At 47.0% G+C, this 60,948-nt stretch overlaps 3 protein-coding genes, 1 long non-coding RNA gene and 1 pseudogene across 6 annotated transcripts; 3 read left to right on the top strand and 2 right to left on the bottom strand.

Moving 5' to 3' along the window:
* The first annotated feature begins 280 nt into the window (after positions 1–280).
* On the top strand, positions 281–11,583 carry LOC100824077 (protein MICRORCHIDIA 6). 3 transcript variants are annotated; one of them, XM_024459513.1, is made up of 20 exons: positions 281–869; positions 987–1,061; positions 1,751–1,785; positions 1,880–1,958; positions 2,054–2,143; positions 2,223–2,298; positions 2,801–2,879; positions 3,002–3,136; positions 3,661–3,759; positions 4,702–4,803; positions 4,899–5,045; positions 5,803–5,895; positions 6,308–6,359; positions 6,440–6,551; positions 9,067–9,227; positions 9,300–9,367; positions 9,576–9,652; positions 10,293–10,335; positions 11,011–11,053; positions 11,239–11,583. In XM_024459513.1, exons 1-19 carry the CDS (start codon positions 515–517, stop codon positions 11,026–11,028), a joined length of 1,896 nt encoding a protein of 631 aa, XP_024315281.1. In that variant the 5' UTR covers positions 281–514; the 3' UTR covers positions 11,029–11,053; positions 11,239–11,583. The 3 variants fall into 3 exon arrangements, with proteins under 3 accessions (XP_024315281.1, XP_010231898.1, XP_003569179.1); XM_010233596.3 differs by lacking the exon at positions 11,011–11,053 and having other exon boundaries at positions 282–869; positions 9,306–9,367; XM_003569131.4 differs by lacking the exon at positions 11,011–11,053 and having other exon boundaries at positions 285–869.
* On the top strand, positions 7,354–8,731 carry LOC112270906. The gene is made up of 3 exons (XR_002963509.1): positions 7,354–7,368; positions 7,923–8,236; positions 8,324–8,731. It is a non-coding gene; the product is annotated as an uncharacterized LOC112270906 (long non-coding RNA).
* Positions 11,584–26,408: 14,825 nt separating the features above from the next.
* LOC112270962 lies at positions 26,409–26,831 on the bottom strand (annotated as a pseudogene).
* A 4,105-nt stretch (positions 26,832–30,936) lies between these two features.
* Positions 30,937–33,307, top strand: LOC100822017 (probable high-affinity nitrate transporter 2.4). Its single transcript, XM_003566718.4, has 2 exons — positions 30,937–32,285; positions 32,917–33,307. Exons 1-2 carry the CDS (start codon positions 31,120–31,122, stop codon positions 33,164–33,166), a joined length of 1,416 nt encoding a protein of 471 aa, XP_003566766.2. The 5' UTR covers positions 30,937–31,119; the 3' UTR covers positions 33,167–33,307.
* Positions 33,308–53,650: 20,343 nt separating this feature from the next.
* On the bottom strand, positions 53,651–57,549 carry LOC100823765 (uncharacterized protein At5g01610). The gene is made up of 3 exons (XM_003569130.4): positions 57,304–57,549; positions 55,771–55,825; positions 53,651–54,271 (listed from the first exon to the last, which is right to left on the bottom strand). The coding sequence occupies exons 1-3, from the start codon at positions 57,388–57,390 to the stop codon at positions 53,901–53,903; spliced, it is 513 nt and encodes a 170-aa protein (XP_003569178.1). The 5' UTR covers positions 57,391–57,549; the 3' UTR covers positions 53,651–53,900.
* Positions 57,550–60,948: the final 3,399 nt, after the last annotated feature.

Here is a 60,948-nt window from a genome sequence, read left to right as displayed (position 1 = left end):
CGAAGATCTCGTCGGGACAAAGCTAATCGTGAAGACGGATACTAAATCGAGTGCGTGGTTTGAGGCCTATAACCTTTTAAAGTTTAAGATTTTACAAATACATTAATAATGCATGAATACAACATGTACGAACTTAATATGCGTGGAACGGTCGCGCGTCAGGAGAGTCATCGTCAAATTCCCAATTTTCATTCGGGTAGCAGCGAGCAACTGGTAATCACGATTCCACTCCATGGATCCCCTTTTGCCTGTTGGAATCATTTTCGAAGCTTTCAGAGCAGCAGGTGACAGGGCCGAAATTGACGACCTCGCGCGGTATCAGCTGGAAACACCCGCGAAAAGGGTGCCCGTGCGGCCGTGCCACTGCCTCGGCGTGAAATCTCGTCAGGTAAACTGGCTGTCTGTCCTCCCCAACAACACCAGCAGCCGAGAGCCCGAGACCGAGAGAGAGAGGAAGAGAGAGGGAGGGAGCTAAGTAAGAAGCCCTAGCTAGCAGACGGCTCAGGCGTCGGCGATGAGATCCGGCGCCGCTGCCGAGGTGATCGATCTCTGCAGCGACGACGACGAGGAGTCCGTCCCTGTTGCAAGCACCAGCGCCCTCGCCTGTCGCAGCGCCCCCTTCTCCGCCCACGATGTCAGCCCGTGCGAGCTCCCCGATGTGAAGCCCCTGCTCTACCCGCTCCACCCCCCGGGCTGCGGCGCGCTCGTGCCCGTCAAGGACGAGGAGCCCGTGCCCGTGCCCGTGCCGCTCGCCGCCGAGCCCTCCGAGCCTACCAGGGCCCTCCTCCCGCCGCCGCGTCTCTGCCGCCAGTTCTGGAAGTCCGGCGAGTATACCGTCGCTCGCCGCAACCCGGATGCTGACGCCCCTGGTAGGCTAGCCGCAGAAATCCTGCCTGGTGTCCCCTGTTCTGCTATTGCTTCCATTTTCCTTTTGATTCTGGTGGAGTCAGGCTGCTGAGGGAACTGAGCAAGCTGTGTTTGTGTAGGTGGGCGAAATCGGCTGCGGATCAATCCAAAGTTCCTGCACTCAAATGCTACTTCCCACAAGTGGGCCTTTGGGGGTATGGCAATTGGCTTAGTAAATAACTCTGTTACCAAATTGACTTATTTGGATCAGAATTTCGTTAGTGCACATAATTGGGTCCCAGTCTCTGTTAAATGCTGTTCTTTTAGTAAGATTCATACACATAATCGTGTCCCAGTTTCTGTCAGTTGCACCTTTGTCAGTAAGAACTTCTCAGTTGTCACCCAGATACTTAATTGTCATGGGCCAGTTCTCTTCCTTGCTTGCCACATCAATTCTGGCTGTAAAACTGTAATTTGGAACGTTGCATGTCCATGTAAGTAAATAAAACACCCGCTTCTAAATGAAGTACTAAAAGAAAGATATTATATGTGTATTGAGAACCGCTAATGTTTACGAGAACCAAAATTTGTCTGTGCCACATAAAGGTAGCCTAGCCCATCTGCACTTCTGATTTTGGGCATAAATCTACCTCTCGATCTCTGAATTGGTATTGTAGCAACTGGACAACTGCTTTTATAACCATCATAAGTAGAAATTTGAATCATTGTGCAAAAACTAGCACTTCCAGGGATTATCTAGGTTTCTACATTACTCAACCATATCTAGCGACTAGACTGATCCTAAACCACTTGCTCGCGTGTATGGACACAATTTGCTTTTCATCATATGGTACTATCTCTCCACCAGTTATGCACTCAGTGTTTAATTTGTGAATTTTTGCAGCCATTGCTGAGCTCCTTGATAATGCAATTGATGAGGTAATTAACAAGGTTCATTTCGCTCAAATCCTAAAAGAATTGAGTTTGACCTGAATGGTATGTATGATTTATTTTATTGCATATTTTCTGCCAGGTAAACAATGGTGCAACATTTGTTCGTGTCAATAAGTTTACAAACCCACGGGATGGTAGCCCCTCATTGTTGATTCAAGGTTTGCAGATCCAATGAGATAAATAAACGCAAATCTATTCAGTTCGTAAAAGACTTCTATTTTGATAATGACCTCATGGTGTTCTGACGGACAAGATGATGGAGGGGGGATGGATCCAGAGGCGCTGAGATGTTGCATGAGCTTTGGATTTTCAGATAAGCAGTCTGATGCTTTCATCGGGCAATGTATGACCTTAGCGTTATTTTTTTTCTTGTGAGACTGCTCTCTTAAAGTTAATTGAGTCATTGTTGCCTTATTTGTCAGATGGCAATGGTTTCAAAACCAGCACAATGAGGCTTGGAGCGGATGTGATTGTTCTTACACAGAACCAAAAAAACTGGTATTTCTCCTTTGCATTTATCTGGAAGTCTAGTTCTTCATAATCACACAGAACAAGCATTTTGTGGTGTCACCTTGGTCTTCGGGTACATAAGGAATTCTATGGAAAGTACTTAGAAAAATCATGGGCAGTATGTGGGAAAACCGGAAAAGATATGAAACATGGTGAGGCATTTCTTGAAAATAGTTAGAAGTGTCCATATGGTCGTTTGCATGTTATGAGGTGATTTTCATTGTTTGTGTTATGTGGGAACAGTTAAATAGGTACCATTCTAATGTCTAATCTGATATGGTAACTGTTCATTTTGTATGTTACTTGCTGCTTGTTCCTGCTCTGACAAACACTCATGCATCAGTGTGCCACATTACCAATTTTCATTTGGTTTCATTGTTTAAGATTAATGTACCTCTCAAATTCTCAATTCCTCTGGCTCTAGTAAAATGTATGGCCACCCCACCCCAGTTCATGTATCAATTCAAGCAATTTGTTTCTGTTTTTGTAGGACGCCTACAAGAAGTATTGGTCTTCTTTCTTACACATTTCTGATGGAAACAGGCTGCGATGATGTGTTGGTGCCAACAGTAAGTCCGATGCTTTCTTTGTAAGCTGACATCGAGTTCTGGAAATTTTTAGTTAGCTGGTCGGTCCTTGAGCTATTTTGTGTGGTTTTACTTATTCCCTTGTGACCTTGTCTCTCTTGCAGGTAGACTACCAATATGATCTTACTACTGCTTCTTATACTCAGCTGTTGCGCCATAATCAGAAACTCTTCTCTTCTAATTTGGCAATCCTTTTGAAATGGTCCCCTTTTGCTACTGAAGCTGAGTTGATTAAACAAGTATGTAACTAGCGTTTTATTTTTAGGTATTTTTTTGGCAATTCCTTAATGATTCCATTATTCCACTGATCATTTGAAAAGATTATACTCTATAAAGAATGAGTTGGTGAGAAACTATGGAAATTAGGCAGTTTAACAGAATAACTGGTAGTCTGTAAAATTAAAGTGGTTTAGAAATGCATCAGGTGCTCCCTTTTTTTTTCTTTCTTTCCGGAAGACCCAAATGTTGGTGCCTATGGAGCTGTTGAACAATCTTTGGCCCCCCATAGCAGACTTCCATGATTTTTTGCATTCTTAAAATTCACTTGTATTTTCTCTGGCATGCTATATAGTTCTAAAATCTGTTATTTTTACAGCAAAAGATTCATTGATGCATGTATAGTTAATTATTCTAAAATTAAGACAACTGGCTGTCTAGAGCATGTACCTTCTGTTGTCGTAGATCTCTATTAGTTAGGGCCAGCTTATCATCCTGGCTAAACTTTTCTCTGGTTTATCACAACAGTTTCTTACTTGTGATACAGTTTGATGATATCGGAGATCATGGAACAAAAATAATTGTATTCAACCTCTGGTTCAACGATGATGGGGACATGGAGCTTGATTTCAACTCCGATAAGAAGGTTTGTAATAGTGGCCTCTTGTGGGATATATTTTGTTGCTGGCAGATGATGTTGATGTCCCAAAACTTGTTGCATTTAGTTGCATGCATTAACTTGGCACAACTTGAGAGCCATTACAGAGCATAACTTACTCAAGGGCAATTATCCATGGCATTGCTATCCAGTTTTTTTTCCCTCCGAATCATTGCTTGCCAGCTATCCATAACTTTTCAGGGTTAGCTTGAAATTCAGTAAACATGATATGTCAGACACAAACATGCCGGATATGCTTGGTGGCACATCAATACCCAAAAAAACTAACCGGTGCCCGCATATTATTCTGATCTACTATAGGGGCCGATTTCAATTATACAAGTTGTGAAGATAAGTGTGTGGGTTATCTTGATGAGTACTTGGGGTGGGTGGTGGTATGTTCTTTATAATAGTAGACAACTAGACATACCTACATGCATCTTTTTGGCTTCCATGCATATAGTGAACAAGGTAAAAATTGCCTACATGACTGTGGGGCACATATATAAAAAAAAACAAAACCTTATGTGTGTATCTAATTAAACCCTCAAGAACAACTTAAACCAATCTTCTTGGCTTCTATGTATAGAGTGAACAAGATAAAAATAAGATCGAAGATTGCTTTGTTTCACAAGGCAAGCCAGCTGTTGAGTAATACAACAGACATTAATCAAAGTTCCCTTTCCTCCAATATTGCAAAACACAACTTAAGAAACATGATATGGACATGATATGGACATGAATGACAACTCTATATAACCGACATGGATTTGATCATGCTGAATAAGTGTCATGTGGCCTTTTTTTAATGAAGTGATATGTTCAATGTGCAAGATATGCTACATAGTAGAGATGCATGTTTATCCCACATGGTACATGCATCTGCTTTTTGGCTTTATTGCATGACCAGTTTGATATATGGCATTTTAGGATGTCCTAATTACTGGGGCTCAGAAGAAAGTGAAAGCCAGTAAACGAGAGAAGGCTGAGATGCAGAATTACGTTGCAAATCGACTTCGTTATTCACTTAGAGTTAAGTATTGATCCTCATTAACTGGTTTACCAAACTGTTTTATTTATTTTGCTAGACAAACATTTCTCATTGTCATTTCTATCTGCATTCACAGGCATATGCATCCATCTTGTATCTTCGTGTACCTGATAATTTCAGAATAATCCTGCGTGGACGCGATGTGGATTCACATAATGTAGTTAATGATTTGATGTATCGTGAGTGTGTGTTGTATAAACCACAAATTGCTGGACTCACAGAGGTATGTGTAACCTGAATTTCTGAAGCATATTTTTCATTTTCACCAATTTGATCGATAGAACAACCCTTTTTACAGATTTAAGTCGGAGTTTTTGGAATGATAGTATAATCTTATGTTTGTATGTCTATATGCCAATGATTTGGTTGTTTGTTTGGTGAGAATCATGAGCTGTTTTATAGTTGTTTGCTTGGTACTATCAAATTATGGTTTTTCTTGTGATAACTGTAAGTTCCTCATAATGTACATCACTCGAAAAAGTGCTTAAGTTAGCAGGGAATCTTCATCTTCTTTCGAAAAAAATTAAGGGAAAAAAAACATACGTTGCTTATCTATTTATTTGCTGCCAATCATATCCATGATGGGCAAACTAGATCATTTTAGTGAAGCATTGATCATGAGGAAGTGCCAGCATAACTCTATCCTTTGTGTTGTTCTACAATCCTTGTCAGACATTTCTACATTTGCTATGTTATGCAATTTCCAAAACCATTTTCTTAGTTGTTAGGTAAAACAAGATCTAATATATTTAGACTTGACAGTTCACACCTCTCTTCTTTTTAAGTCTTTAGCCTGGAATTGAATACGTCCTTCTAGGTAGTGGTTTTTACTCCAAAGAAATGGTTACTTGCCTGCTTACCTTTTAACCCGCAATACATTCCGCATAGGTTCTGAAAGTGTACCTAACTAACAATATTCAGTGTATCAGGATTTTGTTCTAGCATGCCTTCTCTGATGACCTCATGTTGTTTTGTTTCAGCTATCTATAATCACCACCATTGGATTTGTCAAAGGTGCCCCAGACACTGATGTTCAAGGGTTTAACGTTTATCACAAGAACCGTTTAATAACGGTGAGAGCTTTCTTCTTTTCCATCACACTTACAAACAAAAAATATTTTCCTTCTCATTAGAGACAATGTATCACATATGGACTTTATTTGTTGTCAGCGATAAGTTGCTTTTAATGTATTTTTATCACCAGAAACCTCTTCCTCCAATTATCCAAATGACTACTACACTAACGGAAATGTGGTCCGCGAATAAGCGGTTAGCAAGCATTCACCCAAGCTTGTTGTGGCTGTTGTGCTATGTGGTCTTTTAAGCAGTTTAATAATAAAAAAATAAATGTCATATGTGCAATTTGAATAATAAAGAAATTAAGTTCCAAATATAACATAGTTTAGAAAATGTGTTACTTATGCTACTTATGAGGTTGGTGTATATTGCTTACTGGGCAAGTGTCGCTTCCAAATTTTTTTGCAGCCTTTCTGGAAAGTTGCCAACAACTCATATGGCAAAGGGCGAGGAGTTGTGGGTAAGATATGGTTTACGTAGCGACTTATCCAAGATATAGAAGAAACATGATGTATATGTTTTATTTTTCTGTGTTTTCAGGCATTCTGGAAGCAAATTTCATAAAACCTACCCACGACAAGCAGGACTTTGAGAAGTCAGTGCTCTATCAAAGGCTTGAGACCCGTCTGAAGGAAATGACTTACGAATACTGGTAGAGCCACTTTTTCTTTGTTCGATTTTTTTTTAACGATTCATGACACTAACACTTACTTTGTCATGTTCTTGATCTCCTATAAAACCCACAGAAATGTTCTCATAGCACACTAGCAAGTCATTCGGTTAAACATTTCTAGTCACTAGGTAGCTAGTGCATGCTGCCTGGTGATCAAGAACAGTAATTAGATAATCTTTTGGAACCATAATGCTGATTGTGTTCTTTTTATTTTTTGCGAATTACTTCATAGTCAATACCTTGCATCAGTGGTCGGGGGTTATCCTCCTTTTTTGAAAAAAAAAATCATAGTCAATATCTTTTTCTTTGATTTCACTTGCTGAATCACAGTATTTTGCTGGCAGCATGTACCTATATGGTTTTAGGTGCACTCATGCACTAGGTCCTGACTTCGTCATTGAAAATGTTATGGGAAAAAATTCTGAAAGAATTTGACTGTTTGTTTGTTTGTTTCATTGCAGTATGAAATCAGAATTGTACTTTCCTGTTAGAACTTAGAAATGCAGAAGCATGTCTTAAAAAGAGCCCTTACATACATTGCTAGATATATTTGGGAAAAGCAAATGTGCTTGAGTTGGTGGGTGCTAGAGCTATCTGAACCACACATTTGCTTTCAGATTCAGAATCTCTGTCCGGTGTAGAAACCCTCTATTTCCATATCTTTGGAAAAAAAATCGTGTTAGGTGATTGGACAGTTCGACCCACATCTTGGCGAACAAGAGGTGATTGCTGATTCGTCCTCGGCACTCTTTGGCAGTGGGTACCATTGATGACCCACATCTTGGCGATGTCAATGGTCAGTTCCAGGAACTTCTATTTTGCCCTTCTGCCTACTTTTAAAGGAGGAGGCGAGGCAGTGGAGCTATGAAGCACATCACAAGTAGCAGAGGCTGTGACGTGACGATGCGCTGCTCTGCTGTGTTTTTGCACAAAATCTTCTAAAATACTACAAAAATCTTAACACGTAGCTCTTTTGCCTTTTCAGTACTGCTAAATCAGTTCTTTAATCATGAAATTCTATTTTGGGGTCCTGCATCTAATCCTTCCAAGTTCTGACCACTTAATCAAATCCAAGAAGCGAGCCAAGAAAACCTTAATCAGAATGGTTGTAAAAATTTGGTCAAAATGAAAGGAAACCTACCTTTATTGGCAGTCACACCGATATTGTTCTTGTACATCAATCAACAGCAACAGATCTTCTAAAGAACAGCACCCAAATTCTCTAAAAGAAAAAATAAGTGAAAACCACATCCAACAGAGGATGAGCTTGCGAAATCATTAAATCTTGCACAAAAAAAATGCAGAGACCATGTGAGTCCAGCTGAATTTCTGTCCTTGCTGTTCTGACAGAAGAAAATCCCTGGTCAAGAATTCATCGAGTGGAAGTTTCTCACACTGGAAGTGGCCACCTTCCTTGGAAGGCGGATTCAGATGCGGCAGATGTCTCTGAGACACTGTTTCTGGCGATGGCAATGCTCAGGGAAGCCATGGAGGGCATCGATTATGCCATAGACTGGGCTCGGGGTGGAGGAATGAGAAGATGGCGGCGATGGTAAGAGAGTAGAGACTAGAGAGAGATCTCTTGGAGAAGGGACTAGGAGGGGGCTGCCTTTCTTGTTGGAAAGTGAGGAGAAGAGCACCCGGAATGAATTAGAAATGTATAGGTATACTGTAGCTTATAGGAGCTATATCATGACAGGACTATTTTCAGTTAAGTTGACTCCAATCTTCCTCTTTCGATTTTGTTCCAGATCATACACACTTCTCGAGGAACAAGATGGGGCTGGGATAACCCAAGCACCCACCAACACGAGCACAAGATTCACTCTCATAATATATGGAAAGATTGGCAACGTATCCATGTACCTATTGTGATGGGCATGTGAGCCTTGTGAGCTACTGTAGTACGGTTTCTCTAGCACTCGCCACCAGTAGCAGACTAGCAGAAACAGATTTAGTTTGTTGATTGTGGTAGGGATGTTATATCCTATGAATTTGAGTTAATTTATATTTGCCAGAAATAAGAATTCGAGTTAGATTAGATGGTCATTGATAGAGTTTCAAGTATTAGAGGACAAGTTCAGTCATGACTATACTAGGACGAGCTTTGTACTTATGAGAGGAAGCTTAAAAATAATTAGTTTTTTTTCTTCTCACCAGAAGTCCTCTCTTTGTCCTCTCTTTCTCATCTGTGATCTATTTCTCCCCATTCTAGTATTTTAATCCTAAGCTGTGTGCCTATTGATCCTCTCTCATTACTTATTTTTTTATCCGAGATTCGAGTTACTTCATAACTTGTAACAGACAAATATTACCCCTCATCTGAGATATATTAAGTTATTAACTAGTTAACTGCTAGTTGTTAACCTCATTTTCCTTGGAATTTTTATGAGTTATTTTACCTATTCATCTGTTGATGTTTGTTGTGTCTTGTCATGCTTCTTTAGGATGACTTAATATCTTTAACAATTTCATGCTTGAATTAATCATTTAGGGGCCTGCATTGCCATCGCCTTGGTTATGACAATAAGTCATTGCCTAAAGCATCCCGTGCACTTAGTCGTGCCAAGCGGACAGATGCTGGTAATTACCTGACAAGTGCCCCAGAGCAGTTACTGAGCGCTGATGTTTCAACAAGCAGCTCTGCACAAAGCAGTGAGTAGTCCTCTTTTTAGGTTCAATTTATCAAATATAACTATTTGGTTACGTTCTTCTGACTTTTTACAGACATAGGACTGAAGAGAAATTTTGATGCCCTCGGAGCCATTACAGACATAAATAATGACCAGATAAAGGCAAGGAGGCTAATAGCAAGGGTGTATCTGTTTTTTTTTCGAAAGTGTATCTGTTTTCTGTTTGGTTTCTACCCACACGCACACACACCAGTCTGCCTTCTGTACATCTTTAAAGCAATTTTTCGGTCAATGGTAGAAGCACAGTTTGGTATTAAACATCTTCAGAACACATGAGTGTCCTTACATGACTAATTTTTTTGTTTGACAGCATCGGGAAGTTATTCAACGGAGACGGTTTAATGAACACAAGACATTGAAACTAGAGAATGACAGATTGCGTCATGAGTAAGCGCAATACCACCAACTTGCACACTTCTACATATTTTTTTGTCTTAGAGTTTATTCAACAGAGACGGTCTAATGAATACAAGACTTTGACACTAGAGAATGACAAATTGCGTCACGAGTAAGCGCAATACCACCAACTTGCGCACTTTGTACATATTTTTGTTTTAGTTATTGTAGTTTTTTATAAGGAGCATCTACCAAGTTCAAAGAGCTTTAGGAAAAGCCTTTCCGCATGTGCGGTTCATCTATTACTGCTTTTGTAGTTAACATGGAAATATGAATAGAGTCTGATGCTAAGAGGAATCAACTGCTCACATGTCTGGGTATGTTCTGTTAGGCGTTAGCAATATCAGGGTAGTATGCACCCAAAGTTAAAGGCAACATGAAAACAAAACGGTGCGGCTTCTTCAAAGTAAAATATGCTATGCGATGTGGTGTACTTAAGGGTGTTAGGCACAAGTCAGTGTAGTAAGACTTTATTTTGGCAGCCGTGTGCGTGCATTGTCCAGCTGCCTTCTTTTGTTCTGCTGAGTAATTGAAGTTAAATACATCTCAAGATGATTATTGAGTAATAACAATGCTACACATTCTAGTTGGCAACTCACATGTTAACAACCTTCTATTTTTGAATTTTCAGATGCTTACAATATGAGGAATCAGAGAAACAGCTTGCCATGAAGGTATTTTTATCTTTTGTGCATAGTGTTTGGCACTGCTGTTCCATGAGCGCAAATGATAAGTTTAAGTACCTCAAATGTCGTTATAATGGTTGGATTGTTTTCAGTACCATACATTTTATAGGATACATGATTGCTTCGCAATCAGTTTTTTTAAAAAAAAACTAGAGCTAGCTCTGGAACTGGAGCCTATTAGGGAGAGGGGTCTTGGTTTTGAAAGATCAAAAGTTTCAGATATACAATGGAAGCACTTGGAAGTAGTTTTTGGTACAAGGATATGAAAATTATGCAAACTGTAGACTTGCTATTGTGTTGGCATCATAAACAAGTGACTTGACTTTGGAGAGGCAAATTGCCAACTAGAGAGGTGATAGATTCATATCATCATATTTTCATGCAGAGTTCCAAATTATCTTCTCCCTACTATTACCGTAAATTGGCTTCCTACAAAGTCATGGCCATATTTTGGTGTGCTAAGTTTGCAATATCCACTTTATCCGAACTTAGAAGAAACCGACCATTCTGACAAAGTTATTGAAACTGTATTCAGTTAGTTCCATTGCTGACGTTTTTTGTCACTCGTTGGTCATATTTTAATCTTTGGTTGGTGTCCACAATGTTCTACTTTTTTCTGTGAATGCATGGTCTACTTCACCATTGAATCTACATCCTACATAGCAAGTCCACTTGTATTGAAGCTACAGGCTACTTGCAAGCCCCTGTACGTTTTTTAGTTTCTCTGCTTCTGGTTTATTTGTTTGCCTTTTTGTTTTTGTTCCGCTTTTACTTGTTACATTGTAATCTTTTGTTGGTGTCCCCTGTGCATTCTTATGTGTCCTCTGTAGAGCTCAGTATCGTAGAAAATCAATTGATATAACAAATGGAATATTGTTGTTGTGCTTTTAGGAACAAAAGCTCCGACATCAAATTGCTGAGGAAAGAAAGAAGTATGAGGAATTACTAGAAGAGCTGAAGTCATTAGATGTGAAGTTAGAGATATAGAGAAACTGTTATTCTTTGCATTTCACCATGATACTAAGATTGCTTCTTGAACTGAATGTATTTGGAGGGCAAGCTGATTCTGTCTACCCTTCGCTGAGTAGACATGTACAATTTTGACACAGGAATCTTTGTAGGGTCCCCTGTGATGAAATGCAGGCATGTATTAATGTTGTAAAAGTATGTGTATTATGTAACTTTATTGTACAGCAGAGGTTTCATGAAATGACTTACAACGGTATCTTGTGTCAAGTGAGGTGAATATTCTTATTTTGCTTCTGCAGCGGTTAAAGCTAAATAAAGCCATTGTTGTGCTACTTGTGTATATCCACTGGCGAATTTCTCATTGAGCAGTCATTTAAACTATTGTAGATGCAGGCTGTCCACCTTGTAGATACGACTGATTTTATTCATACTCTGTGCTACCCATTTTTCTCTTTTGGAACTTGTTCTGGCTGTGAGAATTGCTACTCTGCTCCTGCAACTCTGCAAGCTTTGATTGCCAGCTATGTAAACTCGTCACATGTTTCCAGAAGCTGAGAATGCACCTCAGGTTGTAGCTTGTTTTAAGGTTTGCCTGTCTATCGATTATTACATAATCGCTTGGTTGTACTCCTCCATCTTGAGCTTGATGTCTGTATTTTTTACTGCTTGGACGTAATTTGTTTTTGAGTCACCCTGAAAACGGCCGCTTTCTGGAGGTTGTTTCTCCTGGTAAACACGAACAACTTATTTAGCTGGAAAGAGGAGATTCCATCCTAAACTAGGTTCCTGAGCATGCCGTGCCTCCAACAAGTGTTGCTGTTGATTTCGTCAACAATTTCCTTGTGCGCGCGGCACTGGGGAAAACAACAAGCAAACTGGAGAAACAGCGCATTTCCCTTTGCTTGGAACTTCCAGGTTCATGTTTTGCTTATCTCTGTAAGAAATCGATTTAGGGAAGTTTATATTTGTTTGATATGCAGGATATGATCGAAACTAGAGAACAATCACCACCTTGGTCAGTGGCAATTGCATTCTCTGTGACTCTGTCTCACCATTTTCCGAAGTACCAACTCAACAACACGTTATTTCCAAGAGTGAATTACGCAAAACCCCATAGCTTTAGTGTAACACTTTAGCACAACCGTTGAACATTTTTCATAGAACCATAGCTTTAGTGCTAATCATTCACAAAATCCCCAAATCGGCTAGTTTATCTCAGTGACAGAAAAACCTGACGATTGGGGCCACATATCTGTGCTTACATGGATGCCTATATGGTCTGGTGGAACATGGAAGCCTGTAATCATCTTCTTCCACCCTTCTCTTCCTCCTCTCTCTGTCTCTCTGTCTCGCAATAGAGCTGAAATTGCTTGAGGTTTCAACTTCATTAGCAGCGCAATACAAAATCTTATGTAGTGTTTGGTTCCAGAGTGGGGTGGAATGGAATGAAACGGTTCTATTCCTATAAAATGGAATATAATGGAACGGTTCTACTTTTTTATATTCTAGGAACCAAACACATTAACTATCGGTTCCACGTGGAACCAACTGATTCCTACTTTTTTGAGAAATGAGATGGTTAGGCATATTGAGAGAATATTTTTTTTTGAGAAACCATATGGTTTCATTTCAGTTTTCTCTATTCTAGGTATCAAACACAAGAACCATCTCAATTTTTTTGAACCGTTTCATTAGATTCTACCTCATGAACTCAACCAAACACTACCTTAAACTCCTCATTCACCCCATGGGCGACTTCTTCTGCATTCTATAGATTCATGACTGAAGATGTATCGATTTCCTTGTTTCCAAGTGTTCCAAATGGCGTAGATCATCATATCACCAAAGGCTATTATTCTCTTCTTCAATTTTGGTGTGTGTGCCTTGCTCCACCATTCCATTACCGTGTTTTCTCCAACAGACTCGGTTGCAGACCATGCCAAGGTATTTTCGCATAAGCTAGTCCATACTTTCTGCGTATAATTAAGGACATGATCTACACAGTCTCAGGCTCAGAATAGCAGAGTATGCAAGAATCAGATAAATTAGATGAAGCTGAGATGGTCTCTTCCATTCATGTGTATTTATACAATATGTTCAAGGGAAGAGATAGATATGAGTTGCGCTAGATTCGGGTTACAGCAGTACGTGCTACCCTACAAAAGCTACAGGATATGCACAAGTAGCTGAAAGACATTCCCGTGTGCAGGGACGGAGCCAGAAATGGGGGGCAAGTTACCTAGCTACTGATTAAACGTGCAGGATATGATTAAACGAGCCAGAGGTGAATTTTTTTTGTTAAGGGGGGCAAAGTCCCCGGGCGCCCCCGTTATCTCCGTCTCTGCGTGTGCATGCTGATTAAACGTGCAAGCTCATGAAGTACTGAAGATGTCAGACCTTTTGTGAAGATATCAGCTGGAACCATGTTTGGCGTGGCTGTGGGCCCATGCAACATGCCGGTCAATCCCCTCTCATACGAAAATTAAGACGAGTCAACAAACCAAATTTACGGCACTGAATCAGTAATTTGCAAGTGTGAGTGCTAAAGTGAGCCCATCGTCCAAGTACAAGAACTGTTACGGTAAATTATTCTCACTGAGAAGTAGAGGACAAGGACACATGTGGGACACTCGTGTCTCTCCAAGGTCAACTTGATCTCGAACAAAATGAGGGTCAATCCTGATATGCTTTGTTTGTTCATGCTGCACGGTATTAGATGACAAATGCATGGCGGATGATGCAGCTCTTGTAGTAATTGCCGTAACCAACACGATTTTTCGTGACTGAATTGCAGCAGGTATTCAACCTCGACACTTGAACATGACACAGTTTTGTTGGTGCCGTTTGGACATGGAGGACGATGATACCATATTGTCATCCAAGTTTTCATGTGAACCTGGCGATCCGTCGACATCAATATGATATGCTAGGGTTAGAACAAGGATCTTGGGGAATCATGGATTTGACAGAGGAAAGATGATTACGGAAGTACGGACGCTGAAATTAGGGTTCATCGATTACAACTCGGGCTTCTTGTAGGGAAAATACGAAGTAGTATACAATTTGGGCTTGGGCGGTGGCCACTGGCCGGTTGGCAGGAGCAAACTCCTTGCGAGGGGGGTTTCAACAGTTTGGATGAAGTACGAACATCGGATAGCCGCCGAACAAACATCGAATATTACCGAGTCTCTGCTGAATAATATTGAATACTCCTTCCGTTGCATAATTGTTGTCTCAAATTTGTTAAAAAAACATGTATCATACATGTAATATTTTGACAAAAATTATGAAACGGAGGAAGTATCGATGAATCTCCTTCAAATTAATATGTCGAACCCTTGTCAAGGACGTCAGTTAGAAACTATCTCGACTATACAGCAGGTGCACCTTCATCCAGTCATCCTGTTCCAAAACGGCTACAGTAGGTGACCAACTCTTTCCCGTAATGCTTCCGCTTTCCCGTAACATCCCGTAAATTGCCTGTACGTGCAGCGTTATTGTTTCCCGAATGCTTCCGCTTTCCTTCTTTGTGGTCGGCATGGCCAACGCCGACGGCGCGCGCATTGATCCCCGCCCCCGCCCAACAACGACGGCCCGCTTCCGCCCCACATCCAGCGAGCCAAAACCCTCTCCACTCCATTTGCCCCTGGTACCGGCCGGTCGCCATCGTCACGCGCCACCCGTCCCGCCGCCTCCTTTTGGGCAACTTACATTAGACCCATTTCCGGTCGCCATCGGATGAGATCCTCAACCCACAAAACCAAACCTCCTCAACTCGTTTTCGCTTCCAAAAAAACGCCCCTCGCAGCCACTTCCGTCTCCAAGCATGCCAACGCCACCAACGCAGCACCGGCTGCGCCCCGGCGTCGTCGCCGTCGCGTCGCTCCTCGTCGCGCTCTGCGGCACCGCGGCGGGGGACAACAGAGTATGAAGGGCTGCTAGCCGGGCTACACGCGGCGATCGCCCTTGACATCAAGCGCCTGGTTGTTCGCGGGGATTCACAACTCGTGATAAACCAGGTGAACAAGGACTACGACTGCCCTCAGATGGCAGCGTACGTGGAGGAAGTGCGAAAGCTGGAGTCCAAGTTCAAGGGACTTCAGTTTGAGCACGTGAAGCGCAAAGACAACTTTGTTGCGGATGAACTGTCCAAGTAGGAAGCGGAACGCAACAAGGTGCCTTCTGGGGTGTTCGTACAGAGGCAGTTAAAGCCCTCTGTCGATCCCAAGACAGTTGCCGGGGAAGCCCCTCCGGCAACCCAAGGAGACCCCACAGCTGGGGGGCACCATGCCACCAAGCTCGTGGCATGCGCGAGCCGGGAACCGCCACCCTGGGGAGCGGATATTGTTCGCTACCTCAGGAATGGGACCCTCCCGGAGAAAGACGTTTCCGCGGAGCGAGTGGCCCGCCAAGCCAAAATGTACGCTCTGGTGGATGGTGATCTCTACCGGAGGCGTCCTAACAGAATTATGCTCCTTTGCGTGCCCCAAGAAGAAGGGGGCACGCCGCTGGAGGATATCCATCGAGGCACATGCTCGCACCATGTGGCCTCCAGGGCGCTAGCTGGAAAAGCATTCCGGCACGGCTTCTACTGGCCAACAGCATTAGCCGATGCCGAGCAACTAGTCAAGACCTATGAAGCGTACCAGTTTCACGCCAAGAGGAACAACCAACCAGCGCAAGCCCTGCAAGTCATCCGTCCTCGTGGCCGTTCGCGGTCTGGGGGCTGGACATCGACGGAAAGTTGCCGAGAGCCGTTGGTGGCTACGAGTACCTCCTTGTGGCCATCGACAAGTTCTCGAAGTGGATCGAGGTGGAGCTTGTCCGAGCTGTCACAGCACAGGTGGCCATCAAATTTTTCATGGGCATTGTGTGCCGGTTTGGTGTGCCTAACGGCATCATCACCGATAACGACACGCAATTCACTAGTGCGGTGTTCCAAGCTTACTGCGAGGACATGGGTACTAAAATTCACTTTGCCTCTGTCGCTCATCCGAGGAGCAACGGGCAAGTGGAGCGCGCCAACGCAGAGGTACTGCGTGGGCTCAAGACGAGAACCTTTGAGAAGCTGAAGGGCTATGGGAAACACTGGGTTGAAGAACTCCAGCTCGTGCTGTGGTCGATACGGACCACACCAAGTCGGGCGACAGGCCAAACTCCGTTTGCCCTCGTCTACGGGGCAGAAGCTGTGTTGCCCCTTGAGCTCAAGCATGGGTCACCTCGGGTACGCGCGTACAGCGACAAGAGCCAACACGCGCAGAGAATTGACGACCTTACCTTCATCGAGGAGATTCGATGCCGGGCTGTGCGAGCTGCAGGCTACCAGCAGGGGCTCCGTCGTTATCACGACAGGAGAGTCCGTCCCCGAGGGCTCGAGGTTGGAGACCTCGTCCTGCGCCGGATACAAGGATCGAAGGCCGGGAACAAGTAGACTCCAAACTGGGAAGGCCCTTTCTGGGTAGTGCAGGTGACCAGACCGGGGGTTGTCCGGCTGAAAACTGAAGAAGGCTTGCCGGTGCCCAATAGTTGGAACATTGAGCACCTGCGCAAGTTCTACCTGTGAAACGGTGGTGCCTTACCCATGGGTGATGCTGCGGCAGCGTGCCTCTTTAAGCTAGTGTAGCCGGGCAAGGCCCGATTGTAATCCATTAGCGCAAAGTTGAATAAAGATAAGTGTTGCTTCAGTAACTTTTGTGCTTTACTATTAATGTGTGCTTCTGTCTCCTGCTTTAGGTGCACAGAATTGTCTCTTCATCCTTGGCTGTGAGCAGGGGGGCTGCTGGAACCCCGAAAACCAAGCTTGTTCCCGGGCCACCTCAGAACGAGGCCTAGCAGTTGGTGAACCCGTTCACAACGTGCTGCGTGCCATCGCGGCACCATGGAATAGAGAAGATGCTCACACCCAAGCCTGAGGTCGACTCTTCTGTGCCCGAGGGCTGGGAGGCAGGAGGCCATCCAACTAGTGTTGTCTTTTTTCGTGCATTTCGAAAAATTTCCTGGGCATTGCAAAGATCTAACATGCAGGATATAAGCGGGGACGAAGGCTTACTGTGACGCTCGTGGAGCAGTCACAGGTGTCGTCGTCTTGCGGGTAAGTTGTACGTATATGACAATTACTTCGAGGCTTGATGCTGGACTCTGAGACAGGGCCAGTGCCTCCACGCTCTGGCTATTTAAAGACCGGAGCAAGCGCGACACCAGCAACGGGCAAGAAAGCAAGAGATGTCGCAGAGTGGCGACGGTGGTGCATCCCTCTGCGCTTGTCGCTGAGGGTGTTCCCATCATCGCGGCCCTGCCACATCTCTTATGGAAGGACTGAAGGGGCGCGTAGAGATAAACAAAAACTTTTCCTACGCGAACTCCCAAGATCTAGCCGAGGTAGAAGGCCACAAGGATTACCACTAGACGCGCAGTTGCGGATTATCGATGCGGCGCCTTGATGCAGTGCAGTCCCTCGATCCGATCCAGCCGATCCAATCCCGCGATCGTCGAAGTGCTGAACGTACAGCACCTCTGCCGGTATCCACACGTGCGAGGAGGAGCTCCGGCGGCGGACTGCTAGGTCGGTGCAACGGTTGAACTGAATCGGGTTAGGGTTCTCAACGCATGAGAGTGGAAAAACCGTTGCCCTTTAGGCATCCCACGCCCCTGCTTATATATCGAGTGGAAGTGGGCTCCAAGCCTTGTGGGCCATCCACCCTGCGAGTCCAACTCGCATTGTCAGCCCAATTCCAGTTCGGGTCCAACCCGACCAAATACTTGCTCCCGCTCTTAAGTGTGTGACCCTGCAGGCTCATGGCGACTTGGACACGATTGGAGTCCGACTCACAATCGATCAATCGGTAGCGGCTCCTAGCAGAACGTGCCGACTCCCAAGTACCATCGAGTCATGACGACGTACCTTCCAATGTGACATACGTCTTAGTCCCTTTTGCCTCACGATATACCTTGTCGAACTATAGGCGATTAATCGTCATCCCTTTAATAGTTCAACTCTCTTCTCGATCTGTGATATACGATTCATCCGACTAACTCTTAGTCGATCGACCCGGTTAACAGTTAACCAAGTCGCGCATGGCCATACTTCCCGAATCATATCACTCGAGAGGGCCCAGAGAATATCTTTCCAGTCGGAGGGGCAAAATCCCATCTTGGTTATCCACATCACACAGCTTGATTCTCAGTCAACCCGAACTCTGCCTTTATAACTGCCCTGTTACGAAACAACGTTTGACAGAACCTAAGTTGGTGATCCACAACTCGGATTGTGCGATAACCTCAGGTCTAAGGATTACATTGATTGAGACATGCAAATGACGACCTACTCGTTGCATCTCAATATGGGTCAGTCCGACTCGCTAAACTCTTTAGCCGAGTCCGTGTAAGCTGGAATGACATCACCATGCCCATGACAAGTGGAACCGAGTCATCAGCCAACTTTCACATTAGTCTAGGTTATGTGTCCAGCACAATCTCAATGACTAAGGACAATTTAGTATGAACAACATGAATACATAGTTCCACAATCAAATCACATATTCAATGATACATATCAGATGTTCAAACAAGGACAACTTAATAATATTTATGAATACATTGGGAATTACATCATACATGATTGCCTCTAGGGCATATTCCCAACAAGGACACCAGAAATGGCGATGCAAGAGGCGAGAGGCGTCGCGAAGACGTGGTGGGGGTGCATGCCTCCGCGTATGTCGCTGGAGGGTGCACTGCCACCGCGTCCTTGCCACGGCTCTCAACGAGGTGCTCCAAGAGCAAAGAGGACGGAAAGCTAAGTATTTTGTTTCGAGTCCTCGGTTCTTCCTTTAATCACACTGGTTTGTCGAGGTAAGCTCAGTCCCCGTGTAGCTGGAGCGTAGGAAGGACGCATGCGGGGGGAGGACGCCCCCCACACGTGGCTTGCGGGCCCGTTCCGGAGGCGTGCACGCTGGGGTAGTTAGCCCGCAGGCGGAGTGGCTAGCCGCTGCTATTTGGCCCTAGATTGGCACCACGGGTCCGTTCCGGGTCCCTAGTCTGGCCAAGCACGTGGTTGGCGAGTCCCCGGATACGCAAGGTAAAGCCCGGGAAAGACAGAGCCCCTCCCCGACAAGCTAGTCGTAGGCGGAAAAGCAAGTAAAATGGCATTGGATAAAATAAAATTCAAACGAACAAGTTTATGGATAACATTCAGAGTGACAAAGGGCTAACACAAAATAAGGCACCTCATGCCAGTTGCAGGAAAAAATGAAAAGTACAGGGAAACAACTACGCGGGGGGGGGGGGGGGGGGGGGTGCTTCCGGGGCGGCGGACTCGGCGGCGGGTGTCTCCTCGGCGGCGGCCTCCTCCTCATCGTCACCAACACCACCCTGCCCCGTCATCTGCGCGACCATCTCGTCGACGAAGCGGCTGACGGCGTTGGCGTGCTCCTCCTTGTTCTCCTCCGGCGACCAGTCGTTGAAGATGGTATCGAAGGGGAACTCCGGGTAGGCCTGGTCGACCCTCGGCAGGATGGCACCGGCAACCTGAGATGCGGCGACACTCACTTGCCGGTCCCTGAAGCTGCGGATGCAGTCCTTCACGGCCGTCAGCCTTCCCACGAACTCCGCGAAGAAGGGGATGAGGGTGTTGACGTTGCTGCCGTCGATGGCTGCCGGGGGTACCCCCAGCTTCGCCTGCGACTCGTTCCCCACCTCCGCCAACCTGCGGAGCAAGGCCGTGCTTTCTTGGCGCTGCCTCCCGAGCTTCGCGTGGTTGCAGCAGGCGAGCTCGGTCTCCGCCTTCTGGCTCCAGAGCTCATCCTTCAGCTGGGAGATCCTCGACGCCTTCTCCGAGTTTTCCTCATCAAGCCGTCGAAGATCGTTCCTCGCGACGTCAAGCTCGCCCTTCAGGGCTGCGTTGGCGTCGGTCGCGGCCTTGAGCTGCTCCTGGAACTCGCGTTCCCGGGTTTGGAGCTGCCCCTGCAACTCCTTCTCCCGGGACGCGGCTCGCATCGCCGCAGCCCGGGCTGTCGTGGCTTGCTCCCCGAGTTGGTGCCGCAACTGCTGGATCTCGGAGGAGTAGCTGGAGATGAGCCCGCTCTTCTCGTCGAGGCGCTCCTGGAAACCCCTTAGTGCTTCCTGGTGCTCCCCCTCGGCGCGTAGACGCGCCACCTCCAGCGACTCAAGCACCTGCTGGTGCTCCGTGCGCAACTCCTGTAGCTGGCGCTGGATGTGCGCTTCCGGGACCGAGGGCTCGGATGCCTCAGCCCGGGCTTGTTGCGCCACCCGGATCTCCTCCTGGAGGCGCGCCAGCTCCTGCCGACGCTCCTCAACTTTCTCCTGCGCCGTCCAGCCGACCCTGGGCTGCCTAGAGCTGTTGGCGCACCCTGTTGTAGCAGCTGACGAATCCCAGATGTTGCCACTTGATGCCCTCTATGATCTCGTGCCCCTGGTCGAAGATTTTGGGTTCCCAGTTCAGCGAACCCCAACCTGCGCCCGCGATCGCCTCGGAACTCGAGGAGGCACTTGCGGCCACCGTTTGTGACCGCACCACCTCCTCGGGTGCCGACAAAGGCGAGCGCGTCCTTCCGCTTCCACCGGCCGCGAGCTCATCCCTTGCCTCCACCTGGGGGCTGGGCGTCCGCTCGCGGCTGGCCTCCGGTGCGGCGAGATCGAGGGCCTCAGACCCGGTGTCTGCTGCCTCCTCGGTTAACACCGGGTCGGTGGCTTGGACGTCGGGAGAGCCCCCTCCGTCCTCGCTCTGTCTGGTGGGGGGTTGCTCCACCATCAACTTAGGGGTGGCTTCCGCGTCGGGCGCGGTGGCTCCTGGGGTGAGTTTTGCGGCCCCCATTTCCCATGGTTGCGGCAGCAGGAGGGGTCGCAAGGAGAATTGTTAGAAAGAGATAAAGCGCAAGACAAGAAAAAGCGACGAGGAGGAATATTGCGGCGGGCGTGGCATACCTTGCACGGTGTCCCCTCCCCCTGCAGCGGTCGCCTCCGTCAATCATTGCCGGGTCGACCCCGGCAACGCTTCCCAGTCCTGGATAAGAGAGCAAAAAAGAGTGTTAGCCGCTGAAAAGGAAAAAGAGAGAAATGTACACGACCGGGTTGCCGGGCGCACCTGCTCCCGAGGCCGCTGGCTTGCTTGCGGTCTGGGCGGCGTCGCCCACACCCGCTGCTGCCGCCGTCGCCTCGCCCCCGCGTCCTGACTTGGGGGCTTCCCCCACTCGTGTCGGGGGCTGTGCGCGGCTTCTTGCTCGAGGTTGCCGGTGGAGGGCTCACCGGACCCCTCTTCCCCGTCGGCCTGAAGCAAGAGAAATTATTTGTCGAAAAGATGCCAAGGGCAACAGAAAGCACGGGTTAAGGGAAAAGAACTTACTTCGCTGGGTTCAACACCAGCCTGCGGTCGGCGAAGATTCCCCCGGCAGAGCGTTCCCGCTACCGCCAGAGCCCCCCACCGTGCCGGGGGCTGCCCCGCGCTGGCTTCGTTGCACGGCGGGCAGGCGGGACAGGGGCACGACGTCGTCGTCGCTGTCCCCTTCCGTGGGGTTGTCGGCACCCCGGGACCCCTCGTCCTCGGAGGTGTCGGCGACCTCGCGGGAGACGTCGTAGTCGGCGGGGGCGCCCGTCGGCCCCTCAGAATCCCCGATGTAGGCCTCGTTGTGCTCCTCGATGTAGAGCCAGCACCAGTCCGTGCGCCACTCTGCCTCGATCTTCCGGTCCTCCGTGACGATGAACTCCGATTTGAGCCCGTCCCGGAAACGGAACGAGACCCCGGAAGACATCGCCTCGCCCTTCTCGACGCGAGGATAGTAGTAGTTCTCGACGCGAGGATAGTAGTAGTGGCGGAACAACGCCACGGACGGCATCACCCCCACGAATGCCTCACAGAGGTATTGGAAGACGGCGAGCTTCAAGAAAGAGGTGGGGTGAATCTGCGCCAGCTGCAAGCGGTACGCAGAGAGGATAGCATGGAGGAATAGGGAGTGCGGCGGCATGAACCCAGAGAGGATGAACCTCACGAACACTCGGTAGTAGTGCTCGTCGGGGTCCGACCCGACGGGCAGGATGCACGTCAGGCCGTGCTCGTTGTGCTTGGTGGCCACCGCCAAGCGCAGCTTCTCCACAGCCTCGCCGTTGTAGCCGGGCTTGAAGGACGCGAACTGGGCCCTCTTCTCCTTGTCCCTGCGCTCTCGCTCCGACATTTCCTTCTTGCCGCTCTTCTCTCCTTTGCTGCTGGCGCCCTTGTGATGTGCTGGGCCTTTGGGTGCCATTGGTGGAGGGAGGGAGGAGAAAGGTGGGAGGCTTCTCGGGGGGGGGGGGGGGGGGGGGAGGTGGAGCGCAAGGGGCTTGGGGGAGGCAATGGCAGGGGCAGTGGCGGAGGGGAGTCCTTGTGACGCCGCCCATGGATATTTATACCCGACAGGCAGAATTGCAACGAACGCCACCCACGATCAATAATCAAGCGCCCTAAAGATTTGGAGGAATCAAGACAGCATGCGCGACGTGGCCATAACTCCTTGCTCGCACAGAGGAATAGTAGGGCCAGAGATCGTGCATCCGCCCCTCCCGTCCTGATGGGAGGAGGTCTAACGGTGGCCTACGTGACCGGGTTTCCAACTTAGCCTAGGGACCCACGCGTCGGAAGGGTGTAGCCCGGCAACCGACCGAGGACGATACTACCCGAGAGCTCAAGGTTGCCGGCCCACACTGGGGGCTACTGTCGTACCAGTGGCCGCTAGGCCAGCTTCCCGGCAGGGGCGAACCCGGGAAGCTACCTGTTCGCTCCCCGCAACTTGCCAGGCAACGGTACCGGGGCACCTCTCGGGTACCGGGGCTTCGGGGGTCGCAGGTGGGGCCGATGGAACAGTGGAGACAAGACCACACAACGGGCGCAGTGCATTTAATGCACCGATAGGAGTCACATCGGCAGGGCTAGTCTTGCTCAACAAGTCTAGAGCGGCTACCCTAGGAGCTGTTTTACTTACGATGCACAGTGGCCTGGGCGCTGCATGAAGCCCAGAGAGTGGATCTACAATAGGGAGAGTTTTGTGGCGATGACACGCGTGTAGGGAACGTGTCACGCTGCATACATTGGCACCTGTGGTATCCCCTTGACTATAAAAGGAGGACTAAGGCCATCGGTCAAAGGGTTCGAACCCCAATCAGTAGCAAGTAGTATTGCTCCCGTTCATAGCACAATCTCTCAGGAGAACGAGTAGCTCACCGGGGAACTCCCTAAGGCAACCTGTAAGAACATATACACATATTTCGTGAATACAACTCTAAGCAGGACGTAGGGTGTTACACCTCCGGGTGGCCCGAACCTGGGTAAATCCAAGTGTCGACACTTCGTGTCTTGCGTCACGCCGGCGATCGCCGGAGCGCTCGCCTCACCTCCCACCGAACAACAAGGGGGTGCTCGGCAACCTCGGTGCCGGAGACCCGTGCTCCGACAATCAAGGGGGGTTAGGCATCTCCAATCTAGAAGTAAAAAATAAATGTCTTCTTAGTAAATGGCTTTTCAAGCTTCTTTCCGGGGATGGTGTTTGGCAATCGCTTTTGCGTAACAAATACCTCAGTCAAAAACCCCTCTCTCTTGTTAAGGTCCGCCCCACGGATTCTCACTTTTGGAAGGGACCGATGCGGGTCAAGGATCTTTTCCTCCAGTTTGGGGAGTTTCATCTGGAGAATGGAGAATCAATTCGCTTCTGGAAGGACAGGTGGTGTGGGGATTTGCCGCTTTGTGATAAGTAGCTTTTCACATTGTTCGGAATAAGCATGTCATGGTGGCTTCGGTTCTCGGAACCTCTCATCCACATGTTGAGTTCCGCCGAACATTGCTCGGTCACCACCTTGAGGCATGGAACCAAATTATTGAATCGGTTGCTGCGGTTCGTCTATCGACCGAGTAAGACTCCTTTCGATGGAGCCTCCTGCCCTCCGGGATCTTTTCCATTAAATCGATGTACTCAAGGCTTATGGACACACGGGTCCGCTTTAGGTCAAAATTGCTTTGGCGCTTAAAGCTACCACTCAAAATTAAAGTGTTTCTTTGGTTTCTTTGTCGGGGAGTTATTCTAACAAAGGACAACTTGACTAAGCGTAGATGGCAAGGGGATACCCGTTGCGTTTTCTGCTACGAACATGAGTCTATCCAGCACCTCTTTTTTGATTGTGCGATGGCAAAGGTTGCTTGGAGAGCAATCCAGGTGGCTTTTAACATTTTGCCTCCGAACAATATAGCTCATATTTTTGGTCCTTGGCTGCGAGGGGTGGACTGGACAAGAATTTACGTTCCCTCATTTTAGTAGGGGCTGCAACAGTTTTTTGGTCCATTTGGTTATGCCGTAATGACATTGTTTTTGATAGGAAGAAAGTGCATTTTTGTATGCATGGGTTGCTCTTATGTACAAATTGGCTGCGATTTTGGGCGTTGTTACAGAAGGTGCAGCACAAGAAACCGATGGAGTCTGACGCCAAACGACTAGAGTGGATCACCAGGGAGTTTATGTCCCGATTTGGGTGGCGTGCTAGTTCTAAGTTACTTAGTATGTAGACCGGTTTCATGTGTGGCCTGTCACATTTTTTGATGGTGTCATGTGTTTACAAATTGTCACAAATAATGTAAGACTTTAGACCGTATGCATCCTAAATGCAGAGACCAAGGTAATAAAGCTTCCGATTTCTAAAAAAAAATGTTAATAGGTATACAGAACACAAAACAGGTTAAGTACATCCCTTAACTTTGGACAGAATTTTATGGCGAGCCATGCTTTTGGTAAATTACGAATTGATTTTCCATTGGCCTCTCGTGTACCACGTCACTACATCAGCACCTCGAGAACCCTGACTAGAACGAACTAGCTGCAAGCCTGGAATGCAATAATCATAGGCCCAGGACTTACAGAAGCAATTGAGCAAGCAGCAAAACATAGTGGTCACACAATGGCAGGATGCTCTGTCCCCGCGGAAGCAGAGGATGCGTGATTCGTGAACAGGGGATGACCGCGAACCACCGGAGTTCTAGTGCATCCGCCGCCAAGAGCATCTCCTCCGGCAGAACGCCAGCAATCCTGCCATGTCGCCTTCGCCCTGCCACCTCTCAAACAGCGGACTGTTTGTTTTTACAGGGTACCGTACATTTACAAACACCAACAAATGCACACAATATTTGCTGAAGACCACAGCGAAGAGGGTTGAAAATCGTCAAAGTCAACAGCCTACTGCCGACAGATATAGGCACAGCATTTTAAAGATATGAAGTCGAATTGGAGATCCACAAACTTGACAGGTGGGAATATTTTAGTCCATAAACTTGAAAATGTTTCATCTTTACCCATAAACTTGGCTTGCGGGATCATTCCGAGTCCAAAACACATTCTCGAGCATAATCGTGATGATATGGCTTTTCCAGTTTTTTTTAGCTTGTTTGCAACTTGAAATTTTTGAAATCACCGTTGTACCTTCTACTCTCTCTCCTGCATGTCTAACATTAGCCAACCAAGTTCATTTTTTTGAAAAACCATTTGCAAAGGTTGCTCACTTCATTCATCAGTACGGATTCAGACGGGGGATTTTACACAATAAGGTCTCGTTCGGTTGTGGTTTTCCCGCTAGGGATTGGACGGGATTCTAGGAAATTTGAGTTACAAACTAAAGTATCCCGGTTGATCCTAGCGGGAGTAAACGAACGGGGCCTAAAAGGGAGGTCTGTGGGACGAAAAAAACTTCTTCAGGCGGGCATCTGCCAAAGAAAGCATGCTAAACAAAATATATCAAAAAGATGTCCTGCCAAGTCCATGGATTGCCAATGTGTTTCCTTTTTAAAATACTTACACTCTTACTTAGAGCATTTTTAATAATACAAGTTTTATAATGGATGGCAATTTTAGGAACCGTCGAACCTAACTGATCCAACGGTGGAGAAATAGGAAGTACTAAAACAAAAGTATTGAAAAGTACGAAAAGTACCAGAATTATTGTTTTATTTTTTAACTAAAGAGGCTAAACCAGCAAGCCGGAAAATCAGCAACTGATTTGTGTTTCCTATTATTTCCTTGCTGCGTGCGGTAAATTAGCTAGGTGGCTGCATGCGGTAAATTTCCTTGCTACAGGCCAGTGGGAAGGGAGGCCATGAACGCACTGTAAGCCGATCGAATCCAGGTCAAAGTTGAGCTGCCTGGCCTGCTGCTCCGTGATCGAGCTCGTCCCCAGCCCCCATCTTATGTTGCTTCGCGAGCCACTCGTTCACCTTAACCTTCCCCTCCAAGTCCGGTGGCAGAACAGTACCGATCGAGCTTCCCCATGGAGGTTGAGAGGTCATGCAGCAACGGGCGGACCTGGTCGTTGGCGAGCCGTTGGCGAGCATATTAAGCTTGACGGCGTCCATGGCGGTGATTAAGCTCTGGATGCACTGGGGGGGGATGGCTGCGGCTGAGGCCACGGTGGTGCTGGCGTGGAGCTCGACGCCGGACCGAACGAGGCTATAGGCAGGACAGTCGAAGCAGGGGATGGTGACGCTCATGACGAGGATTATGTGATGAGGCAGCTCAGGAAACAAAACACCACATTAGCTAGTTGCAGCCCAGGGAAACAGACAACGGACATAATTAATACGGCCGGCAGTACCGAAAGTACTCGACAATCATTGTAGAAGAGCTCCTTCAGTAATACATGTTAGCGGTTACTAAAAATATGACTTTAATACGAGGATGAAAAAAACGTAATGTAACGATTACTTGTACATAAAAAATTGCTTGGACTCTTGTACGTTGTGACTTTCCTAATAACATTGTTATTTGTTCTCGTCACCTACTTTCTCCGTCCAACAAACGATATCTCAAATTTGTCAAAATTTAAATATATTTAGACATGACTTAATATATAGATGCATTCAAATTTAATCAAAATTGACACATCCTCATTTGGACGGAGAAAGTATATGATTTTTTCCGGCTCCGCACCTGCCTGGCCAGGCCTGAAGACAACTCCCGGAATACACGTCGTATGAAGCCGAGCTGTCAGTCAAGTTTCGAGAACAGGCGCATCGTTTCAGGACTTGCATTGTTAGCAAGGGAGGCACGTTAGGCACGTTAGCTTGTTCACTATACGGTACTTCCTCCGTTTCTACGTACTTGTCGCTGTTTTATTACAAACTTACACTAAAACAGCGACAAATGTTTAGGTACGGACGGAGTACTTTTCTACGACGTATTACGTCGTGCCACATATACATTTCCTGTGCAAAACTGCCTAACAGCCACCCCCGGTCCCAGGAGCCAGTAAAAGATTCATTCGGAGATTCAGGAATATATTTTTCCGTCTCTAATCATTGCGCTAGATCAATCGATCATCCTTGTACTCGCACGTAGGCTGCTTTACTTTCAAGTTTTATTGCATGTTGTAAAAAAAAACTAGATAGACTCAAAATTCTTTGTACTTACAACTCCACGTTTTCTGTATTCTTTTTCCGCCTCAACAATTAATGTTCAAGGTAAAAATATGTAAATGGTCATATCAAAATTAAACTTGTAATGTCAGCCTGCTATTTTATGGTTAATTTTTGAAGGGAGATTTATGGTTAATTTGTATGCTGATAAACATTTTCAGCCTGTTATCGTGCCATTGCAATTACTAATTTCGATGTGTGTGTTACTTGATGTTTGGCGCATATATATTTTGCATTTGGGTAGCTGATTATCATAGAAGGCAGCCAAGAGATACAAGGCCTGGAAAAGATTTACTTGACTAGAATAAATATTGCGTTTAGTTTCGAGCTGTAAGCTAGCTTAATTGGGAGCCATGTAGTTAATTAGGTCATACTAGGCTCAGAACCATACATTTCTGTTTTACTCCCTCCGTTTAAATGTAGGGCATGTAATTTTTGTTCACTGTCAAATTTTCTAAACTTTGACCAACCCTATAATTAATAGAATATATCAACAACTACGGTGTCAAATTAGATTAATTTTGAAATATATTTTCAAATTAGATTACTATAACCTTAGTCAAATTTGGAAGTTAACACAAATTTTAGAACAAAGGGAGACGAGTTTTGAAATGAAAGATAATAAAAGAGGCAATACACACGTATTCTTCCCGTTCCATAATTCTTGTCGAAATATTACATGTATTTAGACGCTTTTTAGAAATATATAGATTTATTTTTAGACAAATTTGAGAGAAGAATTATGTAACGGAGGGAGTACGTAGTAATTAACTTGTGAACCAACCGGTCAGTCAAGATTCAAGAACAGGTGTATCGTTTTAGGCCTAGCATTATCAGCAAGGGGAAGCCACCTGGGATCGTTGGATATATACTTTTGTATGACACCGTGCCAACATATATATTTTCCTGTGCAAAATGCCTAATGCTACTCCCAGGAGCCGGAAAAAGATTCACTCGGAGATTCAGGAATATGTTTTTTATGGAAAATATGTATTTTCCATTCCACCGGTTCAATCATTGAACGGGATCAATCGGTGGTAGGAGTATTTGTAAGCTGCCGGCCGAGATCCGTGGGGCTGCAAGCCTGCAACGCGGAGATGCGAGCACAACCCCTGGGCCTCTCGTAGAGACTCCTTCAACTCTGTCCTACTCCCAGGTACGTGGGGCCTAGTGTGGCCCACCGCAGATGTTGTGCTGGTGGCTGTGCGTGCTCGCGGGCCCACGACCTGAGCCCACAATCGCCTCGTGTCATCCGCTCCCGGCCTGATTAATTAGCTGCGCTGGACGGCTCCACACAAAAGTACAGTCGCTTCCCCCAATTTTTTTTTTATAATCGGTAGTGCATTTTGCTCTCATCATTTGAAGGGTTTTTGAACAAATAGGGACGAACAAAATATCAATTTTTCCAATTGTAACCCTCTATTTATTTCTTCATGAGTCTCTGACATGTACGTGGGTCAAGAAGACAAGTGGACAAGATTTGGATGAATTTTGCGAAATGAAAAGTCCTCATACTCTTCCCAAATTTGGGAAAGAAATGCGGAGTGTTTGACCACTTTTGGACAAATGTATTTGCTCTTGGACCTCCATATGGACAGATTTGAACAAATGAACAGGATTTGGGGATTCCCTTGCCCTAATCTGGTCATTTAGTGGGTTAATACTTTACAGTTAGTGAGTTCTAGAAGCTAAGCGTGGAGGCGACGCCAACTTTGGTTTACGTAACTATGGTGTGACAACGCACCAAACCAATTGTTGAAGTGCTTGTGGCCATTAGCTAGGCTGACCGGCATCGTACGTTGATCTTTTCCATTTTCAAAAATCTTGGGTTTGCATGCATGTTAACATAGCTACCGGGAGCATGGGCTATATGGAAACCCATGCATCTGCATGGAAATGAAAATCTTAATTAGGATCTCAAGCCGTCCCGTTTTGTGCCGGAATGGCAGCTTTGCCGGTAGCTCTACCGTGAAAAAATCGAATCGAATTAAGCTCGTCACGTAGGAGTTAGAACGAAAGAAAGCTCATCAGATATGAGCATGCATTTTTTGAAGCCAAGCTATTTCCTTATTAATTGACCTTGTTCAACCTCTTCTTAATTAACTTAACTAATCCGAATATAGTTAATAAAGAAACGCTGAAAATTACCTTGGCAAACTGGAAGCAATACTATTTCGTAGGAGTACATAGAAGCAATTAATGGCGGGTCTAACACAGACGGTGAATGTTTCTTCGCATGCATGGAAGATTGATATCCTGCAACGCGGGGACACGTACGAGCGCATGCACAACCCCTGGACCTCACGGAGAGGCTCTTCCGATCCCTGCAGTCCCAGGTACGAGGGACACTGTGGGACCCACCGCGGACCTAAGCTGGTGGCTGAGCATGCATGGGCCGGCTGGCCAGCTGCCTGTTGGACATTCACATTTTAGTTGCAGTTGACTGTATGAACATTTTGGGATGACATATACTTCTTTGGATTTCAAGTTTGAACTAAATCGACGACAAAAATTTAGAATTGGGAAGACTAATAGATCCTTATTCAACAGTTTGGATACATCGATTAAGATTTAACCCGCTAGTTATATATTCCCAAGTTTCACCACAAAAAGTAGCATTAGATCTACTTTGTACCACGTACTCTCAAGGTTTTTTTACGCATGCTTTGCATATATGTGCATCAACATGCAAGCTAATTAAGCTAGGCAAATAATATATACTACTCCCTCTGTTCCGAAATAATTGACGTGCTTATTTCGGATGGAGGGAGTATTATGCTTCCCGACAGTAGCTAGTTAACCTTATTGTTTTTTGAACGCGTCAGAAAATATTTTCACTGGTGGTGGTCACGGAACCTTGCGAAACTTGAACATGCATGCATGCATATGCACATTGGAGCGTCCACCATTGTGACAATGTAGCGCCCGCTACGAATCAAGAGGCCGATCGAGCTAGCTATGGTGCTCAGCTGTTACAGTACGTGACAGAGAAAGTTTAGCGTACATTATTGATCCTGCTCTCTTGGAGCCGCCCGGGAGCCAAAGCTATAGCTCGTACAAGCCACTCCTCTCGTGCATGCGGCGACCTGCGTGCATGTGTTAGTTCCAAAACCTTCCAAACCGCCACCCATCATCATCCCTCGCTTCGTGGCCTCTCCTGCTCCCCTCCCCTCTTTCCTTCCCGTATTTAAACCACACCCACACACTTTCTCCCAAATCTAGACCTCTCCCCCCATTGGCTGCTAGTTACTAACAGCCTTGTACTCCTTCTGCTACTTCTACTACAAGAAGAAGAAAACAAGGCCGAGTTGCTGGAGTCTAGAGATCGATCGATCGATCAGCACACGTACGTTTAACTGAGCAGGCTCTGAATGGTCACCATGGGGAAGAAGGCAGCAGACCACGAAGCAGAAGGGTACAGCTGGGCCGACGACGACGGCGTGGACGCCGAGGGCCGCGCGACGGAGCTGCGTCCCCTGGCGCTGCGTCGTCCGCACACGCAGGCGTTCCACCTGGCCTGGCTCTCCCTCTTCGCCTGCTTCTTCGCCGCCTTCGCCGCGCCGCCCATCCTGCCAGCCCTCCGCCCGGCGCTCGTCCTGTCGCCCTCGGACGCCTCCTCCGCCGCCGTGGGCTCCCTCGCGGCCGCGCTCGTGGGCCGCCTCGCCATGGGTCCGGCCTGCGACCTCCTCGGCCCGCGCCGCGCCTCGGCGCTCTCCAGCCTCGCGTGCGCTGCGGCGCTCGCGCTGGCCGCGGCCTCCGCGTCCACCCCCGCGGGCTTCGTCGCGCTGCGCTTCTGCGCGGGCCTCTCCCTCTCCAACTTCGTGGCCAACCAGCACTGGATGTCGCTCATCTTCGCGCCGTCTGCCGTGGGCCTCGCCAACGCCGTGGCCGCCGGATGGGCCAACGTCGGCAGCGCCGCGGCCCAGGTCGCCATGCCGCTGGCCTACGACTTCGTCGTGGGCCGCCTCGGCGTGCCCATCACCGTGGCCTGGCGCGTCGCCTACCTCATCCCCTGCGCATTGCTCATCGCCACGGGCCTCGCCGTTCTCGCCTTCCCCTACGATCTCCCCAATGGTGCGCCCAAACAAGGGAAGAAGAAGGAGGGGTTCTGGAAGGTGGTGCGAGGAGGGGCGTGCGACTACCGGGCGTGGGTGCTGGCTCTCACCTACGGCTACTGCTACGGCGTGGAGCTCGTCATGGAGAACGTGGCGGCAGACTTCTTCAGGAGGCGGTTCCGGCTGCCCATGGAGGCCGCAGGGGCCGCCGCCGCGTGCTTCGGCGTGATGAACGCCGTGGCGCGGCCCGCGGGAGGGGTGGCGTCCGACGAGGTCGGGAGGCGGTTCGGGATGCGCGGGAGGCTGTGGGCGCTGTGGGCCGTGCAGAGCACCGGCGCGCTGCTCTGCGTTCTGGTCGGCAGGATGGGCACCGCGGAGGCGCCGTCGCTGGCGGCGACAATGGCGGTCATGGTGGCGTGCGGGGCATTCGTGCAGGCCGCGTCCGGGCTCACCTTCGGCATCGTTCCCTTCGTCTCCAAGAGGTACAAACAAAATTCCGTTCTTTAATTGTTGCTATTTTTTCGATTTTGTGATATATTTTTAAAAAAATATATTAGCTAGTGACCGAAAAACTTGAAGAAATATAAACTGAAAATCGCCATGTTACATATGTTGGAATAAACGTTTCGTATATGATTACCATGGGAGCATATGTGTGGAAATTTAATCAGGAGTATGAGACACATAGCCAAGTTGATGATGTGGAGTAAAAGTTGAAGCTGGTATATAGCTAGGTACACGCACGCCGGACTTGACTCCGTAACAAAGGGCTAGGACTAGGAGGACCCCCGCCGACGACATCAACATATGCGTGGCTTTCATTGGATCTGCAACCTCAGAATCTAAAACAGAATCCTTGTGTAGTTGTTAGTTGTATATACTGTCGTGGACGTCGACGTTGCTTTCTGGCCTGTATTCATTCAAGAAAGAAACAGGCGAAGATTCCTTGTAAAATTAGGTGAAATCGTTTAAAAAGAGAGCGATGCGTGCGCCACATGCTGTTCATGTAAACATGTGGCGCACAATATATTGTTGCAACATTCTAATTAGCCAGGAAAAGAGTTACTATTAACAGAGAAATTAATATGCGGTGGTTGATGGACATGTGCACAGGTCGATGGGCGTCGTTTCCGGCATGACGGCAAGCGGCGGCGCGGTGGGCGCGATGGTGACGAACAGGCTCTTCTTCAGCAGCGCAATGTACACGGTGGAGGAGTCCATCTCCTTCACGGGCCTCACCAGCCTCCTCTGCACTCTCCCCGTCGCGCTCATCTACTTCCCGAGCTCCGGGGGAATGCTCTGCGGCGCCGACGAGGACGACGGCCATGTACATAACGACGACGATTACATGCTTCTGAAATGATCCATCCATCCATGTGGAAATTGATCGGTGCTTGCACGCGCATGCGCTCCGTCGATCGACCTGTAAATACATGTAGTGATTGTGGATAGTTGCATGCATGCTTCTGAATTTGGGAATGAAAATTGCATTCAATTGTCTCCACACTCCCAACCAGATCCGTGTGCGGATATTTCCGTAGTTGCGACACGGGCTTTTTTTGTGGAGAAACAACGACCTGACCTTCTGGGTGGGCTGGTACCGTTAGTTTTGCTTGGACTTTCCTTGGGCTGACGGCCTTGCTTGTGTTTTTATCTTCTCTTCATTCTCGCAAGTTTTGGAAGAAAATAACTGCACTATGATTTCTATGATTTCTGATACAAAAAAACTGCACTACTTTTAAAGCAAACTAAAGGTTGTGATTAAGAGAGCTAATCCCACCGACTTTCTTAAGTAAAGGGCAATTTGGTCATGTCTACATAGGCAACAAGCTCGGAACTTCCGGGGTCCCCGATACGGATCTGTTTTGCCCTAATTCTCCTGCTATATATACCCCTGGCATTGTAGACACTCCCCATACAGTGAAGTTTCGTTGGCTGGCGCCCATGGTTTTTTCCTCTCGTTGTTTGAGAGGTTTTTTCACGTTAAATCTATGTGTCCTTGTGCTGTGATTTCTTCATCGTTGTTCGTTTTTGCTTGTTGCGTTCATAACAACGGGAAGGGGGCGGCGGGCAGCGGCACAGGCGCAGGGGAAACGGGAGCTGGCCGGAGAAACGGGATCACAGGGAGGCAAATCGATCGGGATTTTCTCCCCTCGTGCAAAAGCCACATTTTTTTGAGAGCATGCAGAAGCCACATAGGTGGAACCTGGAGGCTGTCTACCTGGGCATGGGTGGCCCGGCCCGAAGCCCGACGTCCCGGGCCGGGCTCGAGCCTCACTTTCCAGTCCCAAGCCTGGCCCGAAAGCCCGAAAAGAGCCCGAAATGACTAAAAACGGGTATTTTTATAGGAAAAATAGGTATACAAAATCATTTATTTATTCCGAAAATAATTATTTTAATGCTTAAATGACCTATTTTTGGGGTTTCGGGCCGGGCTTCAGGTTTGACCTTCGGGCTTTTATGAAGCCCGGCCCGGCCCGGGGCTTGCCCAGGTATAGGAGGTTGTTTCCCCCCCTTCTGGTGGGCTGCAAAGGCCCAGGACAAGCCCATATTGGTGAAAACCGAACGGAACTGAAGCTGTGACGCGTCAACAGAATAGGGAACAGGGCGCACGAACAGGGGTTGACATGGACAGGCTGCATGTTAAGCTTGCAAAATTAATTGCACTTAGTGGGATTCAACTTTATAGAGTTTATAGATATCTAGTGGGTCAACTGCGCCCATGGTCTAGTTCTTCTTTAGTGACACACTCTTAAGCCATCAGTGCACAGTGGAGGAGATGAAGTGATCATCCATTTGTCGTTGTCGGCTACCGAATTCACACCTCGAAAAGCAATTCTATGTGATGTCTTTTCCCGGACGACACAAACAACATGCGCTCCAAGAGGGAGGGGCGTTCCCGCAATTCGTTTCGAAGAAAGAGTTGATCCTGTTTATAAGAAAAAACAGGCCTAAAAACCATACAAAGCACGGTTTATTAAAGCAAAACCGTACAAAAACCCTCACAACGAGCAAACAACCTAACAAAGCTAGGTACAGACCAAAACTAATTACAAGCTGCAAACGTAAAAGCAAAACCTCCACCCGCTCCAACGACACCGAATAGGGATCCTTTCACCAGGAGAAGGTAGATAGAACTGGGCTTCTTCGACGACCAGAGCAAGGAAGATGTCGCCCCGACAGATACAGCACGTGTATCAATGAGCCCCCGCTACCCGAAGCGGTCATCCTAGGCCAAGCCCAAGAGGACTCATCGTAGCAAACATCCTCCTCAGCCGTCGGACGAGGGCAACAAAGGTAACATCTCCAATGAAGGCACGACCATAGAAGCCGGGATCGCGGGTCGGTGCCGCGTCCCCCGACCCGGGGTCAGTCGACCCAAATCAGGATCGGGGTCAATGGGGTCGATCTCCCAAGCTAGCTCCTCTTTAGTTCATCCTAGAGGTACCGACCCGCATCCCATGATCCTGTTCCTCGACCCCATCGAACCGGGTTCATGGCTACTATGGGCGCGACGTCCGAAAACGCCGCCGTTGTCCGACCCGGATAAACCGAATCTGAGCTTTCGCTCGGAGGCACCTCAACCGCAAGGGGTGGGATGCAGTAGGGATGCACGACGATGCCTTCAAGAAGGTGACGACGTCCGAGGACATAGACGACGATGCAGAGATTTCACCCGCAACCACTGCATAACCACCGCGGACATGAGGAATCAACATTGCAGCGAGCCTAAGGGCGAAGCCAGGCCAGAGCCCCACCACACAGCCGGACACATGCCCTGGAGCTCGAGGGCCGACGGCCAGGACGCACGCACCGGATCCGACGATGCCATCGAGATCTGGTGCCACCGACACAGATCTGGAGGCCCGCACCGACCCGTGCACAGATGATGCCGCCGGGCAGCCATGGAGATCGTGGCCCTTAGCGGATTGCACGAGGCATCGGCGCCGAACCTCACCGCGAATCGAAGTTGTCTCTCACGCCACAGGCCGCACGCTGCTTGCCACCGCAAAATGAAGCAGCAGCACGCGCCGCAAGCTGCAGGAACCCTGCCGCCGCCATCCGCCCGTGAGGGCTTTGCCCGCCGGCATCCTCCGGCGGCGGTAGGGGAGGGGGAGGCGAGATTTACTAGTGCCTTGCTAGGGTTTCTGCCGCCTCCCGAGTCGCTCTTGTGAGCGACGCGGGGCCCGAGTCATTCGCCAACTTGTTTGATCAATTATAGAAAAATGCATCAACATGTAGAATATCAAATAATATACTATGACAATATATATAATGATGGATTTAATAAAACTAATTTGGAGTGGTAGTAACTTTTTCTATAAAATTGATAGATGTTTAAAAAGTTTGACTTGGAACAAGCTTAAAACTTATTACATTTAAGAACAGAGGGAATACTATGAAGTATAATGCAGATCACAAAGTAAATTTTAGCAGAACTTTAAACACATATATGACTCGAAGTCTCAAACAGAAAAACCTTGACATAACCGAAAGTTTTGCAGGCTTAAAGTTACGCCAAAGTTTAGAAACACTTCCTACAAAATATATTATAAAATAGATATATGTGCATAACGACATATGCTTTAGACTATATTATCACTAATTTGGTTTATTTGGTTAACCAAGGTTAATAACAAAATCACCGAATTAAATTCAGTTTATCACACTTAGCCACCGAAATTAGTAACGGTTAATTTGGTTTCGGTTTTTTACGCCCACCCTTGCGAGCAAGGATACACGCTGGTGGCGTCTTCGGCGATGCACCTAACAAATCAGACAATACCCGTTAAGTTTATCGGTCCATTAAGCTAAACATACAGGGGCAAATAAGCATAAATTTTCACATGAAGTTTCCTTCCGCAGCACAGGCGGCGAACTTTACCTTCAGTTGTGGTGGCAGCACGACATCCCCGAATGCTCGAAAGATCCACATTCGCACGTGTATTCTCCTTTCTCTTCATCCACCTGCAACCGGTATATCGTCTTTGTGTCATCTCTCCTGAAAACATGCCATAACTTCTTAGGCTTTAGTTCCTCCAAGACGTATTGGCCAGACTCAAAAAGAGACAGACAAACTGCTCAAACATAGTCCTCGTGTAAATTTTGCTCGCGTGCAACTCAATGGGTAGATTAGCGTTCAGCACAGCACCACTCTGCTTTGGATTCTTTTGAAACAGAGGACATGTTAAGTACAAGTCCGATCAGCATATGGAAAAATTAACAGCAAATCGTAAGATACAATGTTTTGCGAAGACAAGCCAAAAATAAAAAAAAAATGCATAATGAAGGTTTTTCTGATCCGTACCAGGGAGGTCCTTTTTTCTTGGTAGCTCTCCTCAGGTTCCCTATCAAATTGCAGCTTCTCATATTGCTTCGCAAACAAATGCATCGGGCCGCCGGCAAATGCATCAGGCAGCCCGACGGCACGTACGTCTTCAACACAGGGTTTCCAATTTCGCTGTCTTGTGTGCTTGTCATCTTTGCGCAAAAGACGTTTTTGAAATAAGGCTTCACCTACTTCCAAAGCACCTCTTATATCTGGGCTAGTTCTTTTCGCCTCCGTGAATCTCTGAGAAACTGACTTCCCCTAGCTTTTTAAAGAAGCTGTCACCTAAATTTTATTAGGTTATCAAATTAGTTTGGCCTAAACTATTTTGGATGCTTAGCTAAATTTGAGATGCAGATTATTCAGAAAAGTTAGGTGAGGATAGTTTCTAGAAGAAATCGGTCATAGAAACCAAAAAGAACGAAGCCTGGCTGCCTCTGCAATGTATTTCTCAATCATCTCCAACCAACACGTCTCAAATTCCTGGAACTCGGCTCGGAATTCACTCTTCTTGCCGTACGATGCTCCAAGCGATTCTTTTGCTTTCTTCAACACGTGCCACTTGCACCACCGATGCTTTGTGTCTGGCACAACCTCGGCTATAGCAAGTTCCATGGATCTAGCCTGGTCTGATAACATTAGAGGCAGCAAACTATTGGTTAAAAATATAACCAGGGATCCGCTAGTCCAACATAATTTTTAAACTACCTACAAACACATCATATTATGCGAGACAATAAAAAAATACTGAAGAACAAAGACGGAGTCACCTGTAAGTATGGTCTTGGGATGTTTGTCCTTACCCCCAATCAACCGCATGAACTTAGCGAACACCCACTTGAAGCTCTCCACTTCTTCATCCCTCATGAGTACTCTGCCTAAGATTATGCTTTGGAAGTGGTGGTTAACGACGACAAACAGACTAAACAGCATGTCATACAGATTCGTCCTGTATGTCGTATCGAATGTCAGTACATCACCAAAACAAATGTGCTGATCCATGCACTTGCCCGACGTCCACATCAGCGTGTTGATCCTGCCGTCGCCGTCTATCTGAACACTGTATTTGAAATCCGAGTCGGCCTCAAGCATATGGCTAAAGACATTCCACATCAGTTATGTGACACTTAGGTTGCAGTTCTACTAGAGCCATGGCAAAATAGCATCATTTTGATTGCTGTGTCTCTTTGGCTTTATCTCAGCCTTGCTAACTACACCATGAACTGGACCTGCATTCTGTCTCCTAAGATGGAAATATTTTACCCAAACATCATAAGTCACACTGACCTCGGTGGCTTGGATAAGATCTGTCGGGGCTTTCTTTGGAGAGGTCAGAAAGAGACTCGGGGTGGGCACTGCCTTGTTGCTTAGGACAAGGTTTGATCACCAAAAGAGTTTGGTGGTCTTGGACTTCCCAATCTTAGGTTGCCGAATGTGGCCCTTCGGGCTAGATGGTGTTGGTTTAGGAAGGTGGAGCCTGGACGACCTTGGGGGCAATTCCGGCTGCAAATCCCAACTGCGGCTCGGGATATTGTGGAGGCGGCCATGTCAGTTCACATTGGTGATGGCAAGACCGTCTCCTTTTGGTCCAATTCGTGGTTATCTGGAGGTTGCTTGGCGGACCGCGCTCCTCTTCTTTTCCGTAACCTCTCTACGGCCGCGACCCGGCTTCCAGTGGCTGAGGGTCTAAGGGATCATCGTTGGATTTGTTGTATCAACCCCGATCTTCCCGAGCAGGTGATCATGGAGCTCCTTGACATCGTGACCAGCATCCATCGGGTGGTGCTTTCTGACCAGGAAGATGTGTTCCGATGGAATTGGGCTTCTTCGGGCACATATGGCGTATGCTGCTTTCTTTGGTGGTAGAGTGGCGATGCCTTGCGCTGTGGAGTTGTGGAAGTCGCGTGCACCCCAGCGTTGCCATTTCTTCATGTGGCTTGCTCTGCAAAACCGTTGCTGGACCGCCGACAGGAAGGCGAGACGTGGCCTGCCCCATCCCGCTCGATGCCCTTTCTGTGACTAGGAGCCCGAGACCATCGCTCACCTTCTGCTTGGTTGCGTTCTGTCCAGAAGGGTTTGGGCGGCAACGGTCCGCGCTTGGAGGCGGCCTGACTGGATGCCTACAACGGGTAGTGTGCTGGCTGATTGGTGGTCTGGATTGTCAGTCCCGAGGTCAGAGGAAAGGGATCTCGCGACGGAACTTCGGTTGATAGATAATGAGGGTAGACTTTGGTGGAGTGCCGGCCTGTTTCAGGTTCCGACTTGAGTAGTAGAGTGGGTAGAATGTGGAGTAGGTGTGAATAATTGACTTTGTTTTTCACGCCCTCGAGGCGTTGTAACTGCTTTGCAGTACTTTTTTTCAATATATGATACATCCGCTTGGATGTATTCTAGAAAAAAAAAACTGACCTTGAGAGTTTCATCTGTTGAAGCATATAAGTGGATTGGCTAGTCCCGGCTTTCGCAATTTATGCTAAAAATTGCTCATGCCCCTCCGTCCACATATTGGCCTCTTGTACCTCTAAGTTTACACGTGTTGACTCGTCTTTCCCGTCACACGTGAATACTTCCGTTCTTATTGCAGAGAACATAGCAACATTTCCTAGAAAGAAAAAGAATCACATATACAACACATATGTTCAATCCGTTAAGGCACGAGCTCTAGATAACCAAAATTGGGTCCTCTACCAAGCAACCGTCCAATCCTGTGCCAGCTACACAATGACTGGAATCAACATTGTTTGCACATTGGGAACTTCTGGCAATATCAATCCAGAAACAGAGGAAGATGGAAGCTTAGAAGCAGATGCAAATATATTGTCGGCTTACCAAGCATCACTAGGCCACATAAATATTCAAGATATCGATGAAACCATGCCGTTCCCTCCATCAGAGTCATGGGAAATAGAAGGGGAGCACATCTCATGGTCGAATAGTAATGCGTCTACGCTTATAAGTCTGAAAATTAGCTGGAAGCTCAATACCAGCCACCCAGCATCATTCACGAAGTACAATATATACGTGGAGAAGTTAACTACAGATTCAAATGCCAAGGTTTCCAGAAGTTTGATGAGAGTTGCAAGTGTCGAAGCCTTTCTATGTGTCAGACCTCGAGGTTGCTGATGAAGTCACTATCCTGAAGTTTATCATTCAAGCATGTGGGTGTGATGGCAGTAACCAAGAACTTGACGAATGTCCAAAGTTCTTTTTAGTGCCAGTTGTTGCTTAACATTGATATACTTGTACTATGTAAGAATTCTTCACATCACTCTTTCACCAAATAAGCTGAAGAATATTTCATGTTATACCTTGACGGAAATAAGAAGAGGAATAAATTAATCATGTCCATGAGGAGCTGTCATGACCCTATTTGTTTAGAAGTATTTCTAGCTATATCAACATCCCACTTGCTTTAGACATGAGCAAAGCTTACTACCGTGTTGAATGGAATTTTCTTGAAGGTATGTTGCTGAAATTGGGCTTTAGAAGAAGATGGGTTTATCTTGTTATGAACTGTGTCACCACAGTCAGATATCAAATTAAAGTTAATTATGATGTGACAGAAACCATACATGAGATGCATTCTCGAAAGCTTGATGGGGTTATTCTTAAAATAGATTTTGAAAAAGCTTATGACAAAGTAAGATGGCCTTTTTTGCAGCAAACTTTAAAGCTAAAAGGCTTCTCCTCGGTGTGGTGCACCTGGGTTGAAAATTTTGTTAAAAAGGGGAGTGTTGGGATTAAGGTAAATGATAACGTTGGCTCTTTTTTTTAGACTCGCAAGGGAGTGCGGCAAGGGGATCCTTTATCCCCAATTCTTTTTAACTTAGTCGCTGATATGCTGGCCAGTCTCGTTAATAGAGCCAAAGCTAAGGGTCTGGTTGCTGGTGTTATCCCACATTTAGTAGACGACGGGCTGTCAATCCTTCAGTATACTGATGATACGATCCTTTTTTTGGATCATGATTTGGCTAAGGCAGTAAACTTAAAACTTATCCTTTGTATGTTCGAGCAGCTCTCGGGGCTAAAAATTAATTTTCATAAAAGTGAATTGTACTGTTTTGGTAATGTGAAAGATTTTGAAGATGATTATACTAGGTTGTTTGGCTGCGAAGTGGGTTCTTTCCCCTTTAAATACCTAGGCATTCCTATCCATTATCGTAAGCTTCGCAATCGAGATTGAAAATGTATAGAAGACCGATTTGACTAAGCAGTTGGCGTTCCAACAATCTTTCGTATGGGGGTCGTTTGGTACTCATTAATCTGTCTTGAGTAGCCTCCCTATCTTCATGATGTCCTTAGAAATTCCAAAAGGGGTCAGGAAACGACTGGATTTTTATAGGGTTTTTTATTTCCGTGCCCTCGATTCCTTAGTTGTACTCAGTTTTGCCCAAGGCTTAAATCGTTGCTCGCTTCTACACTTCACTCTTTGACAAATGCTCGCAAATGTCCTCACGGCGGACCTGTTAACGTTCAAGGCCTTTGACCGTTACCTCCTGACGGGTGGGGCCAGGTTAAATCCTGCCGAGTGGGGCCAACCTAGCTACTGACATGTGGGGCTGAAGCAACAGGAAAATGACCCCTTTGACTGTAGAAGAAATGATTAATTTGCAAGTGGGTCCACCATCGGAAGGAAAAATCAGCCGGCTTCTGGCCAGTGCCTCGCCGACGCTTTGCCGTCGCCGGAGTTGCTCTCCTGCGCGACACAGGCCAGGCAGGGGGTGGGGTGTCTAGCAGGCGCAAGGCCGTTTTACCCTGAGGTGGCGCTGGAGCTTCTCATTGCTGAAATCTTGCTGGCCGCGGGCTCGTGCGGTCTGCGGTGGCGGAGGGCTCTGCTAGGAGGTGGGGTGATACAGAGCACAGGAGAGGCAGGAAAGAGGGGCAAAAGAATGAGTACGTCATCACGAATCTGACGGAGCCATTGGAAGGGTGGAGGAGCACTGCGCGAGAACCTCGACGCTGGTGGGTGGCAGGTAGAGAGGAGCAGCGACGCAGGGATGACTCGGACCACGCGAGGCTCGATGAGAATTACCGGAAGGTTCAGAGTGATCAGGTGGAGCTCAGGGAGGCGGCGGTCGAGTCCGGAGGTCGCCGGGGAAGGAGATTTGTTCGGCGGCAGCAACCGGTAGGAGCTGAGGAAGAAGATGGTGACGTAGCGATTGGAGGCACCTCGGGTCGATTACTTCTGCAGGAACGATTCTCGAGCCGATGCGGGTCTCTTGGGCAAGGTGGCGAGGCTCGTGGAGGACGCTGGCCATGATGGCGCAAAGCAGCAGCGCGCGAGCGTGCTCTGGATGGGGCGAACCCCGTTCGCGTTCCAGCCAGAATAGAGCACGAGAGGATGCGCGGCTTGCGGATACAGCTTCGGCATGTCTACGAGGTCGTGGCGGCAAGGTTTAGCGGCCGAGTTGAGAAGCGACGGTGTCGCGATGGACGGCGGAAAGAGCGGCCAGGAGGATGAGCTGCTTTTGTTCACCGGTGGGAAGAAAGAGCCACTTTTTGCCATTTGAGCCCACTGGAATGGACAATTTTGTAGGAAGCTTGGAAATTGAACTTCCTCCAAATTGATCTCTGATAGCACATATGCAATCCGAATGGAAAGTTATGCAAGATGAGGAAATTTCAAATTGTTTTGAGAAAGTTGACTTTTGTTGACCAGACCAAAATTTGGCCAGTTTAATGTAAATTTTGGAATTGAATCACAAAACTTTCTCCAAATGAACTCAAACTTTGCACACTAGTCACATATGCCTATTAATGTCATTATCTCAAAGCTTGTTCAAATCTGAATTGTTTACCTATTTTTGAATTTCAAATTCAAACAAATCTGGGGAACTGTTACCTCAATCAGCACTTAGATACACACTTTTCTTCCAAGAAGATTTTCATAGAGTTTAGTGTTCATCCTTGATGTTCTGTCCAAATTTCAGATTTTCTGGAGTTCATGAACGATATTTCGTGCATTATTTGAATTTCCAGCCTTTTCGGCTCACAATTCAAAATTCAATGAAAATTCGCACAAATCGATGTGGAACCAATATAAAGTCATGGTTTTGCCATGGAATTCCAAGTAACTTGGAATGCACCGGGTCCAAACGCATTTGAATCCTTTTTGCACCTAAACTACGTTTTTGCCTATTCTGCCAATTGGAAAAAAAAATAGTAATAGGAAATTTTTGTCGGAGCACGGGGCTCAGACACCCGGGATGCGTGAGCAGCCCTTTGAGGTTCGGCAGGGGGCGACGGGGATCGCTCCGGCGATCGCCGGCGAGGCCAATGTCAAGCGTCGGAGCACAATGAACGCGGGATCGTTTTTACCCAGGTTCGGGCCACCCTGAGGTGTAAAACCCTACGTCATGCTTCTGAGTTTCCTATTATCCAGTGAACAAAGGTTTACAAGTTGCCGGGAGGAGTCCCCGGGTGCTCTCCTTTTTTAGCTAAGTGCTACTTGCTGTTCTTGGCCTGAGCTAGTGTGAATCTGAACGAACCGAACCAACCCCTTGACCGTTGGCGGGGGTCCTCCTTTTATACCGAAGGGGATGCCACAGGTGCCACGGTGCATGGGTGACAAATGGTGAGTAGGGAGCTAGGGTAGTTCCTCCTCGGTGTGCTGGCTTGCATGCAGATTAAGTAGCCCTGCAACTAGGGGCCTGGGTGCCTAGGATTTACCCCAGGCCAGTCACTGTAGGATGAAAGGACGGGGAATCCCGTTTTGGTCGGAGCATTTAATGCTGTTGTGTGCTTCATTTCTCGTCTTGACGAACCCTGCGCGCAGTGCGCCCGCCGAGCAGCCACGTGGCGCTGCTGTTGCTCCCGCTCGCTCCTGCTCTTGTAACGGACACTTGCGCCCGGAAACACCCTCCCCGGCAAGTAAATTTCCCGGGATGCGCCCAGGCGGGATTTCTCCTGCTGCCCTTCTAGGCAACCCAATTTGTGACCGGCCTTACTTACCAACGTTGTTTCATTCAAAATATCACAACTTTATGCCGTTACCATACCCATATATATAAGAGAAAAATGGATAACATTCCATATATATATAGATCGATCGGTACGCAAGATCGATTACAAAATAGGAATAAAAATAGAGATACGTAGCAACATATACATATGCAGCTAGAGATAAATAACGGATAACATTATGCAGCGTCGTCGCCGTCATTGTCGTTGAGGCCGAAGATGGCGTCGCGCTCCGCCCGGATTTCCCGGACGTTCTTCCACCCCCGCTCCTCGAGAAGGTTGCTCCTCTCCGAGTTTAGCGTCGCGAGCTCAAACTCGTACCGCTCCCTCGCCTTCGCCGCCTCTCGGCCGCACTCGTTGGCGAAATCTTCCGCCACGGAAGCCACCTTCGCGGCAGCCCTGTGCCGCCGGTCGGCTTCCCGCACACGCTGCTGGTACGTGTGCAGGAGCTCGGCGTGGCGCCGATTGATCTCGCACTCGGCCTCCTCCTCGTCCTCGTCATCGTCGTAGTCATCGTCATTGAGGGGGAGTCGGCCGTAGGACGAGAACGGGACGTCCACGTCGATGCGGGCACGCTTGGGCGGCGGCGAGCGGCTGCGACGAGCGGTGGCATCCATGCTCAATGCATGGGACAATGTCGCCGGCGCATGTCGGCGGGTGGCAGACGGCGGAGTGGTGGCCAGCTCACGCCCATGGCCGCCGCCGGCCGAGCTCTCGGTACCGTCTACTAGCTCCTTGTCCTTGGCCATGGTGGAGAGAAGCGGTAGAGCTCGAGAGAGAGCGAGAGGAAGGATGTAGATGAGATCAGAGGAGACGAGAGAATCGGTTTACTAGGCACGCACATAAGTAGTAGTGGGGAGAGGAAGCCGACGGGACCGAGAGAGTAGTGGGGAGAGGAAACCGACGGGACGATCTCACAATTATTGAGAGTGAGTGGGAAACGTGCCGCTCTCACTGGGCTGCGCCGCCGCGCACGCCTGCTATTGACGCCAGTTCCCTCCAACTTCCCACGTAAGCCAGTTTCCCATGCATTTCAAACTGCGCCGGCGACCGCATTCAAAGCCCACCGATCGCCAGAAAACCTCTCCCCTTCCCCTGTCACCATCGCTATTTAACCCGGCGCTATGGCTCTGCTTCTTCTACACAGCTCTCCATTCTTCTCCTTCTTCCACACAGCTCTCCACTCAACTTCTTCAACCCGCCGCCCAATGCCCCCACTGACGACAAGCAATGGCGTTTGAAGGCCTCACCTTCAACCCGCCACCCCTCACTGACGAGGCATTGTTCCCACCTGGCGTGTGTGGGGAGCGGACGCTCCAGGTGTGGGCGATGTCGCGCAGCCAGAGCTCGATGGCGCTGGCCAAGAACTTCCTCAACATCAGCTTCAGTCACCTGGAGGCCGGTGGCCCTCCAATGTACCGCCTGGAGACGCTTCGCGAGCACGGCGTCAAAACCGCCCTCCTGGTGCACCTCACCAACAGCCATGACGCCAATTACCTCCTTGGCCGCGTGTACTGGTGTGGATGCGAGTTCATCGCATTCACCTTGTACAACGTGTACACCAACACTACGACCACATTCCCCCATGCTGGCGAGATGCACGGCCTCCCGTACATGGAGGAGGCGGAGGCGCCTGTGGAGGTGGCTATCGAGGGGCCTGCGCCGCCTGTGGAGGAATCGGAAGACGAAGCCGAGGAGTGAGCGATTGATCGGCGTTTTTTTTTCAAAATTAATGTTGTTAATGTAAGCCCTTGTTGGAATATATGAACTAGGTTCTTTCTTCGATGGTTGTGTTGTGCTGTGTCCACGGCGTGAGCGCGCGACAGCGGCGCATCCTAGCGTCCGTCGCGCTGACCGACAATGGCGTGTCCTAGCGGCACATCCTTGCGTCCACGTCCCGGCGTCCTAGCCGCGCATCCTTGCGTCCACGTCCCCATCTCGATCCTTGTCCTCGTGCTCGCGCCGATCCCCACGCCGCAGCGGCCGTCGTCGCGGTGGCCAGAGTCAAGCTCGCCGAAGCCCGGCCCTGCACACAGTCAGCAACGCGCATTGGTCCCATCCGTCAGGCTTATACCCGGTCCCACCCGTCAGCAGCTAACGGCTTGACCGAGTTGACCGTGAGGAGGTGCTCCGTGCTGGTAAAAGCAAGCATTTGTGCAAAGGAGGAGGGTAGAAGCGAGCAGTGTTCTAAGGCCTGAGCAAAACTGAGTAGAACTAAGGAACCGAGGGCACAGAAGTAAAAAACCCATTTTTATAGGTCTCGCTTTTTTTTAGCAATCTGACCAGCATAAAAAGAAATATAGGTTAGCGAAGTGGTATATTTTGTGCCAACCTCGAGATCAAGGAGGTCTTGGCATAGCGGACCTTGAGGCTAAGAACCAATGTCTTCTGAGCAAATGGTTGTTTAAACTGCTGACAGAGGATGGTGTTTGGCAATCGCTTTTACGTAACAAATACCTTATTCAGAAGCCTCTTTCCCTAATTAAATGTCGCCCTACGGATTCCCATTTCTGGAAGGGGCTAATGCGGGTCAAAAATACTTTTCTTCAATTTGACGAGTTTAAGGTTGGTAATGGTGAATTGGTCCGTTTTTGTGAGGACACGTGGATTGGGTACATGCCTTTATGCGACAAGTGCCCACGTTTGTTTAACATTGTGCGGAAAAAGCATGTCTCGGTGGCTTCAGTTCTTGGAGCAACTATGCCGAATGTTGATTTTCTGCGGTCCTTGTTGGGACATCATCGTGAGGTTTGGAATGCCATTGTTGACTCTGTCTCGTCTGTTACATTGTCGACAGAGGCAGACTCTTTTCATTGGAGTCTTCTTCCTAGTGGGATTTTTTCGGTTAAATAAATGTATTCAGCTCTTATGGATTCCCGAGTTCGTGTTAGGTCAAAACTTCTTTGGCAATTGAATTTGCCACTCAAAATAAAAGTTTTTCTTTGGTTCCTTTGCAAGGGGGTCATTCTTACTAAGGATAATCTGGTCAAATGAAGTTGGCAAGGGGATACACGTTGTGCCTTCTGTTCTGAGCACAAATCGATTCAACATCTCTTTTTTTATTGTGCAATGGCTAGGCTTACATGGACAACATTTCATTTGGCATTTAATATTTCGCCTCTAAATAATATGGCCCATATTTTTGGGGCATGGTTGCAGGGGGTTGACAAGACTTTGCGTCCTCTCATTTTAGTAGGAGCGGCGGCAGTTTTCTGGTCTATTTGGTTATGCTGTAATGACATTGTTTTTGATAAAAAGAAAATGCACTCATGTATGCAGGTTTTGCTCGTATTTACCAATTGGCTGCGATTATGGGCGTTGCTACAGAAGGTGCAGCACAAGGAACCGATGGAGTCTAGCGCCAAGTGACTAGAGTGGATCACCAGGGAATTTATGTCCCTGTTTGGGTGGCGGCTAGTTCTAGACTTCTTAGTTTGTAGATCGGTTCTCCGTGTGGCCTGTCACACTTGTGGATGTGGTCATGTTTTTTTCAATTGTTGAGAATAATGTACGACGTAAGGCTGTATGCATTCTGAATGCAGAGCCCGGAGGTAATAAATCTTTCATTATCTAAAAAAAATGATGTGACAGATGTAATTTCCCCCAACGAGGATTAAGACAAGGCGATCCCCTATCACCCTACTTGTTCCTCCTTTGTGCGGAAGGTTTCTCTGCTATGCTTCATGATGCTGAAAGAAACAGCAGGCTGAAAGGCATTAAAATCTGTAATAATGCACCGAGTATCAGCCATTTATTGTTTGCTGATGATTTCGTGTTACTTATTGAAGCGGAGGAGAGGAGCGCTAAGGAGATCCAATGTATCCTTGATGTCTTTGAGAAATGCTCAGGCCAAGCAATTAACAGGGGGGATAAGTCATCTGTCCTATTCAGCAAGAATACTAATAAACAGAACAGAGACATAGTGAAATCTGTCCTAAACATCAACAAGGAAGAACATTCAGAAAAATATCTTGGGCTTCCAGTGTATATTGGCAAATCAAAGAGCAAAACCTTTGCATATCTGAAAGAAAGAATTTGGAGAAGAACCCAAGGCTAGAAAGAAAAAAATATTATCTAATTCAGGGAAGGAAATCTTAATCAAAGCTGTAGCCCAGGCAACTCCAGTTTATGCCATGGCATGTTTTGACCTCACCAAGACCTTCTGCGATCAGCTGAGCTCAATGATTTGCAGGTACTGGTGGGGTCAGATGGATCAAGACAATAAAGTACACTGTGTAAGCTGGGAGAAGATGACATTGCCAAAGCGACATGGTGGTTTGGGGTTCAGAAATCTCCGCTCGTTCAATATAGCAATGCTGGCAAGGAAAGCTTGGAGACTTCTTTCGAATCCCCATGCTCTATGTGCCCGAGTGTTAGCAGCAAAATATTATCCACAAGGAAACATCTTGGAAGCTAAACCCACAAGAGGTATGTCATATGCTGAAGCGACCGCCCCCGTACACGGGTTTGATCTCTGTGCTTTAGTGCTAGTCCCTGGATCGACTCACTAGCACACACAGTTTCAAGATGTAATATCATAGAACAAAAGTCTCAATATTAAAACGCATCATCCAGAATTTAAATGTAGTTACAACTCGCATAACCCCACGGGTTAGCTAGAAATAAAACAACTGTTTAGCAACGGAAAGCGAAAAATACAAAGGCTACATCAACACCACGGTGAGAGCGTGTTGGAATATAGGCCCGTAACCCAATGCAAGCAGAACGTACATCTTAGTCGTCGTCGGAGCTTCCTGCATCATTAAACGAGGCAGCCACTAGGGTCAATACATTGAATGTATTGGCAAGATTCACCAGAAGTTATATCAGAACCTACCAAGTATATGCATAATGTGGCAAAGTGGGGTTCAAGGCTATTTGCATAAAAGCTTAGTTGTTTAATCCTATCTTTTAATCAAATAGAATTTTATCACTATTGAACATGGGGTAGACACACCCATGCTCGTATTAAACTAAGGACATTGAGTAGACACATCAATGCTCCTAAACCCAAGTTCAAACCATTCATTTTATTAAGAAATTAGAATGAGTGAGACTTTCCTTACAGCTCCACATCTAGTTGCTCAAATTGTCCATTGCCGGGGACACGACTAATTACTTAGTTTTGACGCTCTCGAGAGTTTGTACACATTCCCCACAAGAAACCGACGGGTTAATCCCTTACTGTCCTCAGGGTAGAGTAGCAACGGCGTCGATTACGAGATTTTCAGAGGTAATTCCCTAAACCACGAGATAATCACGCCCCCCCCCCTACACATTCTACCTCAGTACAATTTCTCAGGTCTAGGTTCATACAACTTACTCTTGTCTCGCCAAAGCCATATAGCATTGTGGTTGTACTGGAAGCTGCTAAATAGGAAACTAGTCCAGTGTCGGTTACCCCAGGTGGCATTTCATAGTTGCAACGTAGGCGCTCCCCGAATCCACGGAAGAGACGTCCATGGACGATCCCTTCCCGAATCCACGGGAAGTCGACTCAGAGGGACCCATAGAAATGGACCTGACGCCGCTAATCCTCAAAATCCTCAAAGTAGCCCACCCAAAATGGTTCATTGAATTCATTGTTTTGCCTTACTCTAATAAAACATTTCATTTCCCCATAGGCATAACAATATCATAATGTAGTAATTTCCTCCACGATACTACCATAGCCTAGCATTCAACTACAAACGATGACAATTTGGTAGCAAGGTAATGGCGAGGGTAAACTATACTACCTGGGATTTATAACTAGCATAGAGGTACGAGTAATATTCCTAATGCATCTAATAACATGACTAGTGCATAGTAAAATATTTAGGAAAATGATCAAAGTGAACTTGTCTTGTCCAAGGTTGTGGTAGTTCTCGCACTCTTCGCAACAACAAGGTTCACAATCCACACAATCTAAAATAAAAGAAACCATACACACAATAAACACGACATTCAATACAAAAACATGCTATGATGCGTATGCCATGATGATGCATACCTAGGATTATTTCTTAATATAACATGTTTAGATTCTGTTTTGAAAAGCTTCACAAAAGATTTTGGACAGATTATACAATAATAAAAAGATAATTATTATGCATGAAACAAGGATGGGTTTTAATTAAAAGTTTATGTGATTTTGCAAAACATAGAGCAAGATTAAACTTGTATATCATTTACAAAAAAAAAATTCTCTTCTGGTCCTAATGGACAGGAGCATACCCAAATAATTTTCTAGCAAGTTAACGTGCTCAAAACTAGTTTGAAATAATTCATCTAAAATTAAACCATAATTAAGCATTCTGTAATTAGCTTCTGGTAATGTTGTTCAAAATTAAAATTAAATTATGCCAAAATATTCTACATGCTGTGAGGATTCCAGAAAGGCGCAGATCATAATTTTTGGACAAACGGTTTGAAAGTTATGATGGTTTGAAGTTCCAGAGACTTTTCTGCAAAGTTGCATTTTAATTCGGCCGAGAAAATGATTTAAAAACAAATGGAACACGTGGCAGTACAGGATTGGCCTGTACCGGTTCAAGTTAGGGTTTTATGTCAGCCACTGGATTGAGATCCAAGGGTGAGGATTAGGGGGAGGCTTACCGGGCGCGGACTGCCGGAGTCGGGGGAGAAGGCGACGGCGGCGGCGACCGGAGGGCGGCGGCGCGGGAGCAGGGGAGGGCGGTGGTTTGGCGAGGCGCGGCCGGCTCAGGACAGAGACGGGCGGCGCGGTCGAGGCGGCTCGGGACGGAGACGGGCGGCGCGGTCGGCGGCAGTGAGCACGGCGACGGCGGCGGGCTTCGCTGCGACCAACAAAAGGCAAAACGGTCCGCGTCACGAGACGCGCAAGAGAGAGGGGAACTCGGAAAAGGGGTTGGCGGTGTAGGGAGCTCACCGGAGCGGCTGTGACGGCGAGAAAACGGCGGCGGCAGGAGAGAAGTTCGGCGAGAATATTAGTTTCTAACCGAGGCGAAATCGGGCGAGCGACTTGGGGGAAGTGGAGGAGAATAGCAAGGGCTTCGGGGTGACGCGCACGGATTTGGAAGAGATGGCCCGTGCGCGGAGAAATCGGGCGGTCGTGTGCGGAGTGGACTCGTGGACGCAGCCGGGAATTTCGGGGGTGACGGTTGAAGGAAGACGACGGGCGTGGGGCCCGCCTGGCAGCGACCGAGCGCGCAGGCACACGGGGCAGGCCGGTCGGCTCGGCCCGGTCTGTCCGGTTCGGCCCAGTAGGCCGGTTAGGTTTTGCTTTACTTTTTCTTTTTTTCTTCTTTTCCTTTTTCCTTTTCTATTTTCAGTTTTTGAACTCCAAAATTGATTCAAAGCTACAAATCACTCCAAATAAAATGCAACAAAATTTGTAAAATCATATCTTCATATGATCTAACTTTTGGGACAAGAATTTTCCTCAAAATAAAATATTTAAAAATACATTTGTCTATAACTTAGCCTTTAGGGCCTTATAGAATATCAAAATAAATTGTTTTTTCGAAATAATTTTCAAAAGCCAATTTATGGGATAGCTTTATATAATCATTACATCCCTTTTTATGCCAAAATCCCCATGGGTTGAAATGCAAATTATTCAAAAGCAAGAACAAAGACCAAATTCAAATAAAAGCATTTTTGTATAGGAGTTTTCTGGGTTAATTTTAGGGTTTTCAAATGTGATCAAATGCAAGGGTGACATGATGCTTATGAAATGCAATGCACAAGAAGGGTTTTGAAAATTGGGATGTTACATATGCATGGAGAAGTATACTGAAGGGTGTCAACCTTTTGAACAAGGTAATAATTTGGAGAGTGGGAAATGGAAGACACCATTAATATATGGAGAGATCCTTAGATCCCACGCGGACTATCAAGGTGTGTAATATCAAGGCAGGGGAGAAATATAATAACTCGGGTCGAGGAGCTTATAGATCCTACAACCAGCAGCTGGGATGTGCAACTTTTAAATCAATCTTTGGTTCAAGAAGATGTACATCTATTTTGCAAATTCCAATTAATGATCAAGTTGAGGACTTCCCAGCCAGGCACTTCGACAAGAAGGGCTTATTCTCAGTTAAGTCTGCATATAAAATTGCTAGAGACTATGAAGCCCAAGAATCACTTGGAGGTCTCACAGCAAGCTCATACATGAATAGCTCTCAAAGGGGATTCGTTTGGAAGAAGCTGTTGTCCCTTCCACTACCAAATAAAATTTTACATTTCCTGTGTAGAATGGCCACTAACAGTCCACCTATGCGAAGGAAACAAAAGAGGAGAGGAATGGACGTAGACACCAGATGCCTGTCTGTTTCAGATTCAACGAAGATGGCGGCCATGTTTTCTGCAAGTGTAAAATGGTAAAACCCATCTCGAGATTACTAAACTTAGAAGAAACAAGGACTCTTGCTTGCTGATTGCCCAAATGCTCTTTCCCTCCTTGATATAGTCTTTAACTTGGAAGAAGAGAAGAAAATTACTATTTGTTGTATTCTCTGGATTTGGTGGGCTGAAAAAAGAAGGCAAATGTAGGAAAGAAGAAAAGGACTTTGGATGAAATTGTTTCATCTATTACCGTGCATGTCATGGAGTACTTTGTCATTAAGAGGAAAGCCATCAACTAAAACGCACCCAGGTGCTCAGAAGTGGATGTTGTCAATGCATAATTACTTGAAAATAAACATTGATGGAGCTTTTTGGGAAGCCTCACGTTCAGGTGGTTGGGGATTCATCGTCAGGAACGATTGCGGAGAGGTGGTAGCAGCTGGACAGGGCCATCTTCAGGAGGTTAGCGTGCTCTTCATGCTGAAGCTCTTGCATTTTGGCAGGCTGTACATATCACTTCTTCCATCGGATGCAGCTTGGTGATGCTGGAGACGGATGCCACTATACTGAAGCAAGCTATAACGTCAAACGACTACGACCTGTCACCACTTGGTGTCCTCTTTCAGAAAATTAAGGCCATGTTATCTAGTGCTTTTGACAATGTACAAATTTGTGTATGTTCAAGAGTAGTATGTAATAGTGTTGCGCATGAACTTGCTTCGCAAGGCGCTCGGTTAGGGAATGGCGAGCGCAATGTTTGGGTTGCCCATTTACCTCAATTTGTACTGAACCTGTGTGCTGGCGATTTGTCCAGCGTTTCAGCTTAATGGAATGCAACTGTGTTCCTCTCAAAAAAAAAAAAACAATCCCACTTGCTTCTACCACGTTGCTTATCATAACGTTGATACTTCATGAACATAAGCTAAAATCTTCAGCATACAGAAAATGTGAAAGCCTCTTTGAGATGCATTTTGATTTAACAAATTTACTTGTCCTACTTGTAGAATCCTCGACTTTTAACAAAAATCTGAAAAATCTTTGAGATGCATTTTCAGTGTTTAACTCAGAAAAATACTGTTCTGACTTGACACGTCTTCAGAATGAAAGAAAGAAAGAAAGAACCAATTTGGGCTGCAATGCAAGTTTCATGTCTTACGCTATGCTATCTTGTAAGTTGCAAACAGCATCGTTCTAGAAATTGATGATTCCACCAAATCAGCTGTATTTACCAACTTCTCTGAAAAAAACATATTGACCAACAATCAGACCTTAACTCATGTTTACTCTCTCAGAATTAAAAATCTGCCCGCATCCTGACACCTTCCGGATCGATAGAATAGTCACAATCACAAAAACAGAAGCAACATATTTTGAAGATACAGAAAAAGTCATGTACGGAATTCTTTGGGAACACCCTTGATAGCACAATCGATTTTGGTATAATCTAGCAGTGGGAGCATCATCTAAATAATTACATCGCATGTCTCAGGCAAAGTATCCTCTAGAACTTGTCTATGACGATACCATCCCTGATGACCTCGTATGCATCACGACTACGGGTCTTCTTCATGCCAGCAGTGAAATGGAGCTTTGAGCCCTCTGTCTTGATGGAGGTCACCTTGGTCCATACAAGCACCTTGGTCTTCATGCCTTCAATGTCAGAAAGCTTTCCCTTCTCGAGGTAGCCGGTGACACAGGTGAAGAACCGCACAACTGATGAGTCCTTGTACCCTACGTCACAAGCTGAAGGGATGTATACTGTCAGCTTCTTTGTCTCTTGATTGAACTCGTAATTGGTTGTATCCCGTGGAAAGAGGCCTGTTGGCATGTCATATTCTTTGAGAAGATCTGGCAATGCTTTCTGCAGCTTCCCTACGATCAAAACACGTTGTATTCAGTTCAGAAATATTAGTATTATTGAAGAGGAGAAAGCAGTAGACTTCAGGATTTCGGCCTTTTGTAGAGAACATACAAAAGCTTGCATATGCATGACAAGGATTGTTACAAGATGGTCAGATCAAGAGAGAGTAACAAAACAACGAGCTGCTTTTGCCTATAATGGTTGGGAGCTGGAGTAAGACCATCAACACAATCCTCATGGTGATCTCTCGTGTAACATCTTACACATCCTCCTCACGAGTCATGGTGCAGATGGATACTAAGCATTAGTTTGCATGGATGTGACGTATGTCAACTTAAGCACTAATGAAACTTTTAATTGAGCAATATGTCACCTGAAATTGAAGTGTAATGACCAATTGACTATTTATAACAAAGAAATAATGCAAAACAACTAGGTTTACAATGAGGACATAAGTTGATCGCGGAGTTCAGGATGACTTCGATATTAAGGAACATATCAACATGATAGTGCTTCTTTGTTTCTAGTCAATGCAACTAAATTCATACCCCACATTTCAGGTTATGACAAAATGGGAACAAGCATGACTACGTACTAGACTATTAGGTAGAGGATGTAAGAAATATGAGTGGATATTTCCAAGGAAGGAATTACTGGTTCACTGGTCAAAACCTTGTACAGATAAAAAAAAAAGATCAAAGTATCGAAAATTGAAAAAACTGTTATCGTTTATTCTTTGAAAAGATGGTGCATTTGTGGTAAGTGATTTCTTTTCATGCTACTCAAATACTCAATACTTAGCAGAGTAATTTCTTGATTTTCTCTTGCTTATTTGTGCCTTCCATTGTAGATGCCATTAGTCTACATAATTAGTGCAGAGTTTCAGAAATATACAAAATGCATTGCAGTTTAACAGACCATATTTGCCACTTGCCACTACAAATAACAGTTTGAAATAGAAAATTTGACTTCTTTGGTAAAATCACAAATTTGAGGAGTCGCATTTAGTAATGAAGAAAGTGAAACCTTTTTCTCATCTGTGTACTAGATATCTTTGTGTATTAATTATTGACCATCATGAGAATTTATATATTATGCAATATGCGGTGCCATACTTACAGAGTTACAGTAGTCAATTTCTAGAAACTGCTGAGTGCTGACATATTGTACCAGCAGTATACCATACAGTTTATCAGGTGATACAAATATTTGCTACTACCTCCGTTCCTAAATATAAGTCCTGACTTTGTCATAAGTCAAACTTTTTCAATTTTGACCAAGTTAATAGAAAAATCTACCAACATCTAGAACTCCAAATTAGTTTTATTAAATCTGTCATTGTATACATTTTCATACTATACTCATTTGATATTATAGATCTTATTAGATTTTTCTATAAACATGGTCAACTTGAAGAAGTTTGACTTAGGACTTCTTATATTTAGGAACGGGGGAGTACAACACAGTTTGCTATTATTAGAGAATAATATACAGAATAAACATGGCATACCTTTGATTTTGTTCACCATCCATTTAGCTCCCCCACCAATGCTGGAAGAGACTGACTGGGTTCACACATGTAAATAATGTTCTGTTAGAAGCAAGAACTGCATATGTTTTCTAGAACATGAAAAGCAAATAAAAGCATCTAATTCGGACTGGAGATGTATTTGGTAGGAAGCTCCATCAAAAATACAGTCTGACACATGTTCCTAGGTAATATTTGTTAGATATATTCACTTCTAATGTCATTACTTTTGTTGCTGGTTTAGGAAAGCCAATAGTATGGGTTTTCAAGGCTTTGATGGATTGTTCCTGGAGTCAAACTTCTGAACCATGTCAGCTTTCAGGAATCAGATTGTGAAATTATCTCAAAGCTGAGCATGAGCTGGAAACACGAACTATTAAGGGTCTTCATTTCTACTTGTACTGCAGGAAAGTCGTCAGTAGTTTGAATACAGATGTAGTGAAGAACAATCAAGTTGCACATTTTTTATCCTTTGTCTATTATGCCCATTGCCTCCCATTAATATGACCATATACATATTCATGGACTTGCACAAACTATCTTGTCTGCATTGGCATTGGAAATCTGAAGGCCGAAAACTTAAATCGCAGGAGATAGATGGCATCATTTTCATGGACTTGTGCAACCAACTTAAATATATTAAGGAAGGAAGAATCATCGGATGAATCACGATTATGGACTTAGGCTGAAATGCCACTAGAATTGTGAAGCCAGGCAAGAAGACTAACAGGGCAGCCTCTATTACAACAAGTAAACCTTTTACAGATGAAGCACTAGTTAGTTCAATAGATCGTTGTACAATTTCATTGGGGTTCAGCTGATCCCAGTGCCAATGAGCTGGCTCCATCCTTGAGATGCAGTTGACTGGACATCTACCTGGCTCGCAGAGATGCTCTCTCCTTCCTATTCTGTAGCTAGTAAGAGAGAAGGGGAAAATTGAAGTTTTGGTGTGCACTGCACAAGCGCTGTTAAATCAGCTAAGATTACATGGTTGATACTACAATTCGTATTTCCTTGTAAACCTCATCTATTCTATGTCATTTGCCAGGAACTTGAAAGCTGGTTGGAAAAATGGTAACACAATAAATACATTACAGTAGAACTAAGAACAATTTCCAGGTGAGAACTATTGGAATACAAAAATTGAATCCTATGTTGGCAGCAGAGCAAAGTAATAAGAAAATGAAAATAGCAGTAGAAATCACAAATCGTGGTTTGGGAGAATCACCAAATTCATCTTGACACCCATGGGACACGACCCAACCTATGTAGCAAGTCAAGACCCGCCCACCCCCAGATGCACAATCCATCCTCCTGGACATTCCCAAATCCTATATGGCAAAGCCAAGCGAATAATTTTGAAATAAGTTTAGTCCCTTCACTCTAGCGGCTAAACAACCGAAACCTTCCTACTGGAAACGCAGATCATGGACTAAGAAACCAGAGCCAGCGTGCACGGAGATATCAACCAATCTACATGCCAGGAAATTCGGAAGGATTCTAGTGCGTAGGTACATTGAGGTCGTCGCCGATGGAGTCGATCTCCTTGCTGGCCTTCTTGCTAAACCAATAGCTCCCCACCTTGTTCAGCACCTGGTCCATCTTCCCCTTCGATAGGACGAATCGAACGGGATTCGATTTTGGATCGCCGAATCGGAGGAGATGGGGGTTGAGACTTGAGAGCTACTGCGACCTACCGGACTTCTTATCTACGCTTTTCAGGTCACCGACTCAGAGGGCCTAGTCCTGCGGCGGGGTATCCCATAGTTATCTGGTGAACTCTACGTATGACTTTATGTTGTACGGGGGTTTTTTAGCAGATTTTTTTTTTGAGCAGGTATGTTGTACGGGGTTGTTAAAATGTACAAGTGGATTGAAGGAGTAAAATCAAAGGAAAATCGATTGGTAAATTGGCCTGCTATCTGTCAGCCCATGGACCAAGGTGGGTTGGGTGTGCCTGATTCAGAGATTATGAACTTTTGTCCGCTTCGTCCGTTCCATATTAAGTAATTTTTTATTACATGTATGTAAAAATTTGTTACACATAAATACATTCATGTTTGGGCAAATTTGAGTCACTTAATATGGGACGGAGGGAGTACTTTGTAAGAGCATCTCCACTCGGGCCCATATTGCGTCGCCAGCACATCCTGCAGGGAAGGAACTAGGAATTCAACATGAGTGGGGCGAGTTGGGATTACGGGGTGAAATTAGAGACTTCACCTAATTTTAAATGATTTTTAATGAGCTAAGTACTTACCCCCCTCCCCCCGCCGTCTCCGTCCCTGGCATCTTGTTCGTTTGAGGCCCAGCCGCACCCCCCAAACAACGGCCCCAAAATACAATTCAAACATAAAAGTTTTGCCGCCACTTCACAGGCCGGCCTATCACAAAATCGCCCAAATTCATCACAAGTCACGGCGAACAAAATAACATCAAACTTTTAAATAAATTAAAATCACTCGGCCCGAACGTCATTTGTCGGAGCTGAAGGCACTTCCGAACTCGCCAGTGGTGTAGAAGTGGCCGAAGTTGCTGTTTCAGGCGGTGATGGCGCCGATGGGGTAGAGATGGGCGGAGCTTCTATGTCGGGGTCCGATGTCGCCGATGCTCTCGCTTCGGCCAAAATAAGCTTGCGTTGCCCATCGTACCTTGCTTTCACCTCGTCGTCCATGCCGGTGGTGTCGCATATCAGGACCAACAAGTCCTCTCGTCTCTTCTTCGCCGCGACGTTCGCCTTGAGGATCTCGAGCTTGTTATCTTGCTTCTTGATCACCGTCACCCACCGTGAGGCCGCGACCTCCTCCCTCTTGGCGGCGAGCTCCTCCCTCTTTGTGCCTTGTGCGGCGGCGGCGGTCATGCACTTTTTGATGCATGTTTAGAGGCGCTCCGTGGCTGGCGCGGCATCCGTCGCCACCTTTGCCTTCTTGTGGCCAATGGGTCGGCCTTCCGATGCCGCCGAAGGAGCGGCTTTTGGGTCATAGGTGCCATCCTTGGACTTGGCGAGGGCATTTCGCGTCTCCGTCCACTTATCACACATCTCAATTCATGCGAAGACGTGGATGAGCTTGAACTCGACATCATCGTTGTCCTCTCGGTAGGCGGTGAACATGGCGACCATCTATAAAACGCCGACCGGCAAATGTAAAATCGGTGACAAAAAAGAGTAAAAGAGGAAGGCTTTACCTGATCGGCGACGTTGCTGCCGCTCTGGGGTCGCCATCGCACCTTTTTTGAATGCCATGCCATTTGTTGCACGCTTGTTGGATCATGCCCCAACGGTGCGACATGCCAGACTCGTTGCGATCATGCGTCAACGTCTAGAACTGCCGATCGATAAGCCGGCGCTCATCATACGCCGCCTTCACCCACCCCCAATATGTGTCGGCGTTTTCATTCGCCCCGGTGAATGAGTCCATGCTCACGACCTTCCAAGCTTCGGCAAGGCACTCATCCTCCTTGGAGGTCCATTTGGGCCTCGGCCTCGGCCACCGGCCTTCTTCTTCTCGATTGCCGCCTTCTTCTTCCCCCTCAGATCGACGACGGCGGGCTCCTTTGTCCCATCGGTTCGGTCCTCGTAGGATTCCTCATCGGCTCCCTCTTCGGCCTCCTCGCCGGCGTACACATGTTCTTCTTGGGTGTAGGTGTAGTGGGCGTGCTGGGAGCCGTCGTTGATCATGTCGGCCATAATGGAACACCTTGTGACATTCCGCCGAACGGGTTGGGCAACGGCCTGGCTGCAGCTGCTGGGCAACGGCTGGAAGGAGGCCGACGGCAAAGAACCGGCGTAGGAAAGAGGCCCACGCCATAGAGGAGGCGAGGCGAAATTGTTGGGTTGAAGCCGCTGAGTGGATCCGCGGCGAAGGTGTTCGGGTTGAAGTCGCCGAGTGGATCGGTGTCGAGGTAGTCCGGCGAGAACCGTGAGAGTGACGGTGTGACATTCCCATGGTTTTCATGGGGCATATGGTGCAACGCCGGCGAAATGCTCGACGGCAATGGTGACGACGATGATCTCTCTTGGCTGCCACCGCTCCAGTACTGGCCGGAATGTGGCAGCGGCGCTGCCCTGCTGGCCATGGTCACAACCATCTGCACTGAGGCTGTGGCCCTCTGCGCGTCCATCTACCGGGCTAGGGTAGCGTTCCTTTCCTTGGCTTTCTTCTCCCGACCTTGGCGAGCGGCGTTCTTGACTGCGCGACGGTTGCAATCTGCGACCCTGTCGGCAGTGCTCATCCTAGGTGGACGCTCAGCCCTCGATCTCTTCGGTGCTGCGTCGCCGGGAGCCTTGGAATGAGGCACTGCGTACTTCTTCGGCGGCATGGATTTTGAGCGGCGGCCGCGAGGCGGAGCGAGGCGCTTTGGGGCTGCGGCGGCGGAGGCGTCTGTGGAGAATGGGGGTAAAAATGGTGGGACTGGCTGTCCTGGCAGGGGGAAGTGGAGGGAAAAGTGGGGGCCGGCGAAAATTTGGAGGAAAGTTTGTATTATCTCGCCGACAGGGGTGGCCCACCTTGCTTTTCAGCTTCAGCCGGCGCCCCCGATCGCCTCCCAAAGAATTGGGTGCGACCTGGGGGCGCCGGCTAAATTCTTTTGCCGCACGGGCTACTTTATAGAATTGGGGGAGTGTGTTGGGTGGGTTTTTGGCGCCGGCGCCCCCATTTGGCCTTTGGGGGGCCTTTAGGGGGGTCAGCTGGAGATGCTCTAAGTGGATCTGGAAATAAGAAAGTTCTTCAGGGGTTTGGCAGAAAATAATTAGGAGAAAGTACTGCAGGGGGAAGCCTTTGGCAACTAGTGAAGTTCAGAAGTGGGGATTCTCACTTCTGGGCAAGTATTTAGGACAGTAAAACTGAACCCTCTCCCAGTCCTCTCGGGGCATCAGCCCCGTTGACCGTAGGATTTGTAGCCATTTCAATATCGTTTGTCCGTTTGATTTTTCAGTTTTCGACTGGGCTTCACCAATTTGGCCCGTTGTCCTATGGCCGCTGTTCCGGTAGAAAATTCCCAAGCACATCCTTAGTTGCTGTAGGAGATTAGTGGGAAATGGTATACATACCCTTTTTTGGATAGATGATTGGATGGCTAGGGGGCAAGCCACTATTTGAACAATTCCCCCCGCTGTTTAGACTAACTTTCAGTACTGAAATCACAGTACATGAAGTCTTC

This window comes from Brachypodium distachyon, chromosome 2 (genome assembly GCF_000005505.3).
Source record: "Brachypodium distachyon strain Bd21 chromosome 2, Brachypodium_distachyon_v3.0, whole genome shotgun sequence".
Classification (NCBI taxonomy): Eukaryota; Viridiplantae; Streptophyta; class Magnoliopsida; order Poales; family Poaceae; genus Brachypodium; species Brachypodium distachyon.
This window is presented reverse-complemented; position numbering and strand designations above follow the sequence as displayed.

What these genes read in the sequence shown, in the direction of transcription:
- LOC100822017 (XM_003566718.4), top strand. Translation starts at nt 31,120, where the DNA reads ATGGTCACCATGGGGAAGAAGGCAGCAGACCACGAAGCAGAAGGGTAC. An exon ending in GTTCCCTTCGTCTCCAAGAG is followed by an intron (nt 32,286 to 32,916) that starts GTACAAACAAAA and finishes ACATGTGCACAG; the next exon opens with GTCGATGGGCGTCGTTTCCG.
- LOC100823765 (XM_003569130.4), bottom strand. Translation starts at nt 57,390, where the DNA reads ATGGACCAGGTGCTGAACAAGGTGGGGAGCTATTGGTTTAGCAAGAAG. An exon ending in CCATCGGCGACGACCTCAAT is followed by an intron (nt 55,826 to 57,303) that starts GTACCTACGCAC and finishes GTGTGAACCCAG; the next exon opens with TCAGTCTCTTCCAGCATTGG. An exon ending in GATGGTGAACAAAATCAAAG is followed by an intron (nt 54,272 to 55,770) that starts GTATGCCATGTT and finishes TTTTGATCGTAG; the next exon opens with GGAAGCTGCAGAAAGCATTG.
- LOC100824077 (XM_003569131.4), top strand. Translation starts at nt 515, where the DNA reads ATGAGATCCGGCGCCGCTGCCGAGGTGATCGATCTCTGCAGCGACGAC. An exon ending in AAATTGCTGGACTCACAGAG is followed by an intron (nt 5,046 to 5,802) that starts GTATGTGTAACC and finishes GTTTTGTTTCAG; the next exon opens with CTATCTATAATCACCACCAT. An exon ending in AGAAACAGCTTGCCATGAAG is followed by an intron (nt 10,336 to 11,238) that starts GTATTTTTATCT and finishes TTGTGCTTTTAG; the next exon opens with GAACAAAAGCTCCGACATCA.